The following is a 72,089-nucleotide window of genomic DNA, read 5'->3' as shown; positions in this document are numbered from 1 at the left end:
GATTTATTTACCACAATATAATTTGAACAAGATTTGATTTGTAAAAGAAAAAAGGTCACCCCTTTTCAAAAGTGTACAAAATCCTACGATTTTTATTTGTAGATGTATCTCCACTTCGCACCAAAAAAATTCAAATTTCATGAAATCATCACTGTTGCATACCCCTCATCATTCCAAATTTAAACCAAAGGTGAAAAGCTTCATAATTGAAGTGAAAAAGATCATGATCTATCAATCAACGAAATAAAAAAGATTACCAACTTTCACACCCATATATGTATCACCGTTTCAACTTTCATGCGAAGTCACCCTCCTCCCATCTTAATCATAACAATTCCAGAGGAGGGAGTGCTTGAAAGTAGTTCCACTTTTCCCAGTTTATAAATTTCAAAATTGAAACATTATGTGTGGTCGGATGGAAAGTATGAATCTTTTATCGCAATAATTCACCCAAAGTGTAATTTTCATTTTCTTACTTTCTTTTCTTCCCCAAACACTACAATTAATTACAGTACGCTTGAACAAAAAGTGCTGCCAACGAAAAAAGAAAAGAGAGAGAAAAAAATATTGTACGTGGCTAGCAAGAGAGTACAATGGTCATGCATGGCTAGAACATTGAGAAACGAACAGTACGTTGAGAAATGTACAGAAAGCATGAACCATGCCGCATATCTACTCTCATGATCATAAATTAAGAGGGTTGTGTGAGAATCATATCTCTTTTGATATTACATGTAATGGTGATTTTGAGAAAACTTTACTTCTACTTAATTTTCTTACATTTTGATGACAAGATTGATTGCTTTAGGGTGTATAATCGTATCCTAGAGCTTAGTGTTTAAGTTCTTGTTCACGAATTTATTAGGTTTCCCCCTAGTTGATATCATTTTTTTAACAAACGATATAATCTACCCTAAAAGAGTGGGGGAGTGGGCTAAGCATTTTTGTATCACATTTTAGGATTTAAATATCCAATTTTTAGCCTCAAGCAAAAAATTATAGTTATAAAGGACGGATCATTATCCTAAATGAAGTGAGATTTTCTCGAGTCAATACTAAGGACAACATTTTTGGACAGAAAATTTATGACATAGCACTTAACTAGAATGGACATACCATTAACCCCATGATTCGGGATTTGCTCCTAGTTTTGGTGACAAGAAAATCACAGAGAAAACAAAAGTTCATTTTTTATACGCTTGCTAGGGTGCTTTCTTTCTTTTTCTTTTTGTTTTTTTTTTTTCAAAATGTGACATGTATTAAAAGCATGTACTTATGTTTTTCCTCCTTCCTTACTCTTTTTTCCCTTGTTATTATTCCCTTTGACTTAATCCATTGTGGTGAATAATAATAACTTTGTGGTAACTCAGTCGTCATTTAAGCCATGCTTAGACTTTGAGTTCAGCATCACTTATTCTCTCTTTTTCAATCCAATCATCCATCCAAAATCATGCCTCTAAATTTATCTATTTGCTAAATCTAACTGTTTATTACGAAGGATTTTGGTGCATTTTCTTAGTTGGTTTTGGTTAACATCGTCACAAAAGGATTCTTGTTATTCACTATTATGCGCGGTTGGTTTGCTGAAGATCAAGTTTTCTTAAGATACGTCTCTATTCTATAATGTTTTCTTAGGTAGATGTGATTCGTTTGACGACGACACTCTTTCAGGCGATTGTGTTTTCCTAGGTAGATGTCACTGGTTTGACGACGACAATTCTATAATTTTCTTATGGTTTATGTTGTTTTCGGTTATGTGCTCTTGGTTAAGCATCATGCTTAATTTTAATGATGTGGGTTTTCTAGTTGGTAGTGTAAGTTTTGTCCGTGTCAATTTTGCCTTTACGTGCATGTTATTTTTAGGAGAAAATACCTCTTTTTGCTATTCCATTGATTAAAACCTTATTTGTTTTTAATTTTTTATCAATGTCATTAGGTTTTAATAAACTTTATTAATTATTTCAATAATAAAATATTTTTTATTTCTAAATATATTCATTTAGTTTTAGAAATGTTACATTTTATATATTTATATTTATGGCTAAACTTTTTATCATATATTTTTATTTTTACTTTGTACCCAATTTTACTTTGCAACCCTTTTTTAATTTGTACCAATTTTCTTTTCAGTTTTAATTTGTATCCATATAGTAATTTCTTTTTGTACCCATATTTTTTTAAAGTTTTATTGGTATTTGTACCCATAGTTTTTAATATATTTGTACCCATTTTTTAATTTTGCTAAATGTACCCATGCTAATTATATGTATTTATTTTATGTTTTAAACTATATCAGTAGTTATTTTTTAAAATATGTTAATAATTATGTGGGTACATTATTTGCAATAATTTTGTGAAGAACAATATTACTCTAATATTTAATTTCAAGTATTTATTATATTTTAAAAATATTATTTGAATTTGTTTAAATTTCATAATTTGTGGGAAATTAAATACATAAATGCATGAGTTAAATCTTTTAAATGATGTTAAGGACCTCGATCAAAATATTTAAACAAAAAAGATTTTAGTCTAACAATTAATTTAATTGGGAACTAGAACCAAAATGATGCTTATTTTTATATTGTCTTGTAAACGCATTTGATGTACTCTTGCATTGCAGTGACACATGAAGTGGTATCAAAAAAAGTTTTAATTACTCTAATAGGATGCAAGAATGCAAGAAAATGCTATATAATAAAGCTCAAACAGTCATATGTTTTACTCGTATGACCAGTTTAGTCTTTGTAGTTTTAATTTGGCCAAATTATTACATATGTTTGCTCCTATTGTTTGATATCGTTCATTCCGTTGGTGTTAAAAAATAGAGACTTGTAGCAACTTAATAGTAGTAGTAGTATTCATCTTTACTTATAAGTGAAAGATCTTAGGTTTCAAATTATTATTGCTAGCGTTGTGAGGTTTAGTCCACTTCCCTATCCTTAATAGTAGTAGTAGTATTCATCTTTACTATAAAAATAGAGGCTTATATGTCAAAATAGTCATTGTGTTTGATTATTATTTAGAGAAAATTAGAATCCCCTACAATTTTTTTTTATATCTTTTGGACTAAACATTTGTGTATTTTCAAAATTTGATTAAAGTGCTCTGACTAATAAACACCTCAGGATTTTCAGTTAATTTAAATTACATATCATTATATATATATATATATATTTGAAAATAAAATGTTAATTATTAATTTCTGAATTTATCCTCTAAGTTGTTGGATGTGTTTTTTTTTTTTCCTTATTTAATGGGATATTAGTTATTAACTCTATTATCTCTTTTTCCAATTATATTCTTTCGATCAAAATAAATTATTTTGTCCTACAAACATTAAATATTCTATCTTTTTCCAAATGGTTTGATTTTATGGATTTTTTTTTTCCCAAATCGTTGTTGATCCACAGTAATTTTTTCATTTTTTTTTTGTCGGACTATTTTTCTTTGCATTTTTTATTATTTATAGTTGTTGACAAACTATTAGCAGGTACAACATATTATGTGTATATTATCTTTGGGTATGTTTGAATTTGTAAAAAATATTGATTGGTATGTTTTGGTACGTTTGATTTGGTATATATGTTGATATTGGTACATTATTTTCAGTTTTGGCACGTTTGATTTTGTACTCATTATTTATTGGTATGTTTATACTATTGTTAGTCCTATTTTTGGTAGGTTTGATTTTGTTGGATTTTAAAATATTTTAAATCGTTTTGAAAAAAAAAAAAAATATATATATATATATATTAAATTGTAGATAATCATTGCTAAATTGTAGGAAGTATTATGAAAATAAATTGTATTTAACTAAGCTCTTTTTTTTTTTTTTTTTTTTTTTTGACAATTATTTCCAAAGAGGTAGAGAGTAATCAAAATGCTAGATTATAGGAAATTTTGGGGTGAGGTTTTAAGAACTATGGGGCAGTGGCAGGTTATGTAATTTTGGTACAAAAATATTAATTCTAATACATATGGCACCAAAATTATGAGAAGAAGAGTTTAATCAAATATCTAAAAGGCATAAATGTTTAATTTAAAAAATTCAAAATTGAGTCACCTATTTCAAAACATCCCGGTCTAACGGTATGCCAAAACAGATACATCACTCGGAGATCAAACTCAAATTGGATACTATAAATTTTTGTTTTACCTTTTACCATACCATAAATTTTTCTAACTTTAAATTTATATGGTTTTCAAATGATAATTTCTTTTGCTACTTTTGAAATGTTTACGCATTTTTTCTACTTAGACAGAATTGACCAAGTTAGCAAATGGAGTGAAACAGAGTTAAAAAACTGGGGGAATCTCTTGTCCATCCACTTGTGATTATAAACGTATTTGGATGGTACAAACATCATAATCGATATTTTTTATTTATTTTTATTATTATTTAAAGATCATTTCGAAAAAAATCATGCAATTTAGAAATCATTTAGCTATCTATGTGTGTCAAACAAATTGACAGTTTTAGTAACAAGCACCATCCTCCTAATAATGTTGGGACCAAACCAGTTTGTGACTATTATGAGGTTACTCCTTAATGTTATGTAGACATTAAAGACAAACACACACCTTGTCTCAAATTATAACGTATTACGGTGTAAAGTTTATTCATATATACACAGCCCAAGCTCAACCAAAATTCTCTTTATGACTAATATTATTTTTTATCAATAGAGGTTTTATCGTATACCACAGAGAACATTTGATATTTAAGCCTAAAACTAGAAGGGAAGGAAGGAATTCAGAATTCATTTTCCGTGGTTGTAAAAAAAAGACAATAATCGAAATTTATGTGGATGTAGCTTAAAGACAACTAAAAAGAGTTCATATGACTTTGTTCCGGAAGTACATGGCATTAAGTGTTGTATTTTTATTTATTATCTTTTGCTTCAGTAGAAGCATGGAGATATTTAAGTGTGAACCGAGCTAAAGTTATATGCGCATTTAATGGAGTGCAACGTATGCCATGGACGATCCTCATTCCTCATGAAAAAAACTGCTGGGTATCAATCTTTCAATTTTAATATAAATAAAAATAAAAAAATACAATAAAGAAAAGGAAAAGAAGGAAAGAACTGGAAAACACACGCACATGAAAGATATTTGATTCGTATGATAAGAGATTGCGGCGGCTAACCATACCCCAAATCCCGCCACCAATCACTCCAAGACATGACATAAAATATTCAACAAATTAATTATAAATAAAAACTGAAATTTGAAAGATTAATATGAAATTAAAGGGTAGGGGAATCCTACAGCAAGCAAGCAGACAATGCTCTCACTTCTCAGGCCATTTGGTGCGGTACAGTAGTAGCTGTACTAAAATATTTTGCTGCCGCTTGGTTTCAGATACGATTCAAATAACATATTTAGCATAAGTGAAGGTACGAGGAAAGCAATTGAAACCTGTTCATGGGGTATTTATTTTTTATTGATTAAATATATTCTATTTATCCGATTGATGATATTCCATAGATCTGTAACTTTGCTCTACTAAGCATAAAAAAACAATAAAGAATGGCTGAAATTTAACTAAACGATCATTTATGAAAAATGATGTGCGGGGAGGAACCATGCATTCAGATTACACCTTACAACAGTGGTCAAACTTGATCAGAGCCATATATGAACACACATGATTTCTATCAACAACTAGCATTTTAGTATTGGAGTTACAATATATAAATGGCTCGTGTATGAAGTATGAACAAAAAGAAAGCGAGAGGGAGTCTATTATTTACATATAATTCAAGAAAGAAGAGTAAAGGGAAATAAAAAGTGTCCTCATAATTTAATTGTTGGTGGTGGTCATGGTTAAAACGGAGGGAGGATAACCCACAGAACATGATTTGGTGAATTTTAGTGTAATAATTTTGGTGGTGAAAAAGCCTAATCTGAGGAGCAAATCCATGATTCCACCATACCTTCGCTTCGAGTGGCGGTAGTAGTAGTAGCAGCGGCAATTGTTGTTGGAGGCACATTACCGCCATGAAGCACAATATTCGACGAAGAACCAGTAGCCGAGTAGTTGAGTTTCCCATTGCCGTAATTTCCATTGATAGAACTCATTAGTCTTTGATGATCAACCACATTGTTGTTGTCGATGTTCTTGTTGGACCCAGTTCCGCCAGTACCCCAACTTGGACCATTACTAATGTCGTGCCTGGAAAGCGCGGCGTCCGAGGAGGATACGATATTGTTGTTGGAAAGCGCATTAACATTAAGCTGTTGCTGCTGCTGTTGAGTCAAGCCAAAATGTTGATGATGAGGGTCCCCCAAAGAGCCTGCTTGATGATGATGAGGTGGTGAATTAATGGAAATTAATGGGTATTTAGGATTTTGTTGCTGGGATTGAAAAAGGGATTGGAAATTGAGAACTTGTGAAGAAGATGATGATGAAGGGTTTTGGTTGTGCAGATTGAGGAGATTGTGATTTGTGGAGGTTGAACTAACGGGATCAAGCAATGAAGATGGCGGTTGGTGTGTCACTTTTTGAGCAAAAGGCCTCAAAAGGTATGAAGGAGGAGCGTCCAAACCCAAACCACCACCTCCTCCTCCTCCTCCCCCTCCTGCTGATCTCATCAATGAAGAGGCAGCCGCAGCACTGCCAAAAAGGTCCAATCTGCTCCTCGGGAAAGGCGAGGAAGAAGAAAATGGAGGAGCAGGGATACCTGTAAATTCCTGAACCATGGCTCTGAAATTTGTGGTGTCTGTTGTCAGGACCGTCGTCGGTGCTCGCCTCGACGCTCTCGACCTCTTCTTCGGATTCCGAACGACGCCGTTGTTGTTATTCATGTTGTTGTTGTGGGTTTGATTGTCGGGAGCCGAAGAAGAGGCCGAAATGTTTTGATGATCATGTGGGATCTGAAGCGCCGCAAATGTAGACGACCCGCCTCCTCCTCCGCCGGCGGCGGCGCCGCCTCTGTTTTGTCCTAATTGGTTGATACTGGGATTGGTCAAAAAGGGTTGGCTGAGGCCGCCGAGATCGATGGGATTGGGGTCGGATCTTAGGGTTTTGGACCACATCATATCGAAATTGAGGAGTGGGTTTGGGTTGGTGAGCCTGGATGATAACGGATCGAACATGTTTGACAAAGGGTCCATGTGGTGGTGGGGGTGATGTGGTGGTGGGTTAGACATGGGACCGAGTTGACTCGGTGGGTTACTGAGCAAGGCGGAGATTGACTCGGCGCGCGAGTCGTACTCGTCATCGCCGCCGCTGGAGGATTGCAAACTCCCGCTATTACCAGAATCCATAAGAGAGAGAGAGAGAGAGAGAGAGAGAGAGAGATGGAAATACGTAAAAGGGGACAAAGATATGAAGGAGTAGAGAGATTTGGTTACTTAAAATACAAACTCATTTAAGAAGAGCAAGCTACCAAACAAACAGAGGCACAGAGAGAGAGGGGGAGAGAGAGAGAGAGAGAGGTGTGAGCTAAGCTGTTGAGAAAAGTACCACTACAAGAAGCCATATGTGTGCATGTCTGCTGGAATTAACGAAAGCTGTGAGATCTGAAAGGGAGGGCCGGGAGAGGACAGAGCTTGGTGGGTTGTTTGTCCTGGAGCTGCAGAAGGGTATGCCGTATGCGAGCGTAGTGAGGAAGAGAATAATAAACAACCCACACAGCGGCCACGGATGCAGACACGGATCATGAAAATTGATGGTTGCAGAAAGAGACTGTTACACAAAGAAATGAAAGCTATTAGTATTATCGATCAGAGATTGCTCCTCTTCCTTTTACTATTTTTGGGTTAAAGGTCAATTAGGGTTTCAATATAGAGAAGATGAGAGAGAGAGAGAGAGAGAGAGAGAGAGAGAGAGAGTAAAAGGGGTTGTTCTCTAAGCCTTTTCTCTTCTCTAAAAGAGAAGCTGCTTCTGTGTTCAAGGTTCCACTCAAAAGATCAGCGTGGGGTAGACGTAGGTGTTTCTGAGAGAGAAAGAGAGAGAGAGAGAGAGAGAGGGAGAGAGAGGGCAACTAGTCAAATGAGAGGAGTGTTGTGGCCTTGGTTCACAGTGTGAAAGGAGGAAAAGAGGAAAAGGAGATATATTTAATCAAGTTAAAATTAAATTAATTCAGTGAATGAGATATATATATATATATATATATATATATATGTTTATTGGAATATTGTGAGGTGGGCAAGCAACCAAATCAAGGAAGATGGTTGTTGAATGGTACTATAAAGGTAAGAGAACCATCACCACCGTCACTTTTAAAAAACATTTGAAAATACTAAAAAATAAAAACAAAAAACCAAGCAAAACATATAAGGACAATATTATTTACATACCTATTTTTGTTTCTCATACATCTTTATTAATTTTTTTTCATTGATTTTCTTTAATTCAATCAATGCGACGATTAGAAATTGAAAAGGATATGAAAAAATGAATAAATGCGTAGATAGCACTACCCATAAACTAAACCAAAGCATATGAGCTAATTATTGTTCTACATGTCAAAACCTTTTTTAAATTCTGTTCACAAAATTAATCCCAGGGTTAGGTTTAATTATGCCATGGTAAGTTGGTTAACTACCCACTTTCTTTGCTTTTTATCCAAAATTAAACTACGAGTCTATGATGATATTTGAAAATATTTTACCCTAGCAATGTTTGACAAGGTCAGCAACTTGGTATAAAATACCAGAAAAAAATATATAAAAATCGGGGGTTATTATTGAAGAACCTCAGAGAATCTTTCAGTCTCTCTCTGCAGAAAATTTAGATGGAAATAATCATGATGTAGCTATCTAATCTACCTGCTGTTATCCTCTACATACTTTAATTACCACTATTTATTACTCTTTTGCAAATCTTTCTTCCACTTTCTATTTTCTTCGGTGCAAAACACTGTTTGCAAGAAAGAAAGAAAGGAGAAGAAGAAAGCAAACGAAATCCTTGTTTGGACGGATCAGTTCAACAAAATCTTAGGTTCGCTGCAACCATCAAAACTAAAATAAGAACCAACAAATATTAAATCCCCTATTTAAATAACCTTTTCCACACTAAATAACCATACATATAAACGTCATTATCGTTCTTCTCGTTATATTATTATACTTTTTTTATACAATTTTCATTTTTGTCCCGGTAATGTATTATATATATATGCCTTACCAAACATACAGATAAAGAAAAAACAACATGCATGTATTATGCATATGTATGTTTTCAGAATAAATATTTAGTCTACCCCTACAAAACAAAATCCTAAACCTAAAATCTGCATTTTCACGTCTCCTCTTTTATATTCGATGCATGTGTTTTAACCCTAATGTGTCATTTCGGTCCTACCTAAGTACTTATTACATATCATATAGTTTTGAGTTGCAAAATGTATAAATTGTAAAAATTATCGTTCTGGTTATATAACTAAGTGGTACATGTTTTATCTAAGATTTAGTTGTTTTAAAGATTCGTTGTATCTCTTTTATATTTAAGGATATAACCGTAATTTTACGTACTACTTAGTGATACGTATCATAAAAAAATAATAGTGCTATTCAAACACTCATTTTTATCCCTCGCGCACATTTGTTATTGTTTTTTTATCATCTATCTTTTTCAATTTATTCAATCTGATAATAAAAAAAATTTAAAAATGCATAAAAGGTGAAAGATAATATATAGACAACATCACTCAAAAGAAAAATTGCATGTTGTCGCATATGTTTTTATCAGCTTGCTACGTGTATCCACGTGGCTTTTATTACCCACTAATCAATTACCTAATTGTGTCTTATTTAAGTTACTTGAACATGTGAAACTGCTTTTGTTTTTAACCGTATGTGGGTGCCATCTCTGCCAACTAGAAAGATTAAGTAAGATCAAAATTTTTGGGGTTGATGGGACCTCCATCATTTTCAGTGAACCTGTACCTCACACAAGGATGCAATGAAATTGGTGATGTTCAGGTTGGAGAGTCTGGTACTATTGCAAATTTTTGGATTGTTCTCTTGATGCACTTGAAATTATCCTCAAATTATTTTCTAATAAAATTTCATTACCACTGAATCTCACCTTCTTCGATTTGAATTGGGATTCCAAATCTAATTTTATTATGCGATTAATTCATAATTTACCCATAAACCTATCTTGATCCTCAAACAATCTTACTTTTTTTAGGATTTGACCATATTAGAAACCAAGCATGATCCTTAAATAGTCGTACTTCATCTAAGACTTGACCACGCCACCAACAATACATTACTGGGTTGAGACTCACAACCTCCTTTATGGGTTGTCAACCAACTTAACCCAAACCTAGGACTTTAGGCCCAAACATTGCTCCCCTCGCTTTTGAAATCTTCAGTCACGAATAGTGACCAAAGGATTTTGAAATGTCATCACCAATCAACCTCCATCACAAAATTTCATTTATGACCTCAAACCAAGCGTTGCAAGCCACCATTATGTCATGACAAGCCAAAATGTCACCCCTGCCACATGTCGAATTTTTGTAAACTCTTTTCAACTTCGTTCTAAACAACACCCATTAAAATTGTATTGGTTCTTGGTTTTTTTTTTAAATTTTTTTTATGCAAACAGCTGATTGTTGCCCCCTTATTTTCTTAAGCATCGGCCTAAATAGCTAAATGGTTAAGAAAATAAATGTCTTACAAGCAAGAATAAAAGTGGCTAACTATGATGGAGGGGGCCAATAATACTTTATCCCGAGCCGAGATCTCTTCATTTCATTGTCTTCAATATGATTTTGTTTTAGACATTGACTTGAAATAATAAATGATTTCTTCAAATATTCTTATTTTTCAACTGAAAAGTAGTCCAAGTTATTTTTCTCCTGAGACAATCACTTAGCCAATTTCAACTTTTAACTTGACCTATTGAGTTGAATGGGATTGTTCCATATCAGCGGTATCTTTGATAACCATAACAATTAACATGGTGTCTTCGCTTGAGGACATGTTTCGGCCTTATTTGTCTTGGAACATTTCTTTGGCAAATAATCTTTGTTAAAACCAAACTCGTGCACCGACGTGGATGGAGGAGCTATGCAAATCCAGATACCTGTAATAGAACAAATAACCATGATCAACCTAGGGTACCGATGGGACACTAGCCAAAAGTACTTCGGCGGCCAAGTTAGTAAGCAATATTGAGACTTAAGTAGTGGGTAAGAGAATAAGCAAAGAGTATGCACAAGTGAATTGCGTTACTAGAGTTATGCCCTAGATGAGGGTTGCATAAGTGAATTGCATTACTAGAGTTATACCCTAGATGAGGGTATTTATACACATCGAGAGATAGAACTTTCACGATATAGAATCCATATTAAATCGGAAGAATCCAAGAGGGTATTGAGGATTAGATATTGTGTCCTCTTAGAAGTATGATTACTTGCAGCGCATGCTAGTTCCTAGATTGTAGGAATCTCCAAAAATAGGAAATTCATCTGATCCCCAGTTGGATCAGGTTTTCGTGTCTTGCTTTACAAGAATGATCAATCTCAATGAAGTCGGCAAACTTCACCTACCTTTCCAGAGTACAGCAAGATGTGGTGGCATCGATGGTCCGTTTGAGTAACTCAAAATTGAAGTTGTTGAGTCCATGATCAGACTTATAAGGTACGCGTATTCCAAACTATGGCCTTGAAAAATATGGTCCCAAAATTGCCCCTAACTATAAATTTGAATGGAAGTTCTTCTTGAGCATGGATAATTACCAAAGACCATGCTTTTTATAGTAAATCAGAGTACATAACGCTTTGTATTATTTTTACACATGGTGATTCGGCCTCGTTATTGTTGCAAGGTAGTAGAGACGTTCTGGATTCAAATGTATTATCTCAAAAAAAAAAATTGTGCTATAAAGACAGGATTTATGAGAGACATTAGCTCACGTGTGCACGAAAAATGAGGAACTGCTGTAAACATGAAAATTCTGTAACGAATGAAATGAGAACATGTGTACAAAGTAGATTTGTATTGATGAATTTGTAGGGTTACAATCTCTGTTTACAATTTTCCTCTGATTCAATCTTCAAATTTGATGTAGATGCGTAGGTTGTTGATCAAAGGGTCATGATGACTTGATCTCGGATGAAGGATTGAACGATTGCTTCAAGTTTTGAGCTTGAAACAATGCGTGGATAATCTTCACCTTTAGGTTTGTGTATGACCTGCGGCAAACGTGATGTTGATGTGGGATTTTGTTGATTCAAGGGTCTTGGCGACTTGATCTTGAATCGAACGTTGTTACAAGTTTTAAGCTTGCAACAAAGTCATGAAGGAATCAGGACAAGTGGTTGTTGATTCTTCAAGGCAATGCTTCACCTTTGGTCGAAAGAAAGCTTCGGCTTTGGTTGTACATTCTTCGAAGAGAGCTTTAGCAACGTATTAGTCTTCAAAGATTTGGCAGAGGTTATCCTATTGTGAGAATTTCGGCCCTTCAATGTAGAAATTGTCCACCTTGAATGTTTGGGGACCTTGTACATATAAACTTCTCAAAGCTTGACTTTGGATGGATTTGGCTTTGATTTGTGTCTTGATTCGTCCATGGGAGAATTTAGGCACGTTTTGTGTCTTAATTTCAGCCACTTTCCCTTGCTTGGCCAAAATCTATAGGGCTTTCTTGCCTATTTTGTGAGCAATCTTCAATTATTACTTGTTTTGTGAAGATGATTTAGCTTTCTTCCTGGCTTTAGGGGCAATTTGTGCCCTTTGCCGATTTTAAGGAGACTTCTTCCCCTTTGCCGAATTTTAGGGAGGTTTTATTATTCCTTTGCTTGATTTGTGCCACATGTCATTGATAACTTGTACATTTGTGATGAGTCATATGCCATGTGGAGCTTTTTAATGCATCATTTGTATACAATGAAATTTACATGTCTACAACTATTTTCAGCATTACCGAGTGATTTTGACCGTCAAATGCACATATCTCGAGGTGAGATGTTTTGAATTCAATGGTGAGACGATTTCGTGCAATCCCCTATAAATATCTTTGGATCTTCTTCATTCTTATGCTCTCAAAGGTTTCTAATCCTTCCAAACTTCAAATTTGCTTACTCAGCCTCATTTCCAAGCTTCAAACTTTTTAAAACCTTTTTCCTTCAATCTTCTTCAAACAAATGGCCTCATCCAACACTCATCCGGCACTGACAACCAACTATAATACCCATTTTGAGACCCCCTCCATGATCATAGTGCACAGTCAAGAGAACTGTTATGCCTTCACCCTTCAACGCTGAGATATTTTGAACGGATGCAAGAAAGAAGCAGCCACATATATTCTTGCATCATTGCTGGAACCTTCTACGCAGAGCAATCATGTACCAGGATTCACACCTGGTACCTATATTTGGGCTTGAAATTCCCCCTCTCCAATCTTTTAAGGGAAATTTGATTTAGTACAATGTTTTTCTCTATAACTTTACTCTGGCATAATACCAAAGAATAGCTTGTAAGTGGTATAGCGCGAAGCTTGGACTTCAGGAATTCTGTATGTTGTACACCATGGGGAAGAACTTCAATACCCAATACTTCTTCCAATCAAGACCAAGCCTTCTCTGGGATATGTACATCACTGATCTGCCCAAACACGACCAAGATTGGTATAAGGATGTTCTTGTGGTGGTCAAAGATTGGGAGGGCGACATCTTCGGAGTCAAAATCCGGATTATTTCTTTTGTGGATTTGAAGTGTGACAACGATGTAAGGAATGTCGAATTGTTCAACCAAACCTGATTGACAAGGCATTCCAAGTTATCCTGATAGAGCATCGAAATTGGAGATGGCTCATTGCCCCAAAGAAGAATGAGGTCCATGAGTGCCATCATCAAGAACAACTATGAGATTCTCATTTTGGAGCCACTCTAGATCGAGGCCAAAGATATCAAAAAGAGAGTCCAATCCATCAGAGCTCTGGATATGCCAAAACTCGATTAGAGGAAGAAGAAGAAATCCATCAATGTCGTATGTGGAGAAGTTTGGAAAAGGATTTCTTAGGAAAAGGAAGTCAGCTGAGGATGGAGGTTTGAAAGTCTCCTGCTAAAGAACCGATAAGCCTTCAAGGTTAGAGGTTTTGCATAGTTTGAGGCAAGAAATGGGAGGTGGAACAACAACAACCATTACTCAAGGTGTTAAAAAAGAGGAAGAGAGAGAAGTCATCCAATGATGGTGAGGCATTCATCAAAATCCTGGAAGAACAATAATAATAACCACAACAACAATAACAACAACAATGGCAACAACATCAACAACAACCATAATAGAAATAGCGACAAAACCCAACTCTCATTGAGATAATAATCCTCAAGCCTTAGTCTACTCCAATTCTATTTGGTATTCTAGCAGCCACCCAACCTCGGCCAGTCTCGGTGCATGCCAAAGACGTAAGCTTCTCCTCCACAATCACAACTATAGTTAAGTAGTCGATCTAACCTTCGCTCTTTCTAAAGATAATATGGAATCGTCATGAACTTCTATCCAACACAAGAAACTTCATAACGTAGAGTACGCATAAGCGTTGGTCTGTGCATCTATTGCCTGAACAGAACTCAGAGAAGCCAGCACCATATTTTGATAGAAGAAATGTTACAAGCCGATGATAGGAGCATATTTATGCTACTTAGTTGTGTTGTTTCCTTGCATTTAGTGAGTTAATTACTATTTATTTTAGTCTTTTAAGCTATTTTCGTATGTTTTTAGGTCCTAATGGCAAAAAGAGCAAGAAAGGGCATTTTGAAGCTAAATGGAGTAGTTTTGGGCATGGATTGGATAGCTTAACCATGGAGCAAAGAGGATGGACGAAATTGAAGTCAAGAAGGGCTAGGAAAGGCTACAAATCTAGTGGATGAAGTCTTAATGCAAAGAAGATAAGGAAGTAGCAAGAAATAAGGAACCTTATCCAACCTTATCTTATCCTATCCTAACCAACCTTATCCTTTCCTAACCCTAACATTATCCTATCCTATCCTATCCAAATTAGGTTAGGACTTAAATCTAGCTAATTAGAGGGGATTAATTACACATTTAAACACCTATTTCAGTTTCTAGAAGCTTTATCCATTTGTTTGCCGCATGTAGACCATTCCTTGTAGGTTTAAGAGTTGCAATCCTTCCTCTACACCTATATCATATGTCCTTGTCCCTTTAGGTTTAGGAATCTGCCCTAAACATTCTTTCTAGAACACCTTATCTTCTCCCTACATGTGTGCCGCACCTATCCTTCTAGAAGGCCCTAAATCCATGTTGTGCATTACCTATCCCATTCCCTTTTGGTTTCTGCCTAGACTTAACCCTTTTTCTATGGGATTGTGCAATCTTTTTCCTTCACTAACTGTGCATAATTAGCCTATAAATACAGCCCTATGCCGCACCATTCAAATCATCCACTCACTCATTCATTCATTCATAATTTCAGCCATAAAACACCACAATTCACCCTAGTACCGTAAACAAGGAAGGAACGAGATGAGGACTTGTGCAATTTGCCATCCAAGGGAGTGCCATGCATGCCATTGGAGTGTGGAGCGTTTCTTGGTTATTTCTGTCCTTAGTCTTAGTTTAATGTTTATGTTAATTTGGTTTTCAATTATGATGAACATGAGGAATTAATTTCTTTTTAGTTGGAGGTGAATTCGAAGCCATGATTATATGTTTTATATGAATTGATTACGTCTGGTTATTGGTTCTTAAGGTATGAATGTGATTTGCTTATCTAAGTTATTAAAACTGGTTTATGTATGTGGGTTGGGGGTTGACACTTAATTTGCATGCATAAATTTGATGCTAGAATATAAGGGGTTTTCACATAATAGTTATTCACTTATATTCACGAGTAGTGGAGGTTGCTAGTCACAATCGCGTTGAGTAAATCCTTGGTATGAGTCTCATGCGTTTCATACTGATGAATGCCTTATCAATGCTTATGGTTTTCACGAAACTTAATGACTTTTGATATGTATCTTTGTTATGCGTTTCATATAAAGAACTTGAAAAAGATAATTTGGTTGTAATGCGTTTTCATTCAATTCAATGAAATAAGGAAAACCTAAGGGTTAGTTGTGTGATGCAACTAATTTGGGGCGTTGTCATTCAGAGTCTAAAGGAATAATAACTGGAAATTGGTTCATATGCATATATCATGTGTGGAGAAGGACCCTCTAACTAGCCTTTCACCCATTTATTTCACTTAAATTCGTTTTTCCAAAGTGTTTTCTATAAAGTTTCTGTTTTAAGTTTAAAATTCGTCAAAAACAATCCCCCTTTCATTTAGTCTTCATTTTTTAGTCAAAACCTATTTTCCTTAAGTCTTTTGAGTCAAGTCAAGTCCTATTTTCGTCCAAAACACTTGTTGAGTCTAAAATTGAGCCTTTTTTTATTGTTGGTTGCTGTTTTAAGTGTCTAAAGTTAGTTTTGAGTCTATAAAGTCTAGTTTAGTGTTTTTGAGTCTTATTTGTATTAATTAGCATCCCTAGTTAATCCTTGGTCTAGAACGATCCATACTTACATATCTACTACAATTGTCACAAATAGGGTTTAATTTGTGTGTCAAGTTAATTTCACATCAAATTTTGGCGTCGTTGCCGGGGATTAGCAAACTTGCTAATCCCTTTTGTTTATGTAGTGTCTTTTTAGTGCCTTTGTGTCTTTCTTTAAGTTTGTCGTACCCTTTAGATTGGTTGCTGATTTGTTGTGTTCTTTATTTTAGGTACTGGTTTATGACTCGTCATTCTCAACCTATTCGTGCAAACATATTGGATTTTGACGACGATTTTGAACGAACATTGAGAAGGAAGAGGAAGCAACCAGAGCCTAATCCACCTAGTTCAAGTTCAGATTCTGAATCTGAATTTGAAAAGAAGAAAGCATGGCGGCAGACAATCGAACAATCAAAGAACTTCTGGCCTCGGGACTAGACAATGCCATACCTTTGTGCATCAATATCCTATGGCCGCCCAAGGCAAGACTGATGAGTTCGAGTTGAAGTCTAGCTTGTTGCATCACATTCCCAAATACCATGGTTTGTCCATGAAAGATCCAAACAAACATCTTAAGGAGTTTGAAGTGGTATGTTCAAGCATGACACCCATCAATGTCGATGGGAACATTTTGAAGATGAAGGCATTTCCATTATCTCTTCTAGAAAAGGCTAAAGATTGGTTATATGAATTGGCACCTGGAACCGTCACTTCGTGGGAAAGCATGAAGCGGGCATTCTTAGAGAAATTCTTCCCAACTTCGAGAGTGATTCTTTTGAGGAAGAAAATTAGTGGCATTTAACAAGACCAAGGGGAGTCTTTTCCAACATATTATGAACGTTTTAAGACTCTAGTTGCATCATGCCCTCAACACCAAATGAAGGAAGAGCTTCTAATTCAATATTTCTATGAATGACTCCTTCCAATTGAGAGACAAATGCTAGATGCCTCGGCGGGAGGTGCTTTGGTTGACAAAACACCCGTGGTTGCCAAGGTTTTAATTGCAAATTGAGCCTTGAATGCACAACAATATGAAGTTGTTGGACAAAGAGACACCCCACGGCAGCAAGTGCATGAGGTAAGTTCCCAATCCGACATTCAATCTCAATTAGCTAATCTTACTTCTATTGTGTCTCAGATGGCCGAAGGAATGAGGATACAAGGACCAATTGTATGTGGCGTATGTTCTATCCAAGGACACCCTTCGGACAAGTGCCCTCAATTGATTGAGAATGGGGGATGGGAGAGTGTAAATGCCATTGGATTTCCAAGCCAAAATCAGCCAAGGAATGATCCATATTCCAACACATACAATCTGGGTTGGAGAGATCACCCAAATTTCAAGTGGAGGGAGCCTCAACAACCTTCACAACAAAGAGGCTTTAGACAACAACCCCCGGGGTTCTACACCAAGCCATATGGCCCCAATCCAAACCCAGCACAACATGTGCAAAACAATCAAGGTACGTCTTTGGACAACGATACACTTATTAAATTACTAACCAATTTGTCTCAGGGGCAAGAGAATCAAAACAAAGCGATGCAAAACCAAGACAAAAGGGTGGACCACTTGGAGAAGCAAATTGGGCAGATTGCGGAGTTTGTAGGACAATTACGAGACCAAGGCAAGCTTCCTAGCTCAACCATTGTCAATCCAAATGGAGGTTTTGAATCTGCCACAGCAATCACATTGAGAAGTGGAAAAGAAGTTGGCACTAATCCAAAACCTTCCAAAACAAGTCCAAATGGAGATGAGAAGCTGTAATTGGAAGAGGAGGAACCAAGCAAAGCCACAGCAAGGGTAAAAACATCTTTGCCACAAGCACCTAGGGACCTCAATGCATCCAATTCATCCAATTCGGCCACTAGAGGTAAGTTGGGTTCAAATTTGATTAATTCTAACCCCATTCCACCCAATGTTCCTTTTCCTAGTAGATTTAGGCAATCAAAGAAAGAGGAGAATGAGAAGGACATTCTGGAAACCTTTAGGAAAGTTCAAGTCAATATCCCGCTCCTTGATGCAATTAAGCAAGTTCCTAAGTATGCGAAATTTTTGAAAGAGGTTTGTACAACAAGGAAGAGGATTTTGAACAAAGAGGTGGTCCAGGTAAGTGAGAATGTTTCGGCTGTGTTACAAAGAAAACTACCACCTAAATGCAAAGATCCGGGTAGTTTTACAATTCCTTGTGTTATTGGAAATACTAAATTTCAACATGCTATGCTAGATTTAGGAGCTTCAATTAATGTCATGCCTTACTCCATTTATGCATCTATGAACTTGGGAGAACTTAAAAACGATGGTGTGATTATTCAATTGGCCTATCGTTCTAATGCCTATCCAAAAGGAGTTTTGGAAGACATGTTAGTGCAGGTTAACAATTTGATCTTTCCGGCGAATTTTTACGTGCTTGACATGCACCAAAGCATTAGTAACTATGACATCATGATACTCATGCTATGACATCATGATACTCATGCTGGGAATTTACTTAACATGATTGTGAAAACAACCTTAACTACTTGTGAATATAAGTTTGTAATGAAAACTCCCTTATATTCTAGCACCAAATTCAAGCATGCAAATTAAGTGTGCACCCTTAATCAACAAACAAGAATAAGTTCTCAATCAAATGGTTAAGTAAATAGCATTCACAATTTATGACATCACAACTGGATTTAATCAATTCATATCACAAATATAATCATAGTTACAAAGCCTCCCCCAGCTAAAACAAGTTTAGCTCCTCATGTTTACAGCAAAACAAAGAGAATATAAATTAAACATTAAAACTAAGATAGATTACACCTAGAAACGCTCCAACAATCCAAGCTTGAATGGCCAAAACGTCCAAGGCTTCTCTTCTCTTCTTTCTCCTTCTTTGCTGCGGCACAAGGGTGTTTAGGTATGAATTATGGTGATGGATGGATAGGTTGGATGGTGGTAGGGGGTGGATGATGGCTAAATGAATGGGGAGAATGAGTGGTGCGACCTTAGGATTGTAGAAGGGAAGGATGATGGCTGAAGGATAAATCCCCTTTTATATGTGTGCGGCAAAGTATATAATATAATGAGAGAAAGGGCAAGGCAATAAGTAATTAATTTGGGAAGGTTTTAAGACTCCAAATCCTCCAAGAAAAGGGTAACAAATCAGAATCCTAAGAGAGAAAAGGAAAGAAACTTGCGGCATGGACAGAAAATAGGAAATAGGAAAAAGAATTGTGATTCCTTGCACGGCAAGGAAGGGAAAGAGGAAAGGGAAGTGCGGCAACCTTCTTTGTTGGGATTAATGCTTGTAAAACTTATACTTAAGTGTCCCAAATCAATTAGGAAACCTCCTTGCAGCTGGGAATTAAGTAGGAAAAGATTAGGATTGACTAAGTCAAAACAAGGAAGTTTGACTCATGTTTCCTTCTTTGTGATTGATTACTTTTCTTCCAAGTCTTGAATTAATTTCTTCCATCTTCTTTGCAGATTCCTAGCCTCCTTTGGACTTCAATTTCGTCCATCCATCTTGCTCCAAGCATATGCAATCCATTTAATGCCCAAAACTGCTCCAAAATGCACCAAAATGCACTTTCTTGCCACTTTATTCAATTGGACCTACAAACACATGAAAGTAGCTTAAAATACTAAAATAACTAAGAACTAACAGTAGCTTAAAATACTAAAACTAAGAACTAACAACATAAATGTAAGAAAACAAGCTAACTAAATCACCTAAATATGCTCCTATCACCTAAGTGTTTTTTTTTATCAGATTACACTTAACTGACTTTACGAAGTTACTTCCACGAATTAAAGCTCCGTTAGAATAAAATTTCCATGTGTAGATGCCTCATTTAGACTTGTTTAAGGCACAAGATCTCCGTAGATGCCTTCTTGAATGGATGCCTCCTTGAGGATTTCCATGTGTGGATGGCTCGTTTGGACCCTTTTAAGGCACGAGATCGCCATAGAACGTACTTGACATAATATGCTAGTTTAGGATAGAAGGAATTGTATTTTAGGGTTGGAGTTTAAGGCCACCACTTTGCTGATTTCTGGTTCACCCTTTTTTATTATTCCCTCGAATGGTTAGAGCCCATGTTTGAGTGTGTAACTCGTAACTCTTGGAAACTTCTAATGCATTGGAAGCTTCTAGACAACAGGGCCATGTTCTAATGTTTGTAGTCCGCCTATTGTAACCATGTTTAATACGGCTTGAGTCTCCCAAACTGCTAACCAAAACACCACGAAATATGCTTTATCATAAGAAACCGTCTATCGCTATTACTTGGAATTTTAGACTAGCATTTTTCCAGAGTTTTCAAAGCTATGTGAAATTTGGGATATATGGAGATTTTCTCTATACCACAAAAAAGAAAGAAATGAACAAAAAAAAAAGTCGTGTGACAATCATACTAAATTTTTATTATGTAAATAATAAGGTTTGGTGGAGGGGTGAGATTGAATCCATATTGGACGACCTAAATATCTTCGAACTTGGAGAATCAAATCCCGAGTGTAGTTCTAAGAAAAATGATACAATTTGTGTTTGTTTCGGGTTTTGTCTCCCATAAACTCCCAGCAATGTCCTTGGTTAAACATATTTTCGATATGATCTCAGAGTGTGCTGTAAGTCTAAATGGTGTGGCTGGTGTACTGGTGGAATGAGTAGTATTCATTAGGCTTCTTCTTAGCTAGATGACCAGGAAGAGGTCTAGGCCTTTTAAGAAAAGGCTTGTCCTTAATGCTGTGAAGAACGTTGTTGATTGCAGTACTCAAAGCGGTGTACTACTTTGGTTTGGACGAGATGGCTTGTCCTTGCGTCCTCTCATGTCTTTCCAACGGAGAGAAAGAGGTAAAGTGTCACATTCTTCACTTTTCCGCTTGGACTTTCTGTCGTGATCCAAAATGAAATTCATCTTTTGAGCCCTGTCGTCTAAGCCAATGATATTATCAGCTATGTTAAAGCATTCTGTTAGAGTAGCGTCATCATACTTCTTTTTGGTCAACTTTTGGGACAAATGGGAATGAATGTAGAGGCCCTACTTAAAAGACATTGTGGCGAGCATGTCGTCCGACTTCTTGACCTCATCCATCCCCGCATGTAATCATTTCAGTTAGTTCCTTAGGTTGTCGTTCTTATACTGAGGTATTATGCTAAATACAGCTGCTTGGCATTTATGGGCATCATAGTATATAGAGAACGTATTCAGGTATATGTCAACTAGGGTTTTGAAGTTGTCGATAGAGTAGGCTAGCAACTCTAGAAACCACTTTGTAGTCGACCTCTTCAAGGTGATGGATGGAAACATCTTGCACATCTATGCATCATTGTTGTTATCGAGGGTCATAATGTTGCGGTAGTGCATGATGAAGTAGTCTAGATCGGAGTCCCCACGAAAGTATTTAAATCTGGGCTAAGAGGACTTCTCTGGATGAGGCGTAGACTCAATGGTTAAAGAAAGAGGGTCTCCAACCTTTGTGACAATCTTGCTAGGGAGTTGATTCTGAGCGTTTCTTGGAGTATCCCTAGTGTCGTTCGATTCAGCGGTTGATGCCACTCTTGGTTTTCGGTTAGCTTTGGATCATCACAGTCAAGATATGTACGCTCCATGCGTGAAACCTTTGTAGTGTCTAAGGGATCAAAGTTGTGCTACAATCAAATCTTGCCTGCAGCGGTATGATTGAAAATCTGGCCATCATGTAGTTTCACACTTGCGTTCAGATTAACATATTTGTTGGGGTCGGAAAGGGCATCATCACGGTCGGTTGACCATCTAGAGTGATGGTGTTCAAGCTTCCAAAATTCAATAATAGGGACTTAGGTTTGCAGAGTAGCTCTGCAGCATTCTCCAAGGCTTTCATGCACATTTCAAAATCTACGAAGTTCAAGTGATTCTTAGCTTCTGCAGTCTTTTAAAGATCACCAATAGAAGCATTTATCTTCATCATGTCTCCCAGATCTAGTCCATAATTGGAGAATCCCCGCCAACCAGGGCTGGTTAATCACAGGAACGACTGAGATATTATGGGATAGATACTTCCACCCTGAATGGTAAAATTAGTATTTATAGAGCTATCTTCTACATACATTATGTGATTTACTTAGGGAAATTTGGGTTCACACTCAATGAAAGCAACAATTGTTGGAACCAAATTCTTATACCGCTATGGACAGAAGAGCTACGCAAATCTAGACCTGTGTAAGAAATCAAATAACCATGATTAACCTAAGGTACTAGTTGGGTATTGGCCAGAGGCTTTATGACGGTCAAGTTAGTAAATAATATTGAGACTCAAGCAATGGGCAAAAGAATAAGCAAAAAGTATGCACTAGTGAATTGCGTTACTAGAGTTATGCCTTAGATGAGGGTATTTAGCTTCGTTTTGCTGTGTTTTAGAAGAAAAAAAAAAACTACTTTTGTTGTGCTGTAAAATAAAGTTATTGATTGTTTGGTAAACCTTTTTTTTTGTACATATGCTTTTAACAAAAGGAATAATGTCTAAGTACTTGGTGAAATTTTATATAAATTGTTGTGAATATGTTAAATGACTAAAAAAGATATGGTGTTTAATGTGATATAATACTTGTAAAATAGAATAATATACGCTGTAAAATAAAGTTGTTGATTGTTTGGTAAACCTTTTTTTTTTGTACATGTGCTTTTAACTAAAGGAATAATGTCTAAGTACTTGGTGAAATTTTATATAATTGTTGTGAATATGTTAAATGACTAAAAAAGATATGGTGTTTAATGTGATATAATACTTGTAAAACAGAATAATATAGGTGTATACTTGCCATTTGAAAATTTTATTAAATGGGCACTAATTACTATACTTTGAGAAAAAAAAAAAAAAAAAAAAACACTTAGAAGCATGGTAGACCCTGTTTCTACTTTTCTATGCTTTTCTATTGTCATTGACAACAGTTTTTTTTTTTTTTTTTTTTTTAAAGCACTGCAATCCCAAACTAGCTCTCATACTAGTTGGGAAAGAGATCTTTTAGGATATAGAATACATATTAAACTAGGAGAATCTAAGAGAATACCTAGGGTTAAATATTGTGCCCTCTTAGGAGTGTGATTACTTGCGACGAACACCAATCCTTAGATTGTAGGAATCTCCAATAATATAATAAACCTATATGATCCCCAGTCGGATTAGGTTTCTGTGTTGTGGAACAAAAATGGTCTATCTCAACGAAATCTATAGATTTCGCCTACCTTTCTGGAATACAGCAAAATGTGGTGACATATCTTGTTCATTTGATCAACTCAATTTGATTGGAGCTAATGGAATAATCAGACTTTTGAGGTACACGTAATTTGATCCTTTTTACTTTGTCCATTGAACGTTTTCTTCTAGGTCAACCAAATTTTTTATCTTAGACAAAAGAATAAGTGGTCTAGCTTCTTCTTGAGCCAAATTAACAATCTTCTCAATCAAAGGCTTGATTCTGGAGTGAGTGGAAAAAGCCCCCCAATCTTGTAATTTGACCTTACTTTAGATGGAATTGACTTTTATCCAAGAATGAAAAGAAAAAATTTCGCATATGGCCACACGTTAAATCGGGCCATGTCTTCTTTTACCCACTATTCTTATACAGTATTATGAGCTTTGACATTTTACAATTGGGAGAGGGATTTTCTCATCTCTTCATGTGCATCAAGAATCTTCGTCACCTCCCATGCCCTTTTATCCTTTCTCTTTTGAATGAGTTTCTCTAGTTGAGCTTGATCTTATCCAATTAGCTATTTTGAGATGGATTCGAATATGAAAATATCATATGGCCTTCAAAGATTTGCATAAAGTGTCCCACCGAGTGTGCCAAAATGTTGACCCTAAAAATTTCAAGACCTAGGTGGCGCGTAAGCTGAGTAATTGGGACCTAATTACGTTCTTCATGGTTTAAATGCTAATGTCAAGGGCTTACTGGCCACCGAGCTCGGCGAGTGATGTGATGGAATGCGCTACTAAGTTCTTAGTCGAGTAACTTCGACTGAGGAAAGAACACTCTCGACCTTGAGTTCTAAAACCTGAAGACAAGGTTATGCAAATCATTGCAAAGTTCTGGATCTTATGCACCAAGTTCGACAGTCTCAACTATATTAGTAAGAATATAGATTCGCCAAATTGATATCAAACTATACGAGTAAAGATACTTAAAAGGAAATTAGTGTTTTAACTGTGAAAAAAGTTCTGCCGAACTCTGGATATGACATGTGAGTAATCAATCATAGAACACCTTATTTCACCATGAAGACTAATGAAGAGACCTCTTTCGGCGAAAGAATAAAAGACTCTTTGCCGGCAGAGACGTAGGATAAATAGTTAGCTGCAAACTTGAGAGAATCTCCATCTATCCAATCGGTCGAGACTCTTAAGGCAAACTGACTTTACAATTCCGACCTCATTTATCCAGTCGGTCGTCGTTTGTCTGCTGCCAACCCGAATCTGTCTATCTAGTCAAAATTTGTATTGATGATTGGTGAATTAGTTAATTTTTACAAGAGGGTGTGAAAGGGTTTGGCATAGAGCGTTGATTTGTGCGTTAAGTTGAAGGTCCTTTTTTTTTTTTTACACATTCTCTTGTATTTATAGGAATAATCTTCGTGATGCTCAAGTTGGAGAGTGATAGTATTGTAACTTCTTAGAATATTATCTTGATACACTTGGATTATCTTCAAATCGTTCTCCCGACGAAACTCCATCACCAAGTCTCACCTTTTTCGACTCAAACTTGGATTCTAAACCTAGTCTTATTATGTCATCAATTCATAGTTTATCCAGAAAGTTATCTTGATCATCAAACAATCTTAGTGCTTCTAGGATTCGATCATATCAAAAACCAATCGTGATCCTTCAAGAGTCCTACTTCGTTTAAGACTCGCCCATGCCACCAGCAATACATTATTGGGTTGAGACTCGTAACCTCTCCTTTATGGGCTGCCAACCAACTTGACCCAAAACCAAGATTTCAGCCCAAACAATTCTACATAACAAGGAAAAGAGATTAATGATCCTTTGATGTATAATTGTAACCCACAATGCGACCAAACTGTAATAGCACATGCGTAATTATGCATAACAGGGGTTTAAACCTCTATGGAAACATGTTTCCCATGATTCATGCTCAACAAATTGTTCCTTGATCTCATGCACCTGATCATATCAAATTGGGACGCTTAATCAAAATGTTTGGGTCAAAGCCCATATAAAATTCCACAATGTTGCCCTGTGGAACGGAATGGTTGCAGAAGAAAGAAGTTAGTGGGCCATATTCATTTGATTAAACTAGTGGGGAGAATTCGACGTTTGACTTGTCCTCAGGATCTTCTTCCCACGACGCGAGCCTCTGACGACCATCCACGACGTTTGACTCTACACGTCACACCCACAGAAGCGACATATTTGCAACTAGAAGGAGCTGACAAGTCCAATTGAAATGTGGTTTATTTCGTTGATGGACTATCTTTTTTATCATACCTAACAAGATTGTTCTATAACACTAACAAATAACAGCAACTAGGGTACACAATTATTTTAGAGGACACTTCATAAGCTTCATTTTAAAAGGGTCACACGATAATAATAGTAAAGTTAATGAGTAGTGAATAGCTGAAACTCTAACGGTTTGTTACATGTGATCCATGAATGAAAAACTTGATTATTAGAACCCAATTTTTTTTTTTTTTTTTTTTTTTTTTTTTTTTTTTTGTTTTTTAATAAACGATGCTATCTATATTAAGGGGGATAGTATGAATTTAGCCTCACAATGAGCTAGTAATAATGTGGTTCAAACTCGCCTTTAGCGAGAATCAAACCTAAGATCTCTCACTTACAAATGAAAAGGAATACCACTAGATCGTACTACTAAGCGACGATTATTAAAACTCATTTTAAATCCTTGATTTAAAACTCCTTTTAAATCCATGATTTTGACTTATATTCTTGAGAACAAGACACGGTCATCATCAAAATAGTAGCAAATAGTAAAAAAGAAAAAAGGCTTATTAATTCATGTAGTCTTAGTTTATTCTATTTTCGTCTATTTCGTCTATTTTGTTAAATAGATGTTAAATTAAAAGGTAGTATGAACATTTCATCTTTGACACAACTCTTTCCCTTCATATTATCTGCTAAAACAACTCCAATCTACTTTTGACAGGTTTAATTAAAGTAGATTGGAGTGGATTACTTGAGCCAAGCTTGCCCAAAAAATGATGAAATGGAGTGGATGCTAGGGCCTTGGTAAAAAGATCTGCCAGTTGATCATGGCTTCGCGTGAAGATGGTCCTAATGACTTGAGTTTGCACTTGAGCTCTAACGAAATGACAGTCCACTTCAATATGTTTCGTTCTTTCATGGAACGTAGGATTAGCAACGATGTGCATGGATGCTTGATTTTCACACATAAGAGACATAAGAGTAGTAATAGGAAGCCCTAAGTTTGAAAGGAGCCCTTTAAGCCAAAAAAGTTCACATGCAGTGACTGCCATGGCTCGATACAACCTCTGCGCTGGAGTGAGCAATTACATGTTGCTTTTTTCTCTTCCAAGTGACAAGATTTCTACCAAAAAAAGTGCAATAGCCTGTGGTAGATTTCTTATAAAGAGCATTTTGCATTTGTGTAGCCACTGATGGTAGTGGACTTATTGTTACGCATGATGATTCCTTGCCCTATCGAACCCTTGAGATAACGTAGGACTCTCTTAACCATGTTAAGATGATCAACAGTGGGAGAATGCATAAATTGACTTGCCAACCTCACTGCATATGTGATATCTGGACGTATGATGGTGAGATATATAAGCTTGCCCACCAATCGTTGATAGTAACTCACATCATGCATGGCTTCTCCATCTGTGTTGAGCCTTAGTTTACAATCCATAGGAGTGACGACAAGTTTGTAATCAAGCATTTTTGCTTCTTGAAGAAAGTCCAATACATATTTTCGTTGATGTAGAAACAGCCCTTTTGAAGAGTTGCCATTTCGATGCCTGAAAAATACTTTAGCCTCCCGAGATCTTTGATAACAAATGTTTGATGTAGTGAGAGCTTTATTGCCTCAATTTCAGTATCACTATCTCCTATGATGATGAGATCGTCCACATAGATAAGTACCACCAACTTCCCATTGGTACTAGTTCTTACAAACAATGAGGAATCAACATTACTTCTTAAGAATCCAGCCTTCTCTAGAACTGAACTAAGCTTGGCATACCAAGCTCTTGGGGATTGTTTTAATCCATAGATTGCCTTTAATACCATTATAACCTGGAGGAGGCTGCATATACACTTCTTCTTGTAGCTCTCTTTTGAAGGAAAGCATTCTTCACATCCATTTGATAAAGAGTCCATCCATAATTGACTGCAACTGATAGTAGAAGCCTTATTGAATTCATCTTGGCCACAAGTGCAAATGTTTCCTTATAATATACCCCAAAGGTGTGGGTGAAACCTCGAGCAACAAGCATGGCCTTGTGTTTCTCAATAGAACCATCAGCCTTGAATTTAATCTTGTAAATCCAACGACTTCCAACAACCTTTTTTCCTGGTGGTAGTTGGACCAAGCTCCAAGTTTTATTTTCTTCTAGAGCACGAAGCTCATCTGCCATGGCTTGATTCCATTTTGGGAGAAGTGATGCCTCTTGAAAGCTTCTAGGTTCCCTATGTTTATCAATTTCACAGAGAAATGCAGCATGAGATATTGAGAACTCACCAAGGATGATACATTCAGTGATAAGATACTGTGACGCATAAGTAACATAGTCCTGCAACCTAGTTGGAGGTTTTCTGCTTCGAGAAGGATTTCTTCTAATCACTAAAAACTCTGTAGGGGATTATGAATGATCAGAATGAGACTCCTCGTCTCTCTCATTTGCAGGAATAGGGTTAGTAGTGATTAAGTCAGTTTGTACTTCTTCAATATCTGGTATCATAGTAACTGAGCTTTCTTGCAACATTGGATTATTAATACTCAGAGGGAGTGGAAACATTTCAAACAGTTCCTCCCCCTGACTTGTAATATTCCCCTTGTGAGTAAAATAAGGGCAATCTTCTTCAAACTTCACATCTTTTGACACAATGAACTTCTTTGTGGCTAGATGGTAGCACTTGTATCCATTTTGGGTGGAAGAATACCTCACAAACACACACTTGGTTGCCCTAGTATCTAAGTTGCCATGGTTCAAGGCTTGAATGTGAACAAAGCGAACACATCCAAATACCTTGAAGTGTGTCAAATCAATTTTTCTACCCTTGAGAACTTTGTAGGGAGATTTAAACCCTAGCACACGACTTGGGAGTTGGTTGATGAGATAAGTGGCAGTGAGGATAACAAATGACCAAAATTTCTTTGGAACATGCATGTGAAGCATGAGGGCATAATTCTTCTCCAAAAGATCTCTACTTTTTTCTCTCAGCTACTCCATTTTGTTAGGGAGTCCCTACATAGCTGGTTTGGTGTATTATGCCATGAGAACTTATGTATTGAAACATGTTGTTGGATAGAAATTCAGTACCATTATCAGATCTTAACACCTTAATGTCTGATTGAAATTGTGTTTTAGCATGCATATGAAAATCTTTGAAAATAGTTTGGACTTCACTCTTTGATTTCATAAGGTACACAAAACTCATTATAGAGAAGTCATCAACAAATAGGACAAAGTACTTAAATCTTTCTATTGATTCAATTGCTGGTCCTCATACATTGGTGTGCACCATTTCAAAAAGTTTACTTGTCATAGACATTAATTACCAAAAGGTAGTCTAGTAAACTTAGAAAGTTGACAAGTATCACAAGTAACATGAGATTTACAAAAATTTGGAAACAGTTTAGACAAGATAACTTCAGAGGGATAAGCTAATCTCTTATGCAAAGTTGGTTTTCATCAATGGACTTCGATTGAGCTTGAAGAGCCTGAGTAAAACAGGCATTCTTGCACAGGTAGTAAAGTTCATTTATGAAAACCCCTTCACCAATCATCTTCATGGTGGGAACATCCTGAAACATCACATTATCTGCTGAGAAAATTGCACGGCAATTTAGGGTGTTTGTGATCTTTCCAATTGACAAAAGTTGGAAAAGAAAGGTTGGTACATATAAGGTCGTGGAAGGTGTTTTTTGTGAGAGTAAGTTTATTTCTCCTTTTCCCAAAACTAAGACATTTTTTTTTTCCATTTGCAACATAAACATGTGAGGGACTTGAAAAACATTTAAAATGATTTAAATTTGTGATTTTGTTTGTCATATGATATGTGGATACTGAATCAATTATCCAACAATCATTTTTAGTACTAGTTAATAGGGCAGTAATGAAAGCTTTGAGTATACCTGGTGCTTCATCCCTTGGGACTTTCTCATTTCTAGCAAGAAAGCTAGCAAACTGTCCCAACTTGGCTGTATGACTGCTATCTTCATTTCCTTAAGCTTGTGAACCTCCTTCATGTCCCTTAGTTTGAAGGTAAGCTGCAAACTCATTGATAAGTGACAATGGGTTGGCAGTGAACTTCATGGATCCTTGTGAGATAGTAGAGGGATGAGCATGGGCAAGTTGAGCCTTGTAATGAGGTTGAAATTGCAGTGAGGACGTTGGTATCATTTTTCCATCTTTGCTGAACTTAGGCTTGAGTTAAGGATGAAGTTCCCAACACTTGTCTTCGACATGCCCAACGCCATTGCAATATTTGCATTTCAGGTGTGTATTCCTACCCTTGTAATCTTTAGCCTCTAAGGTCTTGTAGTTTGATGTTTTCCCTTCTTGTTGGGCACTGTCAATGTTCTTCTTAAGTTGAAAGACACGTGCATAGTTGTTTTGATTTCCATACATATCATGCAAGGCTTTCCAAAGCTCACATGAAGAATTGTAGTAGGTAAAAATCTCAGCAACATGTTTCTCAATGGTGTTGAGCAGCAAAGACATGACAAGTTGATCCTTGCAAAGCCATGCACCGTATGTAGGGGAGGAGATATCTGGAGCTTCCAGACTTCCATTTACAAACCCTAATTTCCCTTTGCCTCCGAGAGCTAGTGACACAACTTGAGACCAAGGGAGATAATTAAACTCGTTCAAGCGAACTGAATACAAGCGTTGATTGGTGTTAACCTCGACGTCTGAGAAATTTGAAAGGGAGGTATGCGAGATGTCATCCTCAATGTTTACTAAATCTTCTTCAGCTATGTCTTATAGTTGAAGGAAAGATGCAGCGGAAAAAATGGCTCGACCCTGCCAAAAGAAAGCATTTTCTCGAGACAGAGATATGACCTCGCTACCAAAGTTTTAACCTGTTCTGATACCATATAGATTTTCTGGTTTAAAGTTTATATTTCATAATATGTTCAATGTACAAGACATACTATATATGAGAAGAGAGAGGAATGAGAGATATGAGGGATGGCTTCTACAAGCAGCAGACAAGAAAGAATAAGGCATGTTGCCTACCTAATAGAAACCTTACACAAAGACTTTACACCAATTAGTCACCTCCCTTAATTTAAGGGAACATTGATTTACAATAATACATTGAGCCTTACCCTAGAGATCACCTTTGGTAGGTGACTTTAAAGGCCGGGAAAGAACACTTCAACAACACCTACTTATTTTTTCTTGACAGACAATTTAAAGTTTGCAAATAAATACCTTAGATTTGTAGAAAAATCTATATAGGCTTGAAGTATATTTCGTTGATATGTGAAATTCGAATATATACAATTACATAACTTGGTCAGCAAGGAATTATCCCTGCAAGTTAAGAATACAATTACAACTAGGATTACAAACATATGTAGACTTCAACTAAGTTTCTACTTGTCTAACACTCCCCCTCAAGTTGGAGAGTGGATGTCAAGAAGTCCCAACTTGCGTAACATTGTTGAAAGCTTGTCTTTCTTAATAGGCTTGGTGAACAAATCTTCTAACTGGTGTGCCTACCAACATACTTGGTTTCTATAGTGCCATGTGCAATCTTATCTCATATAAAGTGATAATCCATCTCAATGTGATGAGTCCGCTCATGAAAAACAGGATTAGCAGCTATACGTAACGCTGCTTGATTATCACAAAATAAAACGGAAGGACCATCGAAAGGAATGTTCAAATCATTCAATAGAAACGAAAGCCAAATTAACTCACAACAAGCACCTGCCATAGCCTTATATTCTGCCTCAGCTGAAGAGAGTGAAACAGTTTTCTGTCGCTTCGTCCACCATGAAATTAAAGAATTTCCTAACAATACATAATATCTAGTAGTCGAACGGCGAGTGATAGGATAACCAGCCCAATCAGAGTCACAAAATGCAGCTAACTTAGTCTGATTGTCATAACGGAATAATAAGCCATGACTTAGAGTAGACTTCAAATAACTAACAACATGAAGCGCATCATCCATATGAGGTACACGTGGCTCGTGCATAAACCAACTCAAAACATGCACAAAATAGGTGATATCAGGCCGAGTTATGGTGAGGTAAATTAATCGTCCTATTAACTGCCGATACTTTTTAGGATCTTTGAGAAGTTTTCCTTTATAAGATAATTTTGTATCATCCATTGGAAAAGCAACGGGCCCTGCTCCCAGAAAACCATAATCCTTGAGAATCTTTAATGCATACTTACGCTGTGAAATATAAATCCCACATCGAGATCGAGAAACCTCAATACCAAAAAATATTTTAAATCACCAAGGTCTTTTATCTGAAAATGGTCACGGAGAAAAGGCTTCAGAGAATCAATGGCACTGACATCATTGCATGTAATAACAATATCATCCATATAAATGAGAAAGGCCGTGAAAGAAGTGCCAGACTTTCTGGTGAACAATGAATAGTCAGCTTTGGATTGTTGAAAGCTAGCAGAAAGAATGGCAGTAGTGAATTTGGCAAACCATTGGCAAGAAGCCTACTTGAGGCCATAAAGAGACTTGTGAAGGCGACACACAAGATTCTCCCCCAGTCACTGAAGGTTAGGAGGAATAAACATATAAATTTCCTTATGCAAGTCACCATACAGAAAAACATTATTAACATCGAGCTGGTGAAGTGACCAAGACTGACTAGTAGCAAGAACGAGAAAACAATGCACTGTAATCATCTTAGGAGTAGGAGAAAAAATGTCATGATAATCAATACCTTCGCCTTATGTGTAATCTTTAACAACCAAGCGAGCTTTATAACGCTCAATGGAACCATCATAATTGTACTTTAGCTTGTACACCCATTTACAATGAATGGGAATTTTGCCAGGGGGTAAGGTAGTCAAAGTCCAAGTACCATTGTCATGTAAAGCTTGAAACTCCTTAGTCATGGCACGACGCCAATTGGGGTCATTGGCAGGCTCGACGTAGGATGATGGCTACATATTCCGACTGATAGGGTTAATATATGAAATATGTTTGGGAGAGTAATGGTGGTAAGAAAGAAAATTACAAAGTGGATATCGCGTACCTTTTGCAGAAAGTTGAGGATTGGTGTGGTGGCAGAATCACCTGCGAGCAAACATATTCTTTTAAATAGGATGAGAGTTTATGGGTACGGGAAGAAATGCATTGGGTTTGGGGAATGTTAGAAGGGTATGTGGGCTGGGAAATGGGGGGGTCCATGAGTAGTGGGTGGGAATCTGGGGTGGTGTTGGTGAAGGGAGCAAGTAGGGTCGAGATGGTAGTAGTGGGATGGTGGATATGTAAGGTAACAACATAAGAAGAAGGTGTGGAAGTGGAGGTGGGTGAGGGAGCAGGTAGGGCCAAGAGGGTAGGGGTGCGATGGTGAACATATGAGGTGGCAGTATGTAAAGGTGGGATGGTGTCAGGAAGTGATGGATAGGAAAGGTTTAGAGGAAAAGGGAGGGGCAATGTAAGCGTGGGGGATAGGGAAGAGTGTGGTTAACAACATAAGGGAAGCAATCTACATGAAAGATTACATCCCTACTGGTCAAAGTGTGGTGAGTGTCGTGGTCATATAGTTTGTAGGCTTTTTGTCCAAGAGGGTAACCAAGGAAAATGCAATGATGGGCTCGAGGGGAAAATTTAGTTAGGGAAATGATAGAGGTGGCATAGGTGAGACAACCAAAGACGCGAAAGTGGTCATAGGTGGAGGGTTTGTTATGAAGAACCTTAAAGGGAGATTTATTATGGAGAAGACGGGTAGGGGTACGATTGATTAGATAAGCAGTGGTAAGAACACATTCACCCCAAAAATCCTTGATGAGTTGTTGAGTATCAGATTTATGTTTCATGAGAAAGACCTACATAAAGCGAGAAAAATCATCCACAATGGTTAAAACATAATGAGCTCCAGAAAGGGAAGATTCACGATTCGGGCTCCAAATATCACAATGAATTAAGCAAAAGGAAAAGTCATTGAAATTGAACTTAAACCAAAAGGTTGACGAGTTTGTTTCACCGAAGGACAAACATCACAAACATGACTAGAATCAAAAGAACAATTAAGAAAACTAGAAACTAAAACTTGCAAATGAGTAGATAAAGGGTGACTAAGGCGCCTATGCCATAGGGAGGATGAGATATTGATGGTGTTGCAGAGAGGGTGACCTGTGGGGATATAGGAGGCAAGGACCACTAGGTAAAAAAAACAAGTGGCAAATGCAAAGCGGAAGTATTAACCAAACATGAAGCGAAAGAAGTAATATGATTAGTAGTTCCACTTTCAAGGATCTATTAACCATGACGAGAAGCTACGGGTAACAAACCTTTGGAAAAATCATCACTAAAAATGGCATGTGCCTGAGGAGATGAATAAGGGTCTACAACATCAGTGTGAGCAACAAGGATACGAGAGTGTTGTTCCCTAGAGAGGTGCGACATTGCAACTTGGACATCCTTCAAAGTAGGTGATCCATGCACTTTATGAGGTGAGGGAGGTATTGTGGCATTATGGGCCTGGAGGCTGTTGGTGGGCTGAGTGCTATTATTGTTGGTGTTGCGTGTATGAGGGATATCATCATTGCTGTGTGAAGAACCAGTTGTTGCAGTGGATGTGAAAGAGCGACGGGGTGGCCTCCACAGTTGCCCATGAAGGGGATGACCAACAGGGTAGCCATGGAGTTTGTGACAAATTTCTCGGGTGTGAAAGTCATAGTTGCAAAGTTGCAATATGTGCAGTGGAGAGGAGGATGGTCGGAGGATGCATGGGAGGAAGAGCCACGGACCACCATGGCTACAGGTTGGTCTGCAGAGCGGATAGAGCCCAACGAGCGTTGCTTTTCTGCCTGAGAGATCAAGGAACAAGCTAGGCGAACAGTGCGCAGAGGGTTCATCAAAAGGATTTGATCCCGAATAACAAACAATGACTCATCGAGCCTCATGAAGAATTGCATAAGCTGCTGCCGATCTTTCTTGGTGCCACAAGAACAGGTGCAATGTTTGTTGTATGAGGCAAGTTTGTCCCAAACACCTTTGAGACGAGTGAAATAAACGAAGACAGATGAAGTACCTTGGGAGATAGTGACGAGTTCACAGTTGAGTTGGAATATGTGGGGGGACATTGCTTTGAAAGAACCGTTCGCGAAGGCTATCCCAGATGGCTTTGGCAGTGGTGGAGAAGAGAACGGACTTGGCAAGCTCAGGCTCTAAAGAGTGAAGAAGCCAAGAAAGAATCATATCGTTGTAGTGGCGCCAAGCCGCGTGTGTATCAGGATCCTCAGAGGAAGATAGCTCCTTAATGTCGCCATTAATAAAGCCAAGTTTGTTCTTGGTGCTTAAAGAAATGTGCATTCCACCCAGGTGGTATAATTATCTCCATTTAATTTTTTGGAGACAAGAATAAGGTTAGGCTGATAATAATGGTGAAGTAAAAAAAGGTTACTGTGATCATGGTCTCCCATGATGGAAGAACAGGAATGGCAGAAGAAAGCTGCTGAAATTTTTTTTTAAAAGAAAAGCTAAGGTTTTGACACCTGCGTTGTATACCATGTAGAAAAAGATATATGGGCTTGAAGTATATTTCATTGATACATGAAACACGAATATATACAATTACATAACCTGGTCAGCAAGGAATTATCCCTACAAGTTAGGAATACAATTACAACTAAGATTACAAACATATGTAGACTTCAAGTAAGTTTCTACTTGTCTAACAACATTTTTTGTTTGACATATGTTTTTTTTTTTGGGATCGTATAAAATAGGGTAAATTATACAAAATAACCTCAAGTATGGGTCGAACCACCATTTCATACCTTATGTTTTAAACATTGCACTGTCATACCTCAACTTATGAATTCGTTGCAATGCCATACCTCTGTTAAATTTTCTGTCAATTTGATTGTTAAATAATTACGTGGCAAGAGCAGGGCCCACTCTTTTGCCAACTGAAATAAAAAATTAGTTAATTAATGATATGTTATTAATTTTTATTTAATAATTAAAATTAAATTGAATAAAATTACTTAATTTTTAATTTTTAATTTAATAGTTTTCAAATACCCTCCCTAACCTCATCTTCCTTCTCCTTGCCGAGAACCTCCACACCCCCTGCCTGATGCCCTCCCTAACCTCAAATACGTTGATTTTTTCAATTCCTTTTCAATTATTCTCAAATCTTAGGCCTCCTTTTCAATTACTCTCAAACCTAGAAAGTCATGCTATCCTAAGCCAAATCCAGAAAATGTATTTCCAAACCCTAAATCTATTTCGAAGTTCAAACCAAATAATTCCAAAAAAAAAATAAAAAATAAAATCAGCTCACATCCCACATTCCCCATTTCCTTCACCTATTCCTTCCATCACTAGAACTCCGACTTTCCGAAACACTATCTGAAGGAGGAGAAGATGCCATTTCTAGTGGCCATTATAGAGCTGAGGTGATGGCGTGTGGGTTTTTCAATGAAAGAGGACTTGGAGAGAAAGAAGAAGGCATGCGGGAGGTGGAAGTGGAGATGAAGCTAGGGAATGTAAGGCCTGAATTGATTTTTTTATTTTTTTTATTTTATAATTTTTTTATTAGTTTTCAAATATTATTAAATAAGAACAATTTTTTATTAGTTTCTTGTCTACTTGGCACTAACTTGATATCCACATCAGCAAAAATATGGGCCTACAATTGCCATGTCATCATTGAACAAAAAAAATTGACAGAAAAGTTGACGGAGGCTAGACATTGCAATGAAATTTGAAGTTAATATATGACATTGCAATGTTTAAAAGATGAGGTATGAGTTTGTTATAAGACCCATAGTTAAGGTAGTTTTGTGTAATTTACGCTATAAAACAGTATCTGGTCTTAATACGGCGTGCTGGAATTACATAGCTTAGATTTTGTGTTTGCATGATTGAAACAGTCCCTGATCTGGTCTGATAGATTTTCATCCCTTCAGAGGGGTCGTGTAAGACATAATTTCTCACAATATATTGGATTTGTCCTAAATGGACAACTCACACTTAGGCTTATTACTTAGCTTATACAACTGTATTTTTGGTTATAGATGTTGTGTAACTAATCTTAGTCTTCGTGAGTTAATTAAGCACAATTAGTTTCTAAGCCTCATTTGTGAAGTGTATATATATTGAGTTGTAATTCCTTACACATTAAGAAATAAATATACAAGGCTTCTTTCTCACCTGGTATCAACTGCCTCTCTGATCCCCCTTTTTATGTCCAATTTGATCGGTGATCGTCATTTTTGATCTTTTTCTTCGATTATTTTCTTCAATTCATGGTGTCGACAAGCTTTTCTCTTTTATATCCTGAAGTTGTTGCTCATATAATTCAACGCTTGAAATTCCCAATTTCACAGCAAAGAACCCCCATTCCATAACTATTCAGAATATCAATTGTTTGGCACCGACAAAGCTAAAGCATGACAATTATCTCACTTGGAAAGCTCAGTTTGCTCTAATTTTCCAGCGATACAAACTAACTGTATCATTGATGGATCTGAGGTCTATTCACCGTTTTATGTTCTTAATCAATTTGGTCACTGTACTGGAATTCCTAATCCAGATTTTGAAATGTGATATGAAAAGGATCAAAATATCCTACTTTGGCTAAATTCTACACTCTTCGAATGATCACTGTCGACGTCACATTTTCCCGTGACCTCTGGATGAATCTCGAGCAACGTTTTGGCAGTGTCTTTGCAGCACACATTTTTCAACTTCGATGTCGCCTTCATTCTGTTAGCAAATGCGATCTGGCTATTTCTGAGTATTTACAAAGAATCAAAGGCATTTCTGACACTTTTATGGTTGCCCGAACTCCTGTCTCCGATCATGATCTTATTGTTGTCACACTAAATGGACTTCCTGGTCAATGCGAGTCTTTTATTGACCTATTATGCTTCACATTTCTTCTACCATGCTAGATGAACTTCATGGTCTCCTACTGAACAAAGAAGTCTTTATGAATCACAAGAAAAAAAGGTTGGCCTCTTCTGCTTCAGAACCATTTCAAGCTTATGTTGCTCAAACTCAGGCTCCTCTACTTCCTACGCCACCGTTCTATCCTTTTCCACAGGCCTATATTGCTTAGCAATTCAATTCCAATGCTCCTCCAAAGTACTACTACAACAACCAAAATTGTGGCAAAGGCTCATTTCAGAGAAATAATTGTAGTAACTTTCATAAGAATTTCAATAATTCTCGAGGAAATTTTCATAATTCTGGTGGAAATGGTGGTAACTTTAGAAATAATTCTGGCCATGGTTTTGGTAACTCATTTCATAACTCTAGTGGCTTTAATTGTAATAATTTTGGTGGAAGAATTTGCAATTCTTTTGAGCATAAAGAACTGATTTTTATGAATGCATGAATTATGCTTTTGACGGTGAAATCCCTCTTGTAAAATTGGCTGCTATGTGTGCTCACAATACTTCCAAGCCTTCTACTTCCACTTGATTGATAGATTTTAGAGCTACCTCTCATATTACAAATCATATCTCTACGATTCTGCCTACCAATTTGTGCTTTGACCCTTGATTTTGATGGTTCATCTATCAAAGATTGTATTTTGGGGAGGAAGCTTTCTCGAGGGCCAGTTAAAGATGGTTTCTATCCTATTTACAGATCCTTCAGCATCTTTCTCACATTCTACTCTTCTAAGTACTAAAGCTTCGTTGCAGCTTTGGCACAAGAGGCTTGGCCACCCTTCTACTACTATATTTCGAAAGATTTTACATAGGACTAAATTTACTCACAGTGGTGACCAGATTGTTAATTTCCCATGTAAAGATTGTGCTATATTAAAAATCACAAGTAGTCTTTTTCTTCTAGTACTAGTCATGTTTCTGCTAGTCTAGATTTGATCCATTGTGTTGTTTGGGGGCCAGCTCCAATCACTTCTATTAGTGGATACAAATATTATGTGTTGTTTGTTGATGAGTTTAGGGGCCAGCTCCAGTCACTCTTGGTTGTTTCCTCTAAAAGTGAAGTCTGAAGTTTTTCCTATCTTTGTAAACTTCAAATCTTATGTTGAAAATATGATTGGTAATAAAATCAAAATCTTGCGATTTGATTTAGGGGGTTAATTCACCAGTTTTTCCTTTTCATTCATTTCTTCTAAGTCAAGGAATATCTCATCAATATAGTTGCCTTCACACACTAGAGCAAAATGGTTGTGTTGAGAGGAAACATAGGCATCTTATAGAAATAGTAAGAACTATGTTGGTGTCATCTTTGGTTTCTCACAAACTCTGGTTGAAGCATTTTCCACAGCACTGTATCTTATAAATTGATTGCATTCTCTCAGTTAGACAAGTCTCCATGGGAACTTCTATTCAAAACACCTCCAGATTACTACAAGTTGAAAGTGTTTGGCTGCAGTTGCTATCCCTAGCTGAAGCCATATCTTTCTTTAAAGTTGGAAGGGAAGAGTACACATTGTGTGTTTCTTGGCTACAACCTTCAACACAAAGGCTATAGATGCTTAGACCTTCAATCTAAAAGTCTATACATTTTAAGACATGTCATTTTCCATGAAGCTTAGTTGCTTACTAGATTGCATGCCTCTCAGCAATCAAGTACTTCAGACATGTCTTCATTATTCACTCTTCCATTTCCTATACAGTTCCCTACTTCTCAAACTTCTGGTGCATATCCGAACTTAATAAGTGTCTCTCAGCTATCAAGTGCATCTCCACAATCAAGTGCTTCTCAACAATCAAGTGCATCTCAGAATTATCATGCCTCTCAGCAATTAAGTGTTTCTCCATCACTTAATGTCTCTTAGTCTCAAGATACTTCTTAGCCTACAAATGCTTAACTATCTCAACAATCCAGTTTGCCATCATCTTAGCAATCATATGTTTAGAGACTTAATCTTATCAACTCTCATCTTGTGGTAACAAGGTCCAAGGCTGACATTTTCAAGCCTTTTTTTTGCTACAAAACATCATCTTGATCTTGTCAATTTTGTGCCTACTACTTATCTACAAGCCTCCAGTACCTTCATCTCCAAGTCAAAATTTAGTAGGATGTAAATGGGTATTTCGAATAAAAAAGGAAGCCCGATGGTACAATTGACTGATATAAGGCTCGTCTTGTGGCCAAAAGGTTTCATCAGCAGGAAGGAATTGATTTTCAAGGGACTTTTAGTCTAGTTGCAAAGCCAGTTACTATCAGAATCCTATTAACTCTTGTTGTTCAATATGATTGATTCCTTAATCAGTTGGATATTAGAAATGCATTTCTTCATGGCAATTTGAAAAAAGAGGTGTTTATGCAATAACCTCCTAGATTCATTGATTCATCCAATCCATCATTTGTTTGCAAACTCTTCAATACCTTGCTCTCTCTTGGTTTTAAAAACTCTCAGTCTGATTGTTCTCTATTTGTGCAAACTTAACCTTCTGTTGTGATTGTATTGGTGTATGTGGATGATATACTAGTCATTGGACCTAATGCTGTTCATTATCAAGCTCTCTGTTTCCTGTAAAGGACTTAGGTTCCCTCCACTATTTTCTTGGCTTAGAAGTTCAGAGATCCAAGAAAGGTATTCTTCTTGTCAAAACTCATATCGAAGGAAGTAAACCTTGTGCAACTCCTCTTGGCACTGCAAAATTGGATCATATTGGTGAATTGTTATTTGATCCCAAGAAATATAGATCCATAATAGGAGGCTTACAATATTTTACCTGGACAAGACCAGACCTCTCATTTTTAGTAAATCAAGTTTGTCAATCCCTTAATTGTCCAAGAGATACACATTTCCAAGCAGTCAAACATATATTAAGATTTCTCAAAGGTTCTGTTGATCAAGGGTTATGGTTTACAAGGGGTGCACTTCTTCGCACAGCCTTCTCTGATGCAAATTAGGTTGGTTGACGATCTACTAGTGGTGACAATGTATATTTAGGCAGCAACCTTATCAATTGGATTGCCAAAAAGCAACACAATGTTGCTAGATCTTCCACAGAGGCTGAGTATAGGTCTATTGCCCACATTGCTGCTGAATTAGATTGGATTTGCAAAAATTTCAGGGACATTTCATTTCCTCTTTCTCTGGTTCCAAAGATTTGGTGTGATAATATTTTTGTGATATCATTGGCATCTAATCCTGTTTTCTATGCTCGTACTAGGTATGTTGAAATCGACTATCACTATATAAGGAGCTTGTTCTTGCAAATTTGGTTAAAGTCATGTATGTGAATACTCAGTTTCAACTTATAGACATTCATACGAAGTCATTATCAAAGGCACAGTTCAAGTTTCTTCAATCCAAGCTATCTTCAGGTTCCCCTCCGTTCAGCTTGAAGGGGTGTAAAGGGACAACTCATACTTAGGCTTATTACTTAGCTTGTACAGTTGTATTTTTTGATATTGCTATTTTGTAACTAAATTTAGTCTTAGTGAGTTAATTAAGCACAACTAGTTACTAAGCCTCATTTATGAAGTGTATATATACTAAGTTGTAATTCCTTACACATTAAGAAAGAAATATACAAGGCTTCTTTCTCACATATCGAACATAATTTTATGCACTCTTTACACTTCTTGCAACTTTTTAATAGCCATTGGATTGAATAATTAAGCACAAGATTGTAGAATGTCAGAAGAGTGTGGAAATTACTTTCCATTTAATAAGTCTAGTCTCGACATTTATGAGTTCTCCAAACAACGGCTAGCATATTCGTTTAATTGAATTAGTCCATTCTAAGCGAAGCCAACAAATAGGTTAGGGTCAGTTGTGCTTAACTGTGTATTTTGGAAGAAATTTGGGCATGAAAGGCCAGACGGGCGTAGGTTTAACATTTAGAAGTTTGTTAATTAGGCTTCATATGTATATTATCATTGCTAGGTTGATTGAGCCGTGGCTGAAGAAACAAAGCCGCCAAAGGATGGATGGTCGAGAGTACAGACAATCTCCTGCTGACAGAAAAAAGCTCGACGGGCTTTACGAGTGCATACTTTGTGCTTGTTGTACTACCTCACGCCCATCTTACTGGTGGAAACCAAAGGAGTTTCTTGGACCAGCTGCATTGCTCCATGCCTATCGATGGATCGTTGATAGGTAGTATTTTAACCAAATAGTTAGTGATGACCAAATCTAGCTGCCATAAGTTTAAGTAGTACTAAAAATTTGTAATTTTGAGTCACCGTAAATTAGCTGGCAGTATTTCATTTGTACATTTTTAAGCTTGCGATGATTCTGATTTTTTCGTACAAGTACCATGGAAACAGTTTTGGCGATTTGAGTAGTATGACCATGTTAGTTTATATATATGTGTGATGGATTCGTGTTTGTTTGGCAGTCGAGACGAGTTTACTGAGCCACGATTGCAGGCATTGACAGAAGACCGCACAAGGCTATATAGATGTTAGTATGTAAGTTGTTGAGCTGATTAGAAAATGTTATAAGATTGTTATGTGTGTTATGTCTCAGCTCATAGGCTGAGCTATTGTGTAAATCTGTGATGTGTTGATTAAGTCTCATAGGGCTTATCATTTGACAAGTGTCTTGATCTTAAGATACGTTGTAATGGTTGGTTGAGATTGAATTGAGGATATGTCTCTCTCTCTCTCTCCTATCAGTTAAGTGACTCTTCGAGCTATTTTGTTCTGTAAGAAATACAATGATAGTTGTTCAAGAGCTGTGCTCTGTGTGTTTCTTCTCTCTCTGATTTCATCTTCAAACCTTTTCAGAATATTTGTCTCAAATCTTGTTAGACTTGGTTATGTAGTTCTATAGCTCGGATTCTAACATGGTCTCAAAGCCGAGTTCGATCTAAAACTTCTGGGCGTTGTTTCTACGAGTGGGTAAGCTCGGAATCACAGCAAAAGCTTATTGCAGTGATTTGAGTGTCCAGTATGGCTGGATCTGGAGGAGGAGAGCTTCGGGCTCCAATTTTTAATGGCGAGAATTTTGATTTCTGGCAAATCAAAATGAAGACCATCTTTTGATCGTATGAACTGTGGAATATGGTTGAGAGTGGGTATAGAGCTCCGACAAAGGAGGAGGAACTCACAGAGGCGGAGAGGAAGCTGCTGCGTGATAATGTCGTTAAGGATGCTAGAGCACTCGGTATTATTCAAGGTGCGGTTTCAGATCAAATTTTCCCGAGGATTGCAACTCAGGAGAGTGCGAAGGCTGCGTGGGACATTCTGAAACAAGAGTTTGTTGGTGATAAACAAGTAAGATCTGTGAAACTTCAAGGTCTTAGGCGAGATTTTGAATATACTCGCATGAATGATAGTGAATCTCTTTCTGTGTATATTGCTAAATTGTTTGATCTGATTAATCAAATGAAGAGCTATGGTGAGGATCTTAGTAATCAAATAGTTGTTCAAAAATTATTAATCAGTTTACCTAAGTCCTATGATAGTATTGCAGCTGTAATAGAGAATACTAAAGATTTAGACACCATAGATGCACATGATGTTGTAGCTATCTTGAAGAGGTATGAACAAAGGTTGGATAGACATGGAGAGAGTAGTATGGAGAAAGCATTTGCCAGTTTGAAATTTGTCCCGAAGTCTAATAGGTTCAGTGGTCAGCCAAACAGTAACAAATATCACAAGAATTTTAAGCCAAAAGAGAAACAATGGAGTAACAAGTGTGATTGGAGTAATAAGGGTGGATTCACTGTGAAGAATGAGGCAAACAACACTGGGGATAAGTGTAAATTCTGTGATAAACTTCATTATGGAGAGTGTTGGCTTAAAAACAAAGTCAAGTGTCACAAGTGCAACAAAATTGGGCATATTGCAAGATATTGTAATATGAACAAGGCTGTGCAGCATGTGAACTTTGCTAATCAGGTTGAAGAAACTGGAAATTTGTTTTATGCAAATCATTCTGGAGAAGTGAGGAAGATAAGTGATGAATGGTATATAGATAGTGGATGTAGTAACCATATGACATCCAGAGAAGATCTACTTGTTGATATAGACAGGAAAGTGAAAGCCAAAGTCCAAGTTGGCATTGGAGTTTTGGTTGAAGTTGAAGGGAAAGGGACACTGATCATTGAAACAATAAAGGGTCGAAGATATATAAAAGAAGTTATGCTTGTACCTGGCCTTGCAGAAAATTTGTTAAGTGTGGGACAAAAGACTGAGCACGGTTATTTTCTGTTATTTGGAGATTATAAGGTGGATGTGTTTGATGATAGATCCTTACAGAACCTGGTAGTCAGTGTGAAGCAGAAAGGAAATAGATGTTTTCCTTTGATTCTCAACACAAACAAGGAGATTGCATTGAGGACAAATGTGCAGGAGTGTGTTAGAATTTGGCACAAGAGATTTGGGCATCTAAATTTCAGAAGTCTCAAACTGTTACAGAGTCAAGAGATGGTTTTGGGGCTGCCTGAAATCCAAGACAGTGAAACTGTGTGTCAAAGTTGTGCACTAGGGAAAAATCACAGGGAACCATTTCCCAGAGAATCAATGTGGAGAGCAAAAGAACCACTTGAGCTAATACACTCAGATTTGTGTGGTCCCATGCAAACATCCAGTTTGAGTGGCAATCGATACTTCATTACCTTCATAGATGATTATTCAAGAATGTGCTGGGTATATTTCTTGAGAAACAAATATGAGGCTTTCTATGTGTTTAAGAAATTTAAAGCCATGGTTGAGCTTCAAAGTGGATATCATGTCAAGAAGCTAAGAACAGATAGAGGAGGAGAGTTCAATTCACACGAGTTTGGAAAATTCTGTGAAGACTTGGGAATAGAAAAACAGCTCACAATTGCATACTCTTCACAGCAAAACGGAGTAGCAGAAAGGAAAAACAGAACAATTGTGGAGATGGCAAAGTGCATGATCTTTGAGAAAGAACTCCCATACAATCTCTGGTGTGAAGTAGTAAACACATCTGTTTATCTGCTAAACAGGAGTCCTACAAAACCAGTGAAGCATACTACACCCTTTGAGAAATTTAGTGGTAGAAAACCTGGGGTTAAACACTTGAAAGTGTTTGGTTCAGTTTTTTATTCTCTTATTCCAGGGAATCTAAGACACAAATTAGAAGAAACAAGTGTTATGGGTGTGTTCATTGGATATGGTACCTGTGAAAAGGGGTATAGGGTACTGAATCCTCTAACTCAAAAGGTTTTGTTATCTAGGGATGTAATTTTTGATGAGAATGGTAAATGGGATTGGGAGAAACACAAAGTCAAGGAGGTTTGTATTCCTTTATCTGCAGTTGAATCTTCAGAGTTAGACAGAATTGATGAGTTGTCTGAATTTCATGAACAAGAAGGATGTGATGGATCTCAAGTTCAAGCTGGAAGTTCTCCAGTTGCTGCTATTGGTGAATCAAGTAACTCACTGGTCTCATCTCAGTATGACAATACTCCACTGAGATATAGAAACCTGAGTGAGATCTATGAGAGCTGTCACTTATGTATTGTTGAACCTGAATCCTTTGATGAAGCTGCACAAGATGAAGCTTGGAAAAAGGCAATGAGGGATGAAATGAATATGATTGAGAAAAATCAGACATGGGAGTTGGTGAGAAGACCCTCAGATAAGCCTGTGATTGGGGTAAAATGGGTGTATAAAACAAAGCTGAATTTGGATGGAACAGTGCAAAAGAACAAGGCTAGACTTGTTGCTAAAGGCTATGCACAAAAGCCTGGAATTGATTTTAATGAGACTTTTGCACCTGTTGCAAGGTTAGACACTGTTAGAACTCTGATTGCACTGGCAGCAAAGAATAAATAGAAGTTATTTCAACTAGATGTAAAGTCTGCTTTTCTGAATGAAGTATTAGAAGAGGAAGTATATGTTGAACAACCAGATGGGTTTGTGGTGCAAGGAGAGGAAGAAAAGGTTTACAGATTACATAAAGCCTTGTATGGCCTAAAACAGGCACCTAGGGCTTGGTATGGTGAAATAGATTCATATCTTATGCTTTGTGGATTTAACAAAAACATCAGTGAAGCAACTCTGTACACCAAGTACAAGGGAGACATAGATTTGATCATAGTATCCATCTATGTTGATGATATTATATATACTGGAAATTGTCAAGAATTAATGGATGTTTTCAAAGCTGAGATGATGCATAAGTATGAGATGACAGATCTTGGTCTTTTACACCATTTTCTTAGAATGGGAGTGATCCAAACTGAGGAGTGTATCTTCATTCATCAGAGGAATTATGCCCTGTCTCTTTTGAAGAAATTCTTATTATAGAATTATAAACCAGTGAGTACTCCTTTGGTTCCAAGTGACAAACTAAGAAAAGAAGATGGAAGTGGAAATGCAGATGAAGCTCAGTATAGACAGATTGTAGGTAGTCTGCTGTATCTCACAGCAACTAGACCTGATATAATGTATGCTGCTTGTCTCTTAGCTCGGTTTATGCATTGTGTAACTAACAAGCATTATGGAACAGCAAAGAGAATATTGAGATATGTTCAAGGAACTCTTGACTTCGGTTTGGAATACAAGAAAGGTGAAGGAACACTCTTAATGGGATACTGTGACAGTGACTGGAGTGGCTAAGAGGATGATATGAAAAGCACATCCGGGTATGCTTTTACTTTTGGAAATGGGATTTTCTCTTGGTCTTCAATCAAGCAACAATGTGTTGCATTATCCACAGCCGAAGCAGAGTATATCAGTGCTTCTGAAGCAACAGCACAGGCTACTTGGTTGAGATTTGTTCTAGAGGATTTTGGTGAAATGCAAACAGTTGCAACACCAATGAATTGTGACAATACATCAGCTATAGCCATCACCAAGAATCCCATCTTTCATCAGAATACCAAACATATAAACAGAAGATATCATTTTATAAAGGAAGCATTGCAGCAAGGAGTAATTGATTTGATTCATTGTCCAACTAAGGAGCAAATAACAGATATCTTTACAAAAGCATTGGCAAAGGAGCAGTTCACTTACTTGAGAAATCTTCTTGGGGTGAAATCAGTTCACAACTTACAGGGGAGTGTTAGTATGTAAGTTGTTGAGTTGATTAGAAAATGTTATAAGATTGTTATGTGTGTTATGTCTCAGCTCATAGGCTGAGCTATTGTGTAAATCTGTGATGTGTTGATTAAGTCTCATAGGGCTTATCATTTGACAAGTGTCTTGATCTTAAGATAGGTTGTAATGGTTGGTTGAGATTGAATTGAGGATATGTCTCTCTCTCTCTCTCCTATCAGTTAAGTGACTCTTCGAGCTATTTTGTTCTGTAAGAAATACAATGATAGCTGTTCAAGAGTTGTGCTCTGTGTGTTTCTTCTCTCTCTGATTTCATCTTCAAACCTTTTCAGAATATTTGTCTCAAATCTTGTTAGACTTGGTTGTGTAGTTCTATAGCTCGGATTCTAACAATAGATGCAGGGTAATAAAGAATTGCACAGCTACTTGCCCGAAAAGCCTTAATCCAGCTGATGCCATCAACAAAATGAAGAATAAGCACTTGTTTGTCTCAGCCAGTCGAAATGGTTGAGGATCAAGGATATGTTATCTCAGCCAGACCAGTTGGTTGAGAGCTTCTAAACATGTATGCATGGGGCTCCCATAAAATATAGAGATGTAAGCAAGTCTAGTAACGCATCTCTCTATAACTGAAAGACAACTACATGTGTAAAATAAAATAACCACAATTAGAGGACTGTGTAGTAAAATTTTTTTGGGACAAGACACACAAACACAAACATAATCTAAAGGGTTCCGGACTCGGATGCAAAGAGGCCGCGAGCACACTGCACGCCATTTCATTTTCTGTTTTGATTCAAATGGCAGCTGAATCCTAAACAAGTGACTTGAAAAATAAACGTCCTACATCATCTCAAAGATTTGACAGCCAGCTCCAAATCATCTGGAGAAAATTTTATTGCGCACAAAATTACTCTTAAATATGAACAAATTAACTTTGGTAAATTCTTATGAAACCTTGGAAAAATGGTTTGGGTCATAAATAAAAACCAGGCATGCCAAAGGGCGAAATGATTTTTTTTGCTAAAGGCGTGTAAATAAGCTTCGTCTGTCAATGTACAGTATGTCCAATACCCAATTCCTGATCCAAGGGCTTTATCACTAACTGCTTACTAACCCGTACAAGTGACTTCTCCAACGTACTTTCCAAGGTCTTTTGAAGGTTAACGTGATCCAAGTTTCTTGGTCGATCACAATCATTCTCTGCAAAAAAGTTCTTACTGCAGTTCGTCTTGCTTGCTTTTTAAGGCAATTTTTATAAAGAGACTTTGTTGGCAACTCGGAGGACATGAAGCGGATCATTCAGGTTATGTGTGGCGCGGTGGAGAGATCGGAAAGGAGCACGGAGCTGGTGCCTGACTTTTTTAGAGCCTTGAATTACTCTGGTCGATGCTGTTTAGGATTGTGGCTAGCGGGCAGCATATCGGGTCTAGGTTGGGGTGGCGGGTGGTGTATTGGGTCGAGGTTGTGGGTGGTGGGTCTGTAGACATGTAAATTTCATTGCATACAAATGATGCATAGCAAAACTCCACATGGCATATGACTCATCACAAATAAACAAGTCATCAATGAAATGTGTCACAAATTAAGCAAAGGAAGCTTAAAACTTCCTAGAATTCGGCCAAAGAGAGAAAACCTCTCTTAAAAAAAGGGCAAGGGTTCAAAGTGTTCTCCAAACTGGAAAGAAAGTTAAGGCATCTTCATAAAACAAGCAAGAATTGAAGATTGTTCACAAAATAGGCAACAAAGACCCTATAATTATGCCAAGGGAGTAAAGATGGCTGAAATTAAGACACAAAACATCCCTAAATTCTCCCATGGACGAATCAAGACACAAATCAAAGCCAAATCCACCCAAGGGCAAGCCTTGAGAAGCCTATAAATACAAGTTCCTCCCATAAGCATAGGGTCGAAAATTTTGGCATTCAAAAGAACCTCTGCCAAACCTTTGAAGACTAATACACTGCCAAAGCTCTCTTCGAAGAATGCACAACCAAAGCCAAAGCTTAAGCCGAAGCATTCCCTTTAAAAATCAACAAGCACTTGTGCCGATTCCTTCAAGACTTTGTTGCAAGTTGAAAACTTGTAACGACGTTTGTTTCAAGATCAAGTCGCTAAGACCCTTGAATCAACGAAATTCTACATCAACACTCCCTTTGCCGCAACCCTAAACCTGAGGTGAAGACCATCCACGCATTGTTTCAAGCTCAAAACTTAAAGCAATTGTTCAATCGTTCGTCCGAGATCAAGTCATTGTGACCTTTGGATCAACGACCTACGCATCTACATGAATATGAAGACTCAATCAGAGGAAAATTGTAAATAGAGATTGTAACCCTGCAAATTCATTAATACAAATCTACTTTGTACACGTGTTCTTGTTTCATTCGTTGCAAAATTTTCGTGTTTACAGGGTCATTTAAGTTTGAGTTGTGGTTGAAGGGTGGCCGGTTGTAAGTGTAGACATGCAAATTTTGGTGAAAATAAATGATCATCAAACACATTAAATTTTGGCATGCGAGAGCTTACATGGCATGTAAGGGGCTTACGTAGTATATGAGTCATCAAGACCAGAAATTAATATTTGATTTTAATATAGATTAATTAATTTAAATTAAAGCAAATAGAAATGCCTAATTGGGAAAGATTTATGTTATTTTAAATAATTGATTTATTGATTGATTGATGGAAATAAATCACGAACCAAGTCAAAAATCAAGTCCAAATTCATCCATAGGCAAGGCTTGGAAAGTCTATAAATACAAGGCCCCAAGGCAAAGGAAAATCGAGAAATAATTCAAGCACCCAGATCTTACCAAAGTTCAAGCACCCAAAGCCCTAAAATACTCAGAAGAATTTAAAAAGTTCTCTGCTTTCTTCACCAAACCTTCGAAGAATCATCAACCACTACTACCCATGCCAATCCTTCAAATCGCCAAGAGCCAAAAACCTCGCAGCAACCGTTCATCCGAGATCAAGTCACCGTGACCCTTGGATTAACAACCTACATATCTATAGATCTTTTGCCAATCGAATCAGAGGAAACTTGTAAATAGAGATTGTAACCCTACAAATTCATTAATACAATACAAATTTACTTTGTACACATGTTCTCTTGTAATTTGTCACATAAAATTCATGTTTACAAATTTGGCACGCCCAGTAGGACCATCTCTACCTCTCATCTCTTTCTTTGTTCGACGAACAAACACCCACAAAATCAATGGCATCAAAGAAGGGTCAAGTTGTTCCTACAATTAAGGCGAAGAGCGTGAACATCTCGGCCGCAAATGGAGAGTCTATTGGAGTCATGACCTAAAGCAAGGTGAGGACGGTCACCTTTCAACATGCCACCTCAAAGTTGGTGCCACTAAAGGAACAAGGGGAGCGTCAGAAGCGTGAGCTTGTCATTAGCTTAGCCTTACTAGGGCATCAAAGCAAGTCGTTGCACGAGAGAAGACAACCCGGAGTGACGAACATGGTTCTTGCATCAAAGAGTTCAAAGGAGCGCTTATTGTTGCTAGCCCCAAATGCAGACTCAAGCACTGGTTCCTACCATAGATCTCCAACCGACAATCTCCACAAGGGAACTTCGGTGACACCTTTGATGTCTGCAGCGGACTCTTATCCTATGATCATGCAAGTGATGACTACTGGCGCCACGTCCATTAAGGAGCAACTAGCTCAAATAAATGAGGCGATTGTAAAGCTGACAAAGACTGTTGAAGAAAAAGATATATAGATCGCCACTCTCATGAATAGGTTGGAGATGCAACCTAAAGCAGAAGTTGACCCCTACCCAAAGAAGAATCAGCAGGATGAGGAGTCTGGCGAGAGAGATAAGCATCAGGTAAAGAAAGTAAGAGAAAACTAGAAGCCAGAGTCTGAAGTTACTTCGATGGGCTCTCTTTCCATCTATCAGCTCCAGGACATGATTGCTAATACTATCAGGGCATAGTACGGAGGTACTTCACAGGACACTATGCTGTATTCAAAGCTATACACCAGGATGATTAATGGCTTGCAGATGCAGACAGGGTACCAGCCACCTAAGTTCATGCAGTTTGATAGAAATGGAAACCCAAAGCAACACATCGCCCATTTTGTTGAAACTTGCAACAATGCCAGAATGGAGGGAGACCACCTCGTGAAGCAATTCGTCTATCCTTGAAAGGGAAGCATTTGACTGGTACACGAACCTAGAGCCCGAGTCCATCAACAACTAGGATCAGATGGAACGGGAATTCTTAAACCATTTCAACATTACTCGTTGCACCGTCAACATGATGGAGCTCATAAGTTCGAAGCAGTGAAATGACGAGCTGGTTATCGAGTACATCAATCGATGGTGCTCACTGAGTCTTGACTGCAAAGACAAGCTTTTAGAAACCTTTGCAATAGAAATGTGCGTACAAGGCATGCACTAGAGACTACACTACATCCTCCAAAGCATTAAGCCACGGACCTTGAAGAGTTTGCTACCCGCGTTATGGCATGGAGTTAAGCATTGCCAATCAATGGGAAAAAAGAGCCAATCGCTGACTACAAGAGGGACAAAGTCTTCGGGCTAAAGGTTGAGAAGACTGTGAATAAGCCTACCAAAGAGGCAATGAAATTCAACATTACTCCCGCCAAAATCTCTGCATGAGACGCCGCTTCTGTTAAAATTTCCTCGAAAGACAAGAAGAAAGAGGTCAAGTGGAGCGAGCTTTTTTGTCGCCAGGAGAGGTATAAGCACAACTTAAAAAAGCTAGAAGAGAAGACTTACCCGTTCCTTGGCCTCAAATTTCAAAACGCCTAAGAATTTTCGCATAAAACAGGACTTCAGTTTAGGGTGATATGGATGCCATGTTAGAAGACCTACTCAACAAGAAAGTAATCAAGTTACCTAAGTGTAAACGACTAGAAGAAATGAATCGAGTGAACAATCTGAAGTACTGCAAGTATCATTACATCGTTAGTCATCCAGTGGGCATGTGCTTTTTCCTCAAAGAGTTAATCATGAAGCTCGCCCAGGAAGGAAAAATTGAGCTAGACTTGGAGGAAACGACAACAATGAACACAATAATCATTGTGTTTGGGTCCTTTAATCCCGTACCCTTCTATGCATCACCTATCAAGCCTCCGCCACTTCATCTAAGGTGTGTTGTGAAATGATTCGTGCAAGAGAAGCAAACACCCCGAAGAGAGTATGCCACCACAACTCATATACTGACGATAATGAAAGGTGGAAGTTAATGACATGAAAGAATGTGTGAAAACTTCAACCACAAGCTGCTCATCCAAGAATACAACACATCTACTCAATTTTGCAGCAAAGGAATTATCAAACACAGTAACTGGAATCTTGAATAGTTCCCCATAATCACTCATCCCTTGGTACAAAATCACCCTTATGGCCTTGTCCTGTATAAAGAAATCCACATCATCACAAATAAACCAACATCCATTATCTTTACATAATTTATTGACAAAAAGAAGATTGGCAGGTATTTGAGGCACATGCAGAACATTATGCAAAATTAAAGCATTATCAGTAGTAATAATTGTTGAAGAACCAATATTCTTGATTGCCAAACCTTCACCAATGCCAATTGTAATTTTCTCATCTCCAGTGTATGGATTGACTTGATATAGAGTATTGACATTGGCTGTCATATGATGTGTAGCACCAATGTCTACAATCCACGTCTCTCTATTTGAAAACCCATGGCCATTGTTCTGTCATGCATTCTGTTCAATGTTTGTTTGTGCAGTCATTACAGTTAAAGAAGATGGTGGTGGATTACCTTGATAAGCAAAATTATTTCGATGATAACACTCCAGTGCCACGTGTCCTCTTTTTTCCACAAATCTGGCAGATTATGAAACCTAGATTACCAGTGTCAGCCTATGATAACAATTAGCTGCAATGTGTCCCCTCCTAGAACATATTTGGTACCCAGGTGAGATACCAGATTTGTAATTTGTGTTGCCATTCCAGGTATTATTCTTATGACCACCACTTCCAGAGAAACTATTTCCATTCTGTGACTGAAAGCTTTTACCATTCCCAGAAAAACTACCATTAGAACTCCCATTACCACTCTTGTTACCAAACTGATTTCCATTACCAGAATAATTTCTTGAACTGCCATTATATTTTTTATTGCCCCCAGAGAAATTGCTCTTGTAAACAGATTTGCTACCATTCCCTATAAATCGAGATCAGATCCTCCATGAAAACCAAATTGAGCATTAGTAGACTGTTCTCCTTCATATCTTTCTTGATACCTTTGAGAGCTTGAACTTTCACCAACCTTAAAACCAGTATATACACCAGAGAACCCATTAGAACCATCTCTTTGTCCTTGAACATACATTGTTGCGATGGATGTAGTCAATGATTTCACTCTTGACTTAATACTTGCTTCTGCACCAAGTAGTTGAGCCTTCATATCTTTATACGATATAGGAAAGTCCTGAGCCAATATCACGGTCTTTATCATTTCAAATTCTAATGGTAATCCAGGCAACACAGCTATAAGAAAGGCATTATCTGTGATCCTTTCTCCAGCAGACACAAGTTGATCCTTAATAGCCTTAATTCATAAAAGAATTTGATCTACTGATTCACCACCTTTTTGAATAGTATGAAATTCACTCTTCAGTTGATCGATTCGGACCATAGAGACAGATTCAAATCTTTCTTGCAAACATGTCCAGGCCTTACATGAAGTCCTGCAACCAAGAATATGATCTATAACATCATCAGACAAAGTAGCAATGAGAAGACTAAGCTATGCTAGATCTTTCTTCACCCAATCTTTGTAGGCCACAGTAACTTCTTTTGTGACTTCTGTCTCTGTATTAATAACAAATATTGGTGGACATGGATCTTTGCCTGTGAAATAATTGAAAAGATCATACCTTATAAGAACATATTGAAACTGAAAACTTCATTTTACAAAATTATCATCTTGAAGCTTCACTGTAAGCATACCAAGTAACCCTTCAATTTTAACAGTTGATTATGCCATTTGATCCAGATTATAGAGAATTTTAACCCAAAAATTTATATCGTAGACAAAGAAGACTTGTTCTTAAACCCCAACACACTATCACAGATACTACCCTTATGACTATTAGCATTTTTCAATGAAACAGCTTAATGAATATCAACAAATCTTGAACCAACAATGGCTATTGGCCTCTTATGTGCTCAAATAATGGCTATCGATCTTTCAATCTCCTAACAATGGCTATCGGCCTTCAATCTCACAGAAAAATAACAAACATTCTTCAACTAGAACATAACACAAACATATGATGTGCACTATGAAAACATAAACAAAGAACTTGATATGAACGAAACCAGATACGTCAAAAATAGGAAAAAGGGAAGAAATAAAACATAAAAAATTATTAGTAAATGAGATGATTAAATGTATCAGGGACTAAAATTAAATAATCTTACACAAGGTTATAGTCTAAAACTCATTTTTTAAGGATTAAAATGAAGTTTTCTATAAACTTTTTGAATCCTGAAAATTCAATATTTGTTAAACACTAGATAATACCCCCACTAGCCTAGCCTATTAAAAATGCAAATCTTATCTTGCCAACCAAACGTGACCTTATCAATATTCACTCAAACTTGGGATCCTTTACCTGCAAATTTAGATTGAGTTGAAGAATAATTCTTGGATCACAACACCACATGCCTTATTTCAATTTGAAATGTAGCACCATTTTTAACTAGGTTTGCTTGATCTTCTTTAATTCTCCTAAACCAAAAAAAGTTTTTTTTGGTTCCATAATCTAGTCCTTGAAGTGCCCAAGGACTAGATGGTGGAATCTAAAAGGAGAAAAACAAGTCATTTTCAAAGAGAAAGTAATCACCCAATGTGTGTGGGATAGAGAGGGGGAAGCTAGCCAAATGTGGGATTCCATGGCTAGTTGTATCCGAAAAGTAGCAAAAGGGGTATTAGGAGAGTCCAAGGGCTTTGCTCTACACCAAAAGGAATCTTGGTGGTGGAATGAGGAGGTACAAAGGTTAAGGCTAATAAGGAATGTTGTAAAGCCTTATACAAGGATGGGATCGATGAAAACGGTGAAAGGTATAGAATAGCGAAGCAGGAAGCGAAGAAAACTGTGAGAGAAGCTAAGCTAGCGGCTTTTGACGATATGTATAAGCGACTATATACCAAAGAAGGAGAGTTGGATATCTATAAACTAGCTAGAGCAAGGAAAAAAAAGACAAGGGACCTAAACCAAGTGAGGTGCATCAAGGATGAGAATGGAAAGGTTCTTGCTATAGAGAACGCGATCAAAGACAGATGGAGAGGTTATTTTTATAATCTTTTGAATGAAGGACATGAAATGAGTACTTCTTTGGGTGAATTGAGTAACTCAGAAGAGTGTAGAAGCTACTCCTTTTACCGCCGAATTAGGAAGGAAGAAGTGCTTGCAGCTTTGAAAAAGATGAAGCATAGAAAACCAGGGGGCCCAGATGATATACCGATCGAAGTGTGGAAAGTCTTGAGAGAGAGGAGTATAGCATGACTCACAAACCTTTTCAATAGGATTTTGAAAACGAAGAAGATGCCAAATGAGTGGTGAAAGAGCACTTTGGTGCCTATCTACAAGAATAAGGGCGACATACAAAATTGCATGAATTATAGGGGTATTAAGCTAATGAGTCGTACAATGAAGCTTTGGGAAAGAGTCATTGAGAATAGACTGAGGTAAGAGACACGAGTCTCGGACAACCAATTCGGGTTCATGCCAGGGTGCTCAACCATGGAGGTAATCTATCTCTTACGAAGATTGATGGAAAGATATAGAGATATGAAAAAGGATTTACACATGGTCTTTACAGATTTGGAAAAAGCGTATGATAGGGTCCCAAGAGACTTTTTTTGGAGGATTTTAGAGAAGAAATGAGTACGAGTAGCATATATCCAAGCTATAAAGGATATGTATGATGGAGCAAAGACCGTCTTAAGAACTCATGAAGGACAAACCGAAAGCTTCCCCATAACTGTAGGGTTACATCAAGGCTTATCTTTAAGTCCTTACCTTTTTGCATTGGTAATGGATGAGTTAACAGGACATATTCAAGATGATATTCCTTAGTGTATGCCTTTCACAGGCGATATAGTGTTGATAGATGAAACTCAGGAAGGGGTAAATGCGAAGCTTAACCTTTGGAGAGAAGTGTTGGAATCTAAAGGTCTACGCCTAAGTCGGTCAAAGACAAAATATATGGAGGGCAAGTTTAGTGCAAATGGAGGCCCAAATGAGTTAGAGGTGAGGATCGGAGACCAAGAAGTACCAAAAAGCGACCGCTTTTGCTACCTAGGATCAATCTTGCAAAAGAACGGAGAATTAGATGGAGACCTCAACCATAAAATACAAGTTGAATGGATGAAGAGTAATAGTGCATCCGGCGTGTTGTGTGACTGTCGTCTACCACTGAAGCTTAAGGGAAAATTTTATAGGACGGCAATAAAGTTGGCGATGCTGTATAGAACGGAATGCTGGGTGGTGAAGCATCAACACGTACATAAAATGGGTGTAGCAGAAATGAGGATGCTTCATTGGATGTGTGGGCACATGAGAAATGATAAGATTAGGAATAAGGATATCCAAGGTAAAGTAGGAGTAGGCAAAATTGAAGGAAAGATGAGAGAAAATCGATTATGATGGTTTGGATATGTGCAACGAAGGCCTACTGGCATTCCGGTTAGAAGATGCGACTACGAGACAAAGGTCCAGGACTGAAGGGGTAGAGGAAGACCTATGAAGACTTTGGAAGAGACTCTAAGAAAAGACTTAGAGTACTTGGATCTAATGGAAAACATAACACATAATCGAGCACAATGGTGTTCTAGGATTCATATAGCCGACCCCACTTAGTGGAAAAAGGCTTTGTTGTTATTATTGTTTTGTTTGTTTTGTGAGCCCATAAGTTCATTTCCACGGCAGTTCAGTCATAATTTCATATCATCTATGTTTCTTGTTTTTTCCTACAAACAAGTATTTATACAATTTTAATCTTTTTTTTTAGTAATGTTTGGAAATGCTCCCATTTATAAAAAAAAAAAAATTTGAATTTGAGTGCAAAAAAATATGCGCACTTCATCATATACACACACATTTATGTTTAGGTGGGTGTAACGAACTGACCTCATATACGTGGGATGTTGAAAACCAACAAAGACGTGCCGTCCTCAAACTCAAAGAAAAGAAAGGGAATAACAGGTTGACATTGGGTTGGGGTGAGTCAGCCTGAGTTGCTTTCATTTCTAAAAATCTAGAGATGGTCGTTTAACGCAAGACCGGGTCTTCTGCTTCCACCTCTGCACCACACCCACACCAAAAAACAAAAAACAAAGAAAATGTGAAGAAAAAGAAAAATAACAAAAAGCAAATCCAGAATCAGAAACTCAAAACAAATTAAAACCAGAAAAAGATTCAACCCCAGCTATAACAGTTTTTTTTTTTTTTTTTTTTTTCATTTCTCAATTTTTATTATATAAAACAATAAGCCCGTAAACTGCTATTCTCTTTTCCGGCCATTTATTCTCATTTTTAATTAATTAATGATGCAATCCAATTTCATCTCTCTTGCACAAAGCAGAAAGAAATCAAGGAGGCATTGTTTCTAAATCCATGAGCAGCTCCAGGAAGCCATGCACATAATCTCCTGGGTCCTCCCTCATTTTTACTTTCTTTTTTAATTTTTCTTTCCTCCAAATATGTGATTTTGTATGTTACAACCTCTTGAACCCTAAAAGAATTATTTTTTATGCACTTGATGCTTTTCCTTTGTTTTGTTACCTCACACGATGCACAAAATTTGATCAGGGAGAGAGAGATCAATTAATAAAAAATGGGAGAGTCGCCGGAGAAGAAATCAGGTTGCGGCATACTGAGTGCAGTTTTCGGGCGGAATAGTATCTGGCCGAGAAGAACAACTTCTACGGGTTCTCTTCCTGTAGCCAATAACAACAGTGCCACGTTAGTGAAAACACCAAGCACTCCTAATTCCAAACGGCGTCGCGGTGGCTCCGATGAGGCTGCCTTCCTTGATTCATCCAACGTATCATCAGATTCATCCAAACCGGTCACGAAGCCTTCCCAATATAGTAATAGGGCACCCCCTATACAACAACAACAACAACAACAACAGCAGCAGCAGCAGAAGCAGCAGCAACAACAACAACAACAACAACAGCGGCAGCAATATCAACAGAAAATGGTGCCAAGCCAAGGTTATGTGAACCAAGGCAAAAGGGTTCCAAAGGAGGCACTTGGCATATCCGGTGAGCTTGATAGCATGATTGCTGATCATCAAAAATCGAAAGGGAGCAGTTCCCTTGTAAGGGCTTCATCCAGCAATGTTATGCTTTTTGGAAATTTGGGTAACTTGAGACAACCTGGGGCCGGCGGTGGTGGAGGCGGCGGAGGAAATGCAAACCCGTATAATATTCTTGATTATCTTCCAAAAACTGCTAGAGAGGAAGTCCCAATGCCTAGTCAGGTAAAAGTGGGGAAGACTAATACTGTTAAGGATGAGAAAAGACAGAGTGAGCCGGAACCACCTGCTTCCTTATGTCGAGCATTGTCGACTAGAATGGACCCTGAAACATTGAAGATCATGGGAAATGAAGATTACAAGAATGGTAGATTTGCAGAAGCATTGGCTTTGTATGATGCTGCAATTTCTATTGACCCCAATAAGGCTTCTTATAGGAGCAACAAAAGTGCTGCTTTAACCGCTCTAGGTAGAATTCTTGACGCAGTTTTTGAGTGCAGAGAAGCCATTCGGATTGAACCCCACTATCATAGGGCTCATCATCGTCTGGCAACATTATATCTTAGGTACAACATAAAGTTCCACTTATTAATTTCCGTTCGTAGTTGCAACTTCGTCTTTAAAATTCTGTTACACCTAGTTCTTAAAATTAATTTGTTATGTGCATATAGATTAGGGGAAGCAGAAAAAGCTTTGTATCACTACAAGCATGCTGGACCAGAGGCTGACCAAGAGGACATTGCTAAAGTAAAATCTATTCAGGCTCGTCTTAACAAGTGCACTGAGGCTCGTAGATTAAGAGATTGGAACACCCTCATAAAGGAATCTCAAAGCGTTATATTAGCGGGTGCAGATTCAGCGCCACAGGTCAGCCATTAAATTATCGAATTCAAGTCTCATTGTTATCATAATTGCCTCTCTCTTATTCTCCAGTAGATGTCCTATGAATAAGTCTATAAGAATTTGTTTCTCAGTTTTACCTGAAAATGAGATTCTCAAAAGTTTTTATCGAAAGTAGATTTTTTTTTTTTTGTCTGTTTTGTGCATTAGATAATGATGAATCCCTTTTTTTTTAACTCTACAAAGATATATGCTTTGCAAGCGGAGGCCTTGTTGAAGCTCAATAGGCACAAGGAAGCAGATGAAGCATTATCCAGCGGTCCAAATTTTGAGGTTGATGCCTGCACTAAATTCTTAGGTCCTATTGGTAACGCGAATTTGTTAGCAACAAGAGCTCAGGTGGACATGGTTGCTGGAAGGTAGTGTGTTATATAACTTTATATAGTAGCTATTTCAGTCACGATTATGCTAATCCTTATGCAGTCTCGGATGGAATAATGTTCATAAAAAATAAATTAAGAAAACGGAAATGATATTTCAAACACATGCATTAAACCTTTTTCTTAATTTGGTCAAATAGTTGTTTGATTTGTTTTGCAATGGTTTGGCAGATTGGATGATGCATTAGAGGCAGCTCAACAAGCATCACGGCTTGACTCAAACAACAGGGAAGCAAACATGATTATGAGGAAGGCTCAAGTTGTAGCAGTAGCTCGATCAAAAGGCAACGAGCTTTTCAAGACAGCAAGGTTCTCCGAGGCATGTGTTGCATACGGGGAGGGACTTGAGCACGATCCTTATAACTCGGTGTTATTATGCAACCGTGCTGCTTGTCGTTCAAAACTTAGCCAATTAGATAAAGCAATCGAGGACTGTACAGCTGCGCTTAATGTGCGCCCATCTTACAGCAAGGCTAGATTAAGAAGAGCAGATTGCAATGCCAAGGTGAACATAGTACCCAATAATATATTCACTTTGTTCCGATAAATTAATTTTCAAGTTGTTCATGTTGTTGCTCTTTCATTATGTTATTTCTGAGTTATAATGTTTATATGATATGTATCATGCAGTTGGAAAAATGGGAAGCTTCAATAGAAGACTATGAGATTTTGATAAAGGAAACACCAGAGGATGAGGAGGTAACCCGTGCTTTGTCTGAAGCGCGGGCGCAGCTCAGAAAACAGCGAAGCTAGCAAGAGAGCCTAGACGTGGACAATGGAAACAAGCCAATGCAAATAACATAGGAGCCAATAGCCAGGAAAGAAAGTTGTCCTTTTTAAATTGGATGGCTCTTGGAGCTCAAGAAGAGAAACACAAAACTTGAGTGGTGGGATAAAAATGGATGATTTTTCAAAGAGGGGAGTGAAAGTGGCAATTCATACAATGTAAAACCAATACGTGACCCAATTTTCTTCTATATATTGCTGTATCCGTGAAATTCTTTCGAAAATGAATTGGATACTGCTTATAAAAATTGTCAAAATATACCTGGAAGAAATCTTGAATTCTATTTTTCTGCAAGCCCACATTTTTCCATTACTTATGTTGCATTGATACAAATGGGGGTATCCGGTACAATACATCACGGTAATATGATAAATCTTTTGTAAACAACGATACGGCAATTAAAATAATATATATGTTCAAAAATATATTTCATAGACTCATATTTCAAAAATAAATTAAATCTCAAAAGAGTGAAATATTCATTTCTAACTTAATTCAAGATCACTATCATAGTAATCTTCAGAAGTAAATAATACGGCCTCGAAGTCCAGTTCATCAAGAGTGAGATTTGCAATCTTAATCCATATTCATGGCTCTCTCCTTGATGGTGTACGAAGGTTCGTGTGCATATATTAAATTTCCACTCTTTGTAGTGTGGTTTTGCCCCTCCTCGAAGAGTGTTTACTTTATATGTGCTCCAATTTCTTTCACAACATGAGGAGGATGAAGGATAACCTATAAGTTTCAAAGCTATGGCTTGTTTCGTGTGGAAGCTTCCTTGAACAACCCACTACAATTAGGAGCCTCTTCAAGCCAACTTGTACAATAAATACCTAAAAGTGAATGAGAAAAAAAAAATATAAACTTATAATGATGCAATCAAACTTAAATTTACGATGTAAAATGTACAGAATTTAGAGTTTAGAGAACTTACATAGATTTAGAGTGTGCCAAAAAATGGAGTGGCGTGCTACTCTTGGTCCCTTGCTTAATCAAAATTGTATGCACAGCATCAAGGAACTTTGACACTTGATATTGTTGCTTGCGCTCTTTTCAATATTCACCTTCACTTTCTCTATCATAGCATCTATAACTCATAAATTAAGTGAAGACAAGGCTTATCCATGTCAAGCATATCACATATTGGAGAAGTGAAGCTCAGTTGTAATCAACTTCGGCCCAAAGGTGTTCATCCAACACTTTTTTCTTAGGAAAACTAATGAAAAGTGCTTGAAAATTTTAAGTTTTAACAATAAGGACAAAATAAAGGGTAAAGTGAATAGTATCAGGATTGACTTTTTAGTGTAAAAATATGATTTTTTGTTAAAGTGAACAATAACTGGAGCTTTTCATTAAAGTTCCCTTTTTTCTTTTATCTTTTTCCACATCATCTTCGTTATACATATCTTATTCTGCATTCATCACCATGTGCTCTTACCCTTACTTTACTTGTTTAAATCTATTAAGCATCTCAATTATGAAAGTAAAGTGCGTCTAGAGAGCAACTTCACCTTACAATGGTCATTATCCATGGACAACCTCATGTTATTGACAAGGTTCTAAAAGACACTAAGCGCTAGTCAGGCAATGGGCTGCGGCCTAGAGTCTAGGCGGGGTCTAGGCAGACGACTAGACGGATTTAAGTAAATCCACTATATGTCATGTAAATAAGTGTATGTTTATACTTAAAATATATATAATTTCATCATAAACTACAAAATAGAATGACATATGTATTATGAAGTATTGGAACATAATGAAAACATGGGGAACAAGCATATAGTGTGTGCTCATTTAAGTATTCAACAAGTCCCTTACAATTTATTGAAAAAAATTAGATGCAAATTGAAAGTTATCTATTTTCTGTCTAACTGAGTCGCAACCTAGGCAGGTGCCTAGACGGGTCTGGGCAGGCTAGGTGGGGTGCCTAGGTGGTCTAGGTGGGCGCCTCAGCTGGTCTAGGCACCCCTTCTTAATTTTCAAATACCTAGGCATTAATCAGGGCGGTGGCCAGCCACCTAGCTCCTAGGCGGGGATTTTTAAAACAGTGATTATGGATCATGATAAAATTCTTTATGAACCAAACATCATTAGTTGTTGTTGTAATCCAGCTACATTGCTCATAATCTTCTTAATTTCTTGCAGATGAAATAAGTACACATAGGTTCTTCAAAGAATGGTTGAGGGTATAGACAATAAGTATTGCCTCAACAAGACGTCCCGCCACCTTGCAAACCGGAGCATTGTCGGTGACTACTTTGATCATATTTTGAGGATCAATTTCCCAAAAGTTGAATATCAGAGTGGAACAAACAAGACTACAAAATAATAAGAATATTATTAAACAAACGTGCCGGAATGGCTACGAAACCCTAAGAGGCTACATCGTGACTAACTTATTCTCGACTGAATAACAAGCATGCTATTTATAATAAACTAACCCTAATCCTAATAGGTAAGAAATCAAAACCTTAATGCTAACGGGCTAAGCCCAGAAAACCAAACATTCAAATCAACTAAAATACTAATATTTTCCAACACCCCCTGTCAAACTCATGGCGGTATACGACATGGGTTTGCAAACAAGCAGATGTGGATGCAGGTTTTGTTAGTCGGACAAACAGGCAGACTTTGCAACACAGACAGACAGACAGACAGGCAGGCTCCGCAACGCGGACAGACAGACAGGCTCCGTAATGCGGACAAACAATCATGCAAACTTGATTGGCGAACTTGACTTGACTAGCGAACTGGACTTGATTGGATTGGCAAACTGATTTTTGCTGGCAAGTTGATTCTGGCTGGCAAACTAATTCTGATTCAAACTGGCCAGTGTTGAAAGTATAGAAAAAAGCCGTCACTAAATGGACGAGATTTCCATATCTCAGTTGTAGTAACGAATGAACAAAGACAAACACTATCACTTAAATGATCACAATTCCAAGCACTCGAGTGACGGTCACAAAATAATCTCAAACAAGCCATCAATCGTGTGGACCTAAAAACAAGCTTAACCATTTTTTCAGTTTGCCCGTGTGGGCCAAAACAAACAGCCTAATATTTCTTTTCCTTCTTTCTTTTTTTTTTTTTTCCTTTCCTTTGCCTTTTTTTTTTTTTTATCTTTTCCCGTGTGTGGGCCAAACTCTCAACCAATTTCTTCTTTCTTTTGGCGATGACCGTCTGCGGCAGAGTACAAGGCGAGGACGAACTCGATCCGAGTTTGGTTTTCTCGGGTCGAGCAGCAACAGTGGTGTGGGGCAGTGGATGCAGGCGACAAGCGGGTCGGGTGCGGAGGAGGTTCTGATCAGGTGACCATCTGACCGTGCGTGCAGTAACGTCCGTGGTACAGCGGCTGTGCGGTGGTCGTCTGTGCAGCAGTGCAGCAAGGATGTGATGAGCAGTGGGCATGCAATCCTGGGTCAGTCGGATCTGGGTGATGGTATGAAGACGGATCAGTGGGTTAGGTTCTGGGTTCCTGATTGCATTGGCAACATGGGTGGATGGTGATTGGGTGCGATGATGTCGGGTCAGGTACGGCGTGAGGGTTTCGACGAAAATTGCAGAGATGGCGTGCGAGTTGACTACGTTTTTTTTTTTTCTTTCAAACTGACAGCGACAAGAGAAACTGATACTGAACAGAAGCACGTGAAATCCCGAATGATCAAACCTGCTTTAGGATCAAGTTCAATATCATAGTGCGAAATAAACAATATTACAAAATAATAAGAATATTATTAAACAAATGAGAATACTGGAACGACTGCAAAATCCTAAGAGGTTATATCGTGACTAACTTATTCTTGACTGAATAACAAAAATGCTATTTATAATAAAGTAATCATAATCCTAAAATGTAAGAAATCAAAACTCTAATGCTAACTAGCTAAGTCCAGAAAATTAAACATTCAAATAAACTAAAATACTAATATTTTCCAACACGGAACTCACTCAATAAGAAAGTGGGCAATGAAGAATTTTTCCTCGTACTAACCTTCACAATTTACCACCCTGAAGAACATTGGCCTACTTTCACAAGCTAGCGTGATACTAACTGGAGCTTCTTTGTGCATCTGACCACCCATCACTGCAAACGCTTGCTCCTTTAACTTGCTATGACTTTTTAATCGGTTCCAACAATTGATCAATGTTGTTTTTTTGGTTTTTTTGTTTTTGGAGGAGTGTGGTCCTCAACAAGTTGTAGCTGGGAGGAACATGATAGGAGCATATTCATGCGACTTAAATGGCTTGTTCTCGTACATTTACGTTATGTTTCTTTAGTTATTTTAGTCCTTTATGCTTCTTTTGTGTGTTTTCAGGATAATAAGACGTGTTTGACGAAAGGGTGCATTATGGAGTGTTTTGGAGCATTATTGGGCTAAGGATGGATAGCTTATGCTTGGAGCCCAAGTGTTGGATGAAATTGAAGGCCTTGTAAGCACTTGAGGACCCAAAACAATGGCCCTAACCCAATTTCATTCACCTTGCCTTGGGCTTAACACAAACACCATTCCTTGCCATGCAAGGGGGAGCAATTTGGGTCCATTTCATGTACTTAAACTCTAGCCCAATCCACAATCACTTCAAAGCCATGCAAAACCTTTCAACACCCTTTAATCATTCCCCTTTAAGTTATGATTTTATTTCCTAACCCTACATGCATTATTTATTAGCATCTTCACATGCATTCACACACCATCTTCCCTTTTACAAAACACATTGCCGTGCATTTCTTCCCATTTTCTGCACCTTTCCTCCTTGCAATTCCACATGCATTCATCATTATAACCCACCTACATTCCACCTAATCCACATGCCTTCCCAACAATATAATTGAGTCAAACACATGCACCCAAACAAAGCCAACCTAGCTAACCCTACATGCATTTCTTTATTCACTCTTCATCACATGCATTTTTCACCACCATTCACACACACATGCATCCTGAAAACCTTGTGCCGAGCACTTCCCTTGCATTTTCAGCCATCACACTTCATCATTGCAGCCACCATTCACCCTAATTGTCAATCACATACTTTCCCATTGTATAATACATCCACATGCATCTTTAACCAACAAACATTGCAGCCACAACACTCAAACACAATCAATGCCGTGGGGTACATTACAATTCCAGAAATTCCAGCTTTCCAACCTAGCCACATTCACATGCATTCACTCATAATCATTCACCAAATTTGCAGCCACATTTCCACCTATTCCAAGCTGTCATGTTCCCTCTCATTTACCTATAAATAAGCATGCAACCTAGCCACAATGAATCGGATCTCATTCACAACACAAACACAACCCCTGTGCCGCAAATCCCCTTCCATTTCTGTGCAGTTTTTCTCCTCCATTGCAGCCACTATCCAACCACTTCCCATCCCTCCAAAACACTTCACATAATCCCCAAAGCTCACCTTAGACCTTGTGCCACAACAACGAGGAAGAGAAGAGTGCCTAAACGTTCATACAATTCAAGTTTGAGTTGTTGGAATGTTTAGGTGTTTCTTTGATTTCAATGTTTGAATTCAATTTTCTTTGTTTTGTAATGGAAGAGAAGAGTGCCTAAACGTTCATACAATTCAAGTTTGAGTTGTTGGAATGTTTAGTTGTTTCTTTGATTTCAAGGTTATGAGGAACTAAACCCCCTTTAGCTAGGGGGTGATTCGAAACTATGTTTATATTTGCAATATGAATTGATTACTTTTGGTTGGAATTTCATAAGTTGTGGATTCAATTCGTTTAACTGTTTGATTGATAACTTATTTATGTATGTTCATTGAGATTGCAAGCTTAATTTTCATGCATGAATATGACGCTAGAATATAAGTGAGTTTCACCTAATCGTTATGAACTTATATTCACAAGTAGTGGAGGTTGCTTATAAACAATTGCGTTAAACGAATTCTTGGCATAAGTTTCATGCGTATTCCATAGTAACGAATGCCTCGTCGATGTTTATGATTTCCGTTGAACTTAGTGATCTTTGTTGAATGTCTCTATCATGCGTATTCCATAGTTAGGGACTTTTGATTAAGAATAATTTGGTTGTAATGCGTATTCCATTCAATCCAATGAATCTAGGGAAATCTGAAAGTTAATTTAAGCGGACCTAATTAACTTGGAGCATTGAGTTTCATAATTTATCGAAAGACCAACCGAAAATCAATCTTGTATGCAAGTGTAACATGTGTGGAGAAGAACCCCTTAGCTATTCCATCATCCATATTTTCATCACATTCATCTTTACTATCTGTTTTAAATTATAATCTGTCCGTTTAATTTAATCTCGTCCAACCACAATCACCCCCCTTATTTTGTTAAGTCTTATTCATTTGATTTGTCTTATTTTATGTTTTTGAGTATTTGGAGTCTTTTAAACTTGTTTTGAGTCTTTTAGTTTGTCTTAGTGTTTTAAAAGTTAGTTTTATTTATTTGAGTCAAGTATTTAGCATCCCTAGTTAATCCCCGGTTAGAACGATCCCTACTTACATCATTACTACAATTGTCACAAATAGGGTTAGTTTGTGTGCATATAAATTATCGCATCAAATTTTGGCGCCGTTGCCGGGGATTTAGCAAATTTTCTAATCCCTTGTCTTTATTTTTATATTTTGTTTTTCGTGCATTCTTATTTCAGATTCTTAGTTTGTTTGTTTCCTTGTTTTTTAGGTACTGTGTATGACTCGTAGCTCTCGGCCTATTGTAGAGAACATCTCCGACTTTGACGGTGATTTTGAACGCACTTTGAGGAGAACGAGGAGTCAACAAGAGCCACCACAACCTCCAACACAACCTGGGCTTGAAGAAGACGAAGTAGGTGTAGAAGAAAAGCCCACGGATCAGATTTTTGAAGAAGAACAAGCCATGGCAGCAGATAATAGAACCATCAAGGAGCTTTCGGCCTCGGGTTTGGATAATGCATTGCCTCTTTGTATCCAATACCCCACGGCTGCCCAAGGCAAGACCGATGAATTTGAACTCAAATCCAGTTTGTTACACCATATTCCGAAGTTCCATGGCTTGTCTATGGAAGACCCCAACAAACACTTGAAGGAGTTCGAGGTGGTTTGTTCGAGCATGACCCCCGTCAATGTGGATGGGAGTATATTGAAGATGAAGGCCTTTCCATTTTCACTTATGGACAAGGCCAAAGATTGGCTCTACGAACTAGCCCCGGGAACTGTGACTTCGTGGGAGAGTATGAAGCGTGCTTTCTTGGAGAAATTCTTCCCTACTTCGAGAGTGATTCTCCTACGGAAGAAAATTAGTGGTATTCAACAGAATCATGGTGAGACATTCCCGGCTTATTATGAGCGCTTCAAGGGCCTTGTAGCTTCATGTCCTTAACATCAAATGAAGGAAGAACTTCTCCTTCAATATTTCTATGAGGGCCTCCTTCCTATCGAACGTCAAATGCTTGATGCATCAGCGGGAGGAGCATTGGTGGACAAAACACCAAGGGATGCCAAGATTCTCATAGCCAACCGAGCGCTTAACGCTCAACAATATGAAGGAGTGGGCCAAAGGGAAGCCCCACGGCAACAAAGTGTAAATGAGGTGAGTGCTATTTCTGAAATTCAATCACAACTTGCTAATCTTACTTCTCTTGTTTCTCAGGTTGTGATTGGTCCAAAAGCACAAGAACACCAAGTTTGTGGCGTGTGCTCAATTCAAGGGCATCCATCCGACAAGTGCCCTCAACTAATCGAGAATGGTGGGTGGGAATCTGCCAATGCAATTGGTTTCCAAGGACAAAATCAAAACAACCCATACTCGAACACTTACAATGCCGGATGGAGGGACCATCCAAACTTCAAATGGAGGGAGCCACAACAAGCTGCCCAACAAGGAGGATTTAGGCCAAACCCCCCTGGTTTTTATTCCAAGCCGTATACACCCCAACAAACCCAACAACCTTCGGCATCATCTCATTCAGGTACGTCCTTGGAAAGTGATCAAGCTATGCAATTACTAACCTCTATTTCGCAGGGGTTGCAAAATCAAAACAACCGGATAGCAAATAACGAGAAGGAGATGATGGATATGAAGAAACAAATAGGGCAGATTTCTGAGTTCCTTGGACAGATTAGAGAGCAAGGAAAGCTTCCTAGCTCAACCACAGTCAATCCAAAGGGAGGATTCGAATCCGACAAGGCCATCACCCTAAGGGGTGGAAAAGAAGTTGGGACCGAGCCAAACAATCCCAAATCTGCCCAGAAAGTAGATGAAGAGACGACACAACCTGAGGCAGATCACCCTAACTCGGCCAAATCAGGTAATTTAAGTTCAAATTCATGTACTTCACGTCCTAATCTGCCCAATGTACCTTTTCCTAGCAGGTTCATGCAAGAAAAGAAGGAAGAAAGCGAGAAGGACATTCTTGAAACGTTCCGGAAGGTGCAAGTGAACATACCGCTTCTCGATGCAATCAAACAGGTTCCAAAGTATGCTAAATTCCTCAAGGACCTATGCAATACAAAGAGAAGAAGGGCAAACAAAGAGGTAGTGAAGGTAAGCGAGAATGTGTCCGCTGTTTTGCAACGTAAACTGCCTACGAAGTGCAAAGACCCCGGTAGTTTCACGATTCCTTGTGTGATTGGACATAATCGTTTTGAACATGCCATGCTTGATTTAGGTGCATCCATAAATGTCATGCCTTATTCTATTTATGCATCTATGAATTTGGGTGAATTAAAACAAGATGGTGTAATTATACAATTGGCCGATCGTTCTAACGCGTATCCAAAATGAGTTTTGGAAGATGTGCTTGTGCAGGTGAACCATTTAATTTTTCCGGCTGATTTCTACGTCCTAGACATGGAGGATTCAGCCCATTCTACATCTTTGTCGATTCTCCTTGGTAGGCCATTCATGAAGACGGCCCGAACGAAGATTGATGTATACAAAGGCACCTTGACAATGGAATTCGATGGGGAAGTGATTGATTTTAATATTTCTGAAACTATGAGATATCCCGTTGATGACCATTCTTGTTTTTCCATTGATGTTATCGATTCTTTGGCGCAAGTATACCTTGAAGAATTGAACGAGGACGCCCTGGAAACAACCATCACTAAGGCCATAGAGCGCAAAAATGAAGGATTTGGGCCAATGCAAGGCCACAGCAAGGAGGAGGAATTCTTTGCAATGGGTTCTAGTGAAGAAATAATTGAGCTTGTGGCAGCCCTTGAGTCATTGCCACAACAATATGGTAAGGTTCCACTCTCACTTTCAAATTCAGTTTCCACTAAGATGCTACCTTCTGTTGTTCAGGCACCATCGCTTGAACTTAAGCCATTGCCGGACCATTTGAAGTATGTGTTTTTGGGAAAAGGCGAAACATTGCCCGTCATCATTTCATCAAGTCTCACGGAAATGGAGGAGGAGAAGCTTGTGAGGGTGCTGCGATAGCACAAAACGGCCATAGGGTGGACTTTGGCCGACATAAGGAATAAGCCCTACCACATGCATGCACCGTATACTTCTTGAGAAGAGGACTAAGCCATCCCGAGAAGCTCAACGCCGTCTCAACCCTCCGATGATGGAATTGGTGAAGAAGGAAATAATCAAGCTTTTGGATTGCGGAGTGATCTACCCTATCTCCGATAGCCGTTGGGTCTCTCCAGTTCAAGTCGTTCCCAAGAAGTCCGGAGTAACTGTTATCAAGAATGATGAGAATGAGCTCGTGCCTACACGCATTCAGACTGGATGGCGAGTATGTATCGATTACCGGAAGCTAAATGCCATGATTAGGAAAGATCACTTTCCTTTGCCATTCATCGACCAGATGCTCGAAAGGTTAGCCGGTCATGCTTTTTACTGTTTTCTTGATGGATACTCTGGATATAACCAAATTGTGATAGCCCCGGATGATCAAGAGAAGACCACATTCACATGTCCCTTTGGAACATTTGCTTATCGTCGCATGCCATTTGGCTTATGCAACGCACCGGCCACTTTCCAAAGGTGTATGGTAAGTATATTTTCCGATTTTGTTGAAAAGATCATTGAGGTTTTCATGGATGATTTCAGTGTATTTGGGAGTTCATTTGATAATTGCTTGGATAATCTGACCTTAATTTTGAAACGATGTGTTGAAACTAACCTTGTCTTGAATTGGGAGAAATGTCACTTTATGGTGAAACAAGGAATAGTTTTAGGACATATTGTTTCAGAAAAAAGGAATTGAAGTAGATAAATCGAAAATAGACCTTGTACGTCACTTACCCTCTCCTACTTCGGTTAGAGAGGTACGTTCGTTTCTTGGCCATGCAGGGTTCTATAGGCGTTTTATCAAGGACTTCTCCAAGATGTCCAACCCTCTTTGCCGATTGCTTCAAAAAGATGTGCCATTCAAGTTTGATGAAGAGTGTAATTCGGCATTTAACCAACTCAAGGAGAAGCTAGTCTCGGCCCCCATTATTGTACCTCCAGATTGGAGCCTTCCGTTCGAGCTCATGTGCGATGCATCCGACTATGCATTAGGAGCTGTTCTAGGACAAAGAAGAGACAAGCGGCCGCATGTCATATACTATGCCTCTCGGACTCTCAATGATGCCCAATTGAACTACTCCACGACGGAAAAAGAACTTCTAGCTGTGGTTTTTGCTTTAGATAAATTCCGTTCATATTTAATTGGTACTAAAGTAATCGTTTATTCTGATCATACAGCTTTGAGGTACTTGCTCATGAAAAAGGAAGCAAAGCCGAGGCTTATCCGTTGGATTCTTCTTCTTCAAGAATTTGATATTGAAATCCGGGATAAGAAAGGAAGCGAGAATGTAGTGGCTGACCATTTAAGCCGAATGATCCACGAGGAGCATGAACATGCCGTACCTATCCCTGAAACTTTTCCCGATGAGCAGCTGCTATCCATTGAGGTAAGTGAACCATGGTATGCAGATTTAGTGAATTACTTGGTGGCTAAACAATTTCCAAATGAACTAAACAAGCACCAACGTGATAAGCTTAAAAATGATGCACGTTTTTATGTGTGGGATGACCCGTATTTATGGAAATATTGCCCTGACCAAGTTATACGTAGGTGTGTGCACAATTCTGAGTTTAATGATATTCTAACCTTTTGTCACACTTATGCTTGTGGGGGACACTTTGGCACTCAAAGAACAGCACTTAAGGTGTTAGAATGTGGTTTCTATTGGCCTACCATCTTTAGGGATGCTAGAACATTTTGCATGTCTTGTGATAGATGCCAAAGAACGGGCAATATTGGTCCTAAACAACAAATGCCGCAAACCCCCATTTTTAGTGTTGAAATCTTTGATGTTTGGGGTATTGATTTTATAGGTCCCTTTCCTTCGTCACATGGGTTTATTTATATATTGCTTGCTGTGGATTATGTGTCGAAATGGGTGGAAGCAAAAGCCACCCGAACTAATGATTCTCGAGTGGTTGCAGATTTTGTGAAAACTAACATTTTTGCAAGGTTTGGAATGCCACGAGTGCTAATCAGTGATGGAGGTTCCCATTTTTGTAATCGAACCATCGAGGCGTTGCTCAAGAAATACAATGTCACACATAAGGTGGCCACACCTTATCATCCTCAAACGAGCGGGCAAGCCGAGGTTTCGAATAGGGAAATCAAGCAGATTCTTGAGAAGACCGTGGGGCCTACAAGGAAGGATTGGAGTTTGCGCTTAAACGATGCATTGTGGGCGTATCGCACTGCCTACAAAACCCCCATTGGGATGTCACCTTTTCGGCTCATCTATGGGAAGCCATGCCATCTTCCCGTCGAACTAGAGCATCGTGCACATTGGGCCGTCAAAACGTTCAATATGGACCTTGATGCCGCAGGTTTACATAGGAAACTTCAATTGTGTGAGCTTGATGAAATCCGAAATGAAGCATATGAGAATGCCCGGATTTACAAGGAGAAAACAAAGGCATTTC

The 72,089-nt window shown here is 37.9% G+C and overlaps 2 protein-coding genes and 2 pseudogenes across 2 annotated transcripts; 2 read left to right on the top strand and 2 right to left on the bottom strand.

Moving 5' to 3' along the window:
- Window positions 1-5,545: 5,545 nt before the first annotated feature.
- On the bottom strand, window positions 5,546-8,078 carry LOC137743355 (uncharacterized). The gene has a single exon (XM_068483239.2). The coding sequence runs from the start codon at window positions 7,273-7,275 to the stop codon at window positions 5,908-5,910; it is 1,368 nt and encodes a 455-aa protein (XP_068339340.2). The 5' UTR covers window positions 7,276-8,078; the 3' UTR covers window positions 5,546-5,907.
- Window positions 8,079-34,512: 26,434 nt separating this feature from the next.
- LOC148690601 (succinate dehydrogenase [ubiquinone] iron-sulfur subunit 3, mitochondrial-like) lies at window positions 34,513-47,311 on the top strand (annotated as a pseudogene).
- Window positions 47,312-57,307: 9,996 nt separating this feature from the next.
- On the top strand, window positions 57,308-60,463 carry LOC137720132 (inactive TPR repeat-containing thioredoxin TTL3). The gene is made up of 6 exons (XM_088685382.1): window positions 57,308-57,494; window positions 57,652-58,668; window positions 58,774-58,969; window positions 59,189-59,361; window positions 59,554-59,887; window positions 60,013-60,463. Exons 2-6 carry the CDS (start codon window positions 57,677-57,679, stop codon window positions 60,133-60,135), a joined length of 1,818 nt encoding a protein of 605 aa, XP_088541508.1. The 5' UTR covers window positions 57,308-57,494; window positions 57,652-57,676; the 3' UTR covers window positions 60,136-60,463.
- Window positions 60,464-61,099: 636 nt separating this feature from the next.
- On the bottom strand, window positions 61,100-64,384 carry LOC148690600 (uncharacterized; annotated as a pseudogene).
- Window positions 64,385-72,089: the final 7,705 nt, after the last annotated feature.

Source organism: Pyrus communis, chromosome 15 (genome assembly GCF_041283825.1).
Source record: "Pyrus communis isolate YQ-2024b chromosome 15, ASM4128382v1, whole genome shotgun sequence".
Classification (NCBI taxonomy): domain Eukaryota; kingdom Viridiplantae; phylum Streptophyta; class Magnoliopsida; order Rosales; family Rosaceae; genus Pyrus; species Pyrus communis.
The sequence above is the reverse complement of the archived record's forward strand: the minus strand, read 5'-3'. Positions and strand labels throughout refer to the sequence as shown.

What these genes read in the sequence shown, in the direction of transcription:
- LOC137743355 (XM_068483239.2), bottom strand. Translation starts at nt 7,275, where the DNA reads ATGGATTCTGGTAATAGCGGGAGTTTGCAATCCTCCAGCGGCGGCGAT.
- LOC137720132 (XM_088685382.1), top strand. Translation starts at nt 57,677, where the DNA reads ATGGGAGAGTCGCCGGAGAAGAAATCAGGTTGCGGCATACTGAGTGCA. An exon ending in CTGGCAACATTATATCTTAG is followed by an intron (nt 58,669 to 58,773) that starts GTACAACATAAA and finishes ATGTGCATATAG; the next exon opens with ATTAGGGGAAGCAGAAAAAG. An exon ending in GTGCAGATTCAGCGCCACAG is followed by an intron (nt 58,970 to 59,188) that starts GTCAGCCATTAA and finishes AACTCTACAAAG; the next exon opens with ATATATGCTTTGCAAGCGGA.